The sequence below is a fragment of the Lampetra fluviatilis genome, chromosome 14 (genome assembly GCF_964198595.1).
Source record: "Lampetra fluviatilis chromosome 14, kcLamFluv1.1, whole genome shotgun sequence".
In the NCBI taxonomy this organism is placed as follows: domain Eukaryota; kingdom Metazoa; phylum Chordata; class Hyperoartia; order Petromyzontiformes; family Petromyzontidae; genus Lampetra; species Lampetra fluviatilis.
This window is the reverse complement of record NC_136288.1, coordinates 10472865-10544953: the sequence shown is the minus strand read 5'-3', so window position 1 is coordinate 10544953 and position 72089 is coordinate 10472865. Positions and strand designations below refer to the sequence as shown.

Sequence of the window (72089 nt, the reverse complement as noted above, 5' to 3'; positions counted from 1 at the left end):
CTTATAATCCTTATATACGACTTTCCTTATATTTAATTTAAAATACCAATGTGATAAAAATGAAACTCTTACTCAAGAAAAACAGAAATGAATAATAAAATAAAACCGATGCCACGCATATAAAGGATTTATAGTGAAAAACTTTGTTTTTACGGGTTAATTTTTTTTCACACCATGAGCACACAGACAATTCTTTACGTACGCTGCTCATTGCTCGAGTGCACACAGCTGCTGTTGATTTCGCGAGGATACAATGTTTAATTAATGCTGATTTGGACAGCGCAGGCTTATGTAATTATTGCAAGACAACCAGTCATGCGGTGGTTAATTGGTGCACCATCTCCGGCAGTGATCCTGTATGTTTGTCATACTTTGCACGGTGCCAATTTGGCATCACTATAAGGAAATGAGAACAAGTTGTACAATGCTTGTTTTCATCTTCTTGGTTCTTTCGGTAAAGTCACGTAGAATGGAAACAATAAAAATAATAAAATAAAACATAATAAAATAATATAATAATATTATATAAATTACTTTATTATATTATTTTATTATGTTTTATTTTATTATTTTTATTGTTTCCATTCTACGTGACTTTACCGAAAGAACCAAGAAGATGAATCCCTGCAGTCACGAAAGCTTTAAATCGAAATTTTATGCTTGTTTTGTTTCTGAATGACTATCATGTGTGCAGGCCAGCTTGCTGATTATAATTATTATTATTTATAAAGGAGATACTTACTGCAGGTCAATATTTCACATCAAATGTAAACTAAACTAAAACTATTTTATTTTTATTTTATCAGGTAAGGCCCACTGAGCTATATAGCTCTTTTTCAGAAGCGACCCGGCGACAAATGCTAGCTCAACAAAGTTGCTTAACATGTGGAAATGTACAGCGGCCAAATGCTCTCGCACATGTTTATAAATGTGGAGGCAAAACAATCCAAGCGACATTGGGGAGACCATGCAAGCTCCAAACGCAAAGGTGTCAGGGTCGGGATCGAACCCACGAACCTCCTGTATACCAGGAGAGGCAGTTAACATCTCGCCACCGTGGCGCCCTGTGGGTAAACGTGAGCTATCTGTAATGCAACATCCACGGAGAGATTAGAACAGAAAAACCAGGAACACGTGCCATTGGATGAGGCAAGACCCCCATTGAGATTAATTGTCTTCGTTAAAATGCACATCTCATCAAGTACGTTTTAATACGGACCAGGGTTTTCCTAGGAGTTCATTTGTTTTTTTTGTATGTGGACACTGAGCAAAGCCATCGATAAACAGTTGCCTAGTTTTGCAAGTAATACCGTAAGGTATTAGTTCTAGATTTGAAGCTTTCGTGACTGCAAGGATTCATATTTTTAGGTTTTTTTCGGTAATTAATTTTAATTTTATACCTACGTGACTTTACCGAAAAAACCTAAGAATATGAACCGTAAGGTATTTCATTTCCACTGTTTCTGCAGGAGCAGTGCATTGTGGTTAGCCTGAGTTCCTTCACGTCACTGACGAGTCAAATCTTAATTGGTCCTGGGGCCCCCCATTTACCAGCTTTGGTGAAGTATGGTCAAACCCCCACAACAAAACTTGGCGTGGCAAGGCCTCCATCCAGCAGTTCTCACTATTTTATCGCTACTATCATAGTCACTTCTCCCCATGAACATCACTTATTGGTTCCTCCACCCAACTTGAAGGTTTGTTCTACCAGGTTGACTATTTAGTCTCGTCCACAGTGTTCAACCACCACACAGCAGGTTACAAGAACTTCTCTTGCTGCTACTTTCCTGACGCTGCTCGACTTTGGAATGCTCTGCCCGCCCTTCTATCTGGCAACAAAACTGACACCTTTTAACAAGGAGTCATGTTTGCATAGACCGCAATACCTGCAGTCATAATACAAACAAAAAAACATAACTCTGATAATTTGCACTGTCCTTAAAGTTGATTGATCCACACCCGAGACAGCTTTCCTTAGAGCCTAGTCTCATATGGGTTGGACCAGATGATGCCAAAAGGCGCACAACTCAAAGACAATGCACCATCAGAGTATGAGAGCTCGGGGCAAGCATCTACACTATGGGAACCTCATTTGCCAGTAAAAATATGATAATTGGTTCTTTACCCTTCTATCTGGCAACAAAACTGACACCTTTTTACAAGGAGTCATGTTTGCATAGACCGCAATACCTGCAGTCATAATACAAACAAAAGAACATAACTCTGATAATGTGCACTGTCCTTAAAGTTGATTGATCCACACCCGAGACAGCTTTCCTTAGAGCCTAGTCTCATATGGGTTGGACCAGATGGCAAATGAGGTTCCCATAGTGTAGATGCTTGCCCCGAGCTCTCATACTCTGATGGTGCATTGTCTTTGAGTTGTGCGCCTTTTGGCGTCATCTGGTCCAACCCATATGAGACTAGGCTCTAAGGAAAGCTGTCTCGGGTGTGGATCAATCAACTTTAAGGACAGTGCACATTATCAGAGTTATGTTCTTTTGTTTGTATTATGACTGCAGGTATTGCGGTCTATGCAAACATGACTCCTTGTAAAAAGGTGTCAGTTTTGTTGCCAGATAGAAGGGTAAAGAACCAATTATCATATTTTTTACTGGCAAATGAGGTTCCCATAGTGCTCTCCACGCCGTCAACATTTTCCGACTTCTTATGAACCACTCTTTGCTTCTTTCGGTAATGTCACGTAGAAAGAAAATAAATTAAATCGTAATAGAATGCGACGTTTCGATTGCAACACAAGCAACCGTCGTCATGTAAGAATGAATGAGAAAACAAACATAGTCAACTTGATTTGAAGCTTTCGTGACTGCAGGAATTACTCTTTGGTTCTTTCGCTAAAGTCACGTAGAAAGAAAATAAATTGAATAATATAAAACGACGTTTCGATTGCAACACAAGCAACCGTCATCAGGTAGAAAACAAACCTAGTAAACTTAGAAATACAATGCAATACAAACACAGAGAGTCGGCTAACACAACAGTCAACACCCACCAAAGATTGCTAAATTTGAGAGAGAGAGACAAAACACAGACACGGAGACAACATAGACATACACACAAGCAGATAGAGACCTTTCTCCATTCAAGAAAACGTACTTTTAACTCTTTTATTTTCTCTCTTCAATCACGCTGTTAGTTGACGGTCACCTGACTTGTTTTTTTATGGCCCATCGGCCTCGTGGCTCAGAAACGAAAACGGAAATTGACCGCATTGCAGAGACAAGTTTGCGATATTTTTGTATGACACGCACGCACGCACGCTTGCTACACACCCCACACACCCACCCACCCTTCCCAGTTGCCAGCTCAGAAAGGGCCACGCGCTGGCAGAAACACAAACGCTGCCCTCGAGATTAAACGGCGCACGGACCGTTGCGAATTAAAGTGAAATATGTCCTTCATTTTGCACACTTATCGTGGACGCATTTCCCCCCCCCCCACCAAAGAGGACATCTGCTCCGAGCTCAAGAATTGTGATGTCTACATTGGCGTGCATTTTTCGATTTAAAGCTTTCGTGGCTGCAGGGATTCATCTTCTTGGTGCTTTCGGTAAAGTCACGTAGAAGGGAAGTAATAAAATAATAAAAATAAAACGTAATAAAATATTTTATTGATAAAAATAAAACATAATAAATATTTTATTTTATTATGTTTTATTTTTATTATTTTATTACTTCCCTTCTACGTGACTTTACCGAAAGAACCAAGAAGTTGAACGTGCATTGTTGAAATCCAATCTGTCGTCGAGCACGAGGCTTCTTTGTTCTTGTACTTTTTTGTTGTTGCACGAAATGTAAAAATATGATTGTGTGCGTGCGCCCGTGTTTTCTTATTTCGTGTGCATGCCAAGGCCCAGTGTGCTGTGAAAGAAAAAAACAACCCCAGCAAGACATTATCCACAGTGCAGTAACTCACCTTGGCTGTGCACCCGGCATTTCTGCCTCTATGCATTATTAAACCCCGATGGCAAAAGGGGAATACAAAATAGTCTCTTGGCAAAATAATTCCTCTGTTCGATATGCTCGTTACAACACCGGCTTTAATTTTCAAACCCACTGGCCATTTTCTAAAGGCAGATAGGCTGTTGTGTAATAATGTCCATTCAGTGAGGGCAAATGATGCCTCTGCTTGTGAGGATGGTTGCTGCTGGAACGTGATTGCCTCGTTCTTTTTTAATGATATTCGGTGGTTGTTAATTTTATTTTATTATCGCTTTGTTGGAGGATCTTTGCTGGCTGAGACAGTTTCATGATGTTATAATCACCGTTACCTCTGCGCCGTTGTAATGAGAAAGGGAGCTAACGTAATAAATTGATAGCCACATTTTTTTTGCATTCTGATATTCGAAAAATTCAAAGTGTGTTGGAGAAAGGGCCCTCTGGGGAGGATATGTGACTCAAAAGAAAGTTCAGACGAAATAGATTGTTCACATAAAACGACTTGTCTCGACACACCGTACGTTGTCAATACTGGGGGGGTGCTTACTGAGCACATTGTAAAAATGTCTTTGCTGAAAAGTAATTTATATTGAGCTGCAATCATTAATAGCACGTGCCGATATATAACACAGTAAAGAGAATCAATATTTCCTGTGACCATTTGACTAATATTACATCATACATAAAACATAACAACACACTTTAAAAATATATTAGATATTATTCCAAAACAATTGCATTGACATGTGTAGGTGAGTGCTTTGCACTAACAGGGTTCATTTGCAAAAAAAACCTGCCAGGCCAGCAGTAATCAAGCAGCTTCGAGACAACATATTTTTGTTTCATAGTTAACACAACATCTTTCATCTGACATCAGTCGTCTTAGCACACGTATCAGAATGTGTAATTTTCTTTGACAGGTTTCCAGGTTAAATTGGTTTTGTTTTCTAGGACTGACATCACTGCGTTTTTCCCTATCCATGTGTAAGCACGACTAAAAAATATATACTCTTCGTTACGACATAGTTTCGCTTTCAACGTCAATGAACGTAATTCACTGGCAAAAAAAGAACACACGACCATTGCACTTTAATAATCTGTTGCCATTAAAATATAGATTTCGTCCAACGCAATGATCACTGATCGTAGACTTGAGATGAAATGTAACAAAAATCCGGCCTTGAAATCCACTGCAAGATCTGGAATACTCACATCGAATCACATCAGTTAGCTGTTGCAAGGTCCAAAACAGACTTGTATTCTGCTCTTGCTGGCTTCCTCCATAGCACTGTAAGTTGCCAAGTCTAAAAGACACCTCCTATACTTTAGAAGCTAACCCCCTCTTCCTGATGACGAACGCTTTTGTTGCGATCGAAACGTCGTAGTTTTTGTTATTTTTCTTTGAAACTATCTACGTGTAAATTTTGATTTAAAGCTTTCGTGACTGCAGAGATTCATATTCTTGGTTCTTTCGGTAAAGTTACGTAGAAGGGAAATAATAAAATAATATTAATATAAAACAATAAAAATTCTCACGACGTTTCGACTGCAACACAAGCAATCATCAGGTGTCAAATCTACGTGTCTTTACCGAAAGACTCAAATAATATTATGTCAAGATAAAACACCTTTATATTATATATTATGTTATTTTATTATATTATTTTATTATATTATTATATTATTTTATTATGTTTTTTTTAAATTATTTTTATTATTTCCCTTCTACGTGACTTTACCGAAAGAACCAAGAAGAAAAACAACACCTATTTATCTGAAAAGGTTGAGAAAATCTGGAATGGCATTCTGTCATCTGACTCTCCTAACACTGTCGCTTGCCCTCATATCTCCCCACTCAGCCTGTCACCATAAATAACATCACGAAACTCATCTCCAACCTATACACGTTTTCTTTAAACCTCAAATCTCTGCTCACCAAATGCATTCCTAGCTGCCTACCTATCCTGGTTCCCGTACATTACCAGCTGTGTCAATGCCTCCATCTCATCCAACACAATTCCCTTAGCTGTCTGGACTGCTGCGACGGCCACACCCAATCCTGAAAAAAAATTAACCCGTAAAAACAAAGTTTTTCACTATAAATCCTTTATATGCGTGGCATCGGTTTTATTTTATTATTCATTTCTGTTTTTCTTGAGTAAGAGTTTCATTTTTATCACATTGGTATTTTAAATTAAATATGAATTTTTTTTTTCCCTAAAAAGTGTAAAATTTTGGAAATAAATTTTCACGAAAATAAATTGTCACGCACAACGAGTCTGTGTGCAAAATGTCAGCTCGATTGGATCACGGGAAGTGGGTTAAAACACGACCGAAAGATTTGCACGGTCGTAAGTGCGCAAGCAAGCAAGCAAGTGAACTTAATATAAAGGATTTAAAAAGCCTACACCGGACCCTGACATCCCTGTGAACTCCAACCCTATCTTCTCCGATCTTCCCAAACACCTCTCCTTCTATGGCATCTATGGGCCAGTACAGCCTGGCTTCTGCCAAGGCAATTCTACTGAAACTGCTCTCCTAAATGTGATAAATAACTGTCTCTCTCTTCAGACTAAGCTAGTAGTGGCATACCTTTCTGCTGCTTTGCAGACCACTGCATTCCCTCCGGCGTCTACAAATCTGAGCCTTTCTGCGGCGCTTCATCTCACCACTTTAATGGTGCCCAGCAAGGCTCTTTCCCTGGTCCCCATTTATTTCTCAATAAATATCCTGCCTCTTGGAAATATCGTCTCCAATTTGAATGTCGACCAGCGTGTCTATGCTGACGACACCCACCTCACCATGAAACTCATGCTCCAGTTTCTCTTGTCTTACCTCGACGTGGTCTCATCTTGCATTGGATCTAACTTCTTCGAGCTGATCGTTGCCAAAACCGAATCCATCGTCATTGGCAAAAAAAGTCCTTTCCCAATAGAGAAATGAAGTTTGAGTGTTGCACCTCCAAAAGTCTGACAATGCCCTTGCAAAGAGTGTGAAACCTTGCAGTTGCCATTGATCCCAAAGCTCTCATTCTTTTCCCACAAAATGTCAACTCTGCTGGACCTCGTACCTCCTCCATCTGCGCAACATCAGCCCAAATATCCCCATCCCTTTACTGGCCCTCAAATCCAGCCTCGGATCAAATTCAGAATTGCACTCATTTCAAGATGCTCTCACGGTATCGCCAATGCCCACCTCTCCCCCGCTTACGACACTGGAGTCGCCTCCACGCATTCTCCACTGCAGCAGTAATCAAGGCCTGCCATCGAAGCCTCTGGTCAACAATTATCTCAGTGCAAGGTCACTTAATTGTTCTCCGCTGCAGCTGCCATAGTACGGGCTGTCTCTTACCCCAGCCACCTGTGCTGCTGTTTCCCCGGCGCCGGATTAATTCCTGGCTCCAAAGAAACAATGTTGTACTCTGCCTATGACCGACTGCCTCTTCTCTCTATATATAACAAAAAATGCCGAATGTTTCTTTACAGAGCTTTGAGAAAACGGGTCGGGCTTTGAATGGTTGCATCAATCCCAATTGTGTTGTGTCATTGTACCGTCGGTCAATTCACAGAGCTGACAAAAAAGTAGCATGTGCATGGCATAGGCATATAATTATATTTGTATGCTCTTTTAAAAAAAAATGGCCAAATGATGTCGGCTTGCAGATGCTCACTTTGTAAAATTCTAAGCTCACTCGGCTCCTGAACATATGCTGGCCGTAACACATTCCTGCGGAGGGAGCTGGTAGGAACGTTGGGTTGCTCGGTCAATGGCCAGGGTCAACGGCGGCGTGGTGTATTCCGCAAATATGCCCGACTGTGAGGGCGGGCACAAGCCGGCGTGAGTAGGTTAAACGTTGAGTTTTATAAGGGCACCACGGGGTGACCAGCCCCTCCCCACCCAGCCCCTCCCCACCCTCCCCACCCAGCCCCTCCCCACCCAGCCCCTCCCCACCCTCCCCTCTCCACCCAGCCCCACCCCTCCCATTTTTGGATGCACGACGGACACAATAATCCCCTGTGGGCTGGTGGAACCAGGTGGTTCCTACCAGTATAAATGTATTCCTATTCAACGATTGTGTGGTGAACATTACTATTCACGATGGCATGCGCGCGTTTGAGTGGTGAAGGGCTGCCCTCTACAGATAGGACAGAGTAGTGAGCAATGATTTAAAGGAAGAGAGCAGAAGACATTGACATGCTGTGGACCATGAAAACCATTACTAAACAATGTTCAGGGAAGTATGAAACGCCTCGTTACTCATCTCATTCGCTGAAGATATTTTAACTAAAACACTTTTTTCGTGACTGCAAGGATCCATACTCTTTGGTTCTTTTGGTAAAGTCACAACTAAATGTAGTTGTTTTCACTTTTTATTTCATTTCATTATTACTATTTTCACCTACACGACTTTACCGAAAGAACCAAAGAGCATAAAAAAAAATGTTCGCAAACACATTCACATGGAATCACACCGTAATGGAATTAATCGACAGATACGCCATGTGTATGTCATTTACACGTTATGTATAAAACAATCACGTGTTTTTCATTATTTATTGTATCATACGCGGCATCATACATATACAGTGTCAACAACATCGAGCACAATAATCAAACGGTAGCATACGCTAACACATGCTATTATTATTACTGCAGAGATTATGTTAATTTGCCTCTGTATTCTTCTTTGGTTGTTTCATAGTAATTATGCTGCGTGTGTGAATGTGTTTGCAATTTGATCTACGCAGACGTGCTACTGTTTATGTCAACGATGCCACAGCCTCTTTGGAACAATTCAAATTCCCCGTGACTCTTCCACTCATAAGGGGCAGTCCATAAATGACGTCACGCACCTAGGGGGGTGGGGGGTCAGACATTTGTGACGATGTGTGACGAGCGGGGGAGGGTTTGAGAAATGTGACGTCACATCAAAATGCGCAACTTTAAATAAATATAGACAACACGTTCTACTTAATTAAATAGACTTTTTAATAAATGTTTCTCCTACGACATCAGAGTGCAGCGCCACATTAAATACGCACTACAATGACAATAGTTTAAAGCGATTTGAAGCATGCTTTATTTTCAAAATGGAAATATGGTTTTGGGGGGGGGCAGAGCTTTGTGACGTCATATTTGAGGGGGGGGGGTCTGAATTTTTGTGACGCCGTGTGACAAGGGGGGGGGGGGTCAAAATGTCCAAAATTGCGTGACGTCATTTATGGACGACCCCTAATACACTAGGGAAGCTGCCGTGTCCTCATGGTTAGCCGTTCGCGCAATCGACTTCAAAACCTCCGCCCAGTGCCGGATTCTTCTAGTAGCACAAGTAGTAGCTACTACATGTGTAGTAGCTACTACATGTGTAGTAGCTACATATGTAGTAACTACATGTGTAGTAGCTACTACATGTGTAGTGGCTACGGGCCCCGCACTTTCTAGGGCCCCACGCTAAACGCTTTCAAGCTATCAACTCCGGTTCAGTGATGCTGCACTTGCTCTATTACTATAGTACTATACCGCCTTAAACTTTTATGAACGACTGCGTGTTTAAGGTTAGCGATTTGTCGTATTATCTGGTTGTATAGTAAATGAAAAAAATACAATTACTTTACTATTCACGTTTAAAAATTTGTGTTTTAATATTTATTTATTTAGGGCCCCCTTTATAACGTATGCTACAGGCCCCGCACTATCTCAATCCGGCACTGCATCCACCTCATTGCTCATCTCCTCCGTCTCTCCAGAAAATCATCCTCCTCCTCCTCTTCCTCCCCGAGGTTCCGGCTTTCTCCGAGCCACACTTTGACCGGCCGTCGTTTTCTCCCCGCAGGCTTCCCCCAACGGAAGTGCTCCACGGAATAGGACCTCTTTCCATCGTAGGCTCCCTCGGGGTCGCTAAGCTCGGCGCTTGACGTCTGCGCGTTGTCTTCCTCGGCCCACGCGTTCCTCTCGGTCGCCGCGACGATCCCGTCCGGGCTCATGAGTTGCTGCATTCGACGTAAATAGCGCGAGATGTAGTCTTGCAGCAGCTTGGCCTGAGACGTGTCGTCGTTACCGTCGCCGCCGACGCTGCTGCTGCTGCTTCTGTCGCTGGATATGCATTCGTTTTGGATGCCTGGCGCGCAGAGCTGCAGCAATGGCACGAGGAAGCACACGCACGGTCCATTGATCGGTATGAATGGCGAATGTTACGATAGAAAACGAATTTGAAGTCTCTGCGACAGCGTCTACAAAAGCTCAACATATTGGTGAATGATAATTGTTTTTTTACCCTTCTATCTGGCAACAAAACTGACACCTTTTTTTTTTACAAGGAGTCATGTTTGCATCCCATTTCAAACGTCCACTGAAACTTGGCCTTGCACCACTTTGCTTGAACATTTGAATGCGTTGGGGGATTTTTTCCCACCCATTGGGGACACAGCAATTATTGCGCGAGAGAGAAAAACTAATTATCTGGTACAACAAACCACCCCTTATTGAGATGGGATTTTTACGTGAATATTTTATTTTTTAATATTCTTTGCTTCTTTCGGTAAAGTCACGTAGATAGAAAATAAAACAAATTTAGCTTTTATTTTATTTTCATTGTTCTATATACCTGACTTTACCGAAATAAACAAACAATATGAATTCCTGCAGTCACGAAAGTTTTAAGTCAAAATATACTTTTTTATGTTTATATATCTTTTTTTGTTGTAAAATTCATGGATAACCTCACCTTGCCAACGATGGAAGCACCCACCGCTGAGCCCAGCACACAGGCGAGCAGCAGAAAGAACCGCGTGTGCATCTCGAAGTGAATCTGGAGGACACCGCGCATCACGCGGGTTACATCACACCCACACAGAGGTCGCAAACGGGTACCCGATACCCGTACCCTACCCGATACCCGGCTACCCGTACTCGGCCGGGTACGGGTAGCCGTTTGTGACCCTGGTGCGGCCGGGTACGGGTACGGGTAGGCCGTGAGTCACCGGTGAGTAACCGTTTGTCACTCATTTCGGGTAGGGAACGGGTAGGTAACGGGTACCCGTACCCGGCCGGGTACCCATTTGCGACCCTGGTGCGGCCGGGTACGGGTACGGGTAGGCCGTGAGTCACCAGTGAGTAACCGTTTGTCACTCATTTCGGGTAGGGAACGGGTACCCGTACCCGGCCGGGTACCCATTTGCGACCCTGGTGCGGCCGGGTACGGGTAAGGAATCAAAACCCGTTTGCGACCTCTGCACCCCCCCCCCCCTTTCACAGCTCCGCTCCGGCAGCATTTGCCAAGAACCCAAACGCGAGCGAACTGTTGATGCCAAAACCTGCGCATTGTCACTGCTTGAACAGAACGCTCAGAATCGTTTGTAACACGACGCGAGGCACCAACAGCTGCCTAGCTGGTGTCTATCGCCCCCAGGCGTGGCGCTAGGCATAAGCTAAGCAACGCGCTGTGGGCACCAAAACACCGTCAAGGGGTTCCTGGATTTGTGAGAGAGAGAAATAAATGTGGGTGAACCCTACATCTGCTTGGTTCTTTCGGTAAAGTCACGTAGAAGGGAAATAATAAAGTAATAAAAATACAACATAATAAAATAAAATAAACATCTAATTTAAATAAAAATAAATTTAAAAGAAAATTAAAAGAAAAGAAAATTCAAATAAAATAAAATAATAATAAATTAAAATACAAAAATAATATTAAATAATAAAAATCGAAATTGAACCCTACATCTCTCTTCACATCTGACTGCATATTTGTCTCCTATCTGCATGTGTTTCACTTCAATACGTCTCCGTCTGGTCCGTATTTCTCTTTTTCTATCTCACTGCATCTCTACCCCTGTCAACGTGTTTTCTGTCGTCTCAGTGGAAGTTGATACATCGAAAGGGGACCTCCTAAAAATTGATTCTGTTTCGGGCTGGTCGTGGGGTAGCATCACCACTGCTTAGAATGAATGAATGTGTATATTGGTGAAGTGATCATCGTAATTTAACTTGACGGGTCTTCTTTGCACACCAGTTCATGTGCATTCGCCTTTTTTGCAAGCAACAGTTCCAAATTGTTCAGTTTTATGAACATGTGAATAGCATGATAACGTTGTTGATTACTTGAGATTTGCACAGATTTTCAAGTGTGTGAGACCAATGCAAATGTTTGAATTGTATTTTATATACTGATGTACGTGAAGTTAAAATTCAATGAATAAAATCAGCAATATTTGAAATGTACGCAATAATGTTTGTAGAGATACAAATTTAAAGACGAACTTTTCATATTAATGTGCTTAGAACATTATTGTTCCTGTTAACTATAAGATGTGCTTTGTAGTTATATGTGCAATTAAATCAAGTAAATGCGGCCACAACTTTAGAATGCATACGCCTGACAACAGATATACATTAAAACTACACTTGCTTTCAGCATTGTACGAGCATTTTTGTTTTTACAATCACGTAAAAACGAAAAGTCAGTGACCCGAACCAACAAAAACTTACAACACATTTTCACCGTTGTGATATACGATGCAAACGAGAACGGAATAACATGTTACCTTTTGCGAAGTCGCTGCACAACAAAGAGCTTCAATTCAGAATCTCAGCAGTTCGAGACACGTGCGGACTGAGGTCAGGATTCTGGAGAAGTAACGATACAGGCAGCAACGGAGGGAGACCTTATAAGATGTGTGTGTGAAGGGGGCTGGGTAGATTAATGCATGCGGTGGGTGTATAGCACAAACGTACATTCGCATATCTAAAGGACCTACGCGTTTTGCGCGGCTAAGTGCACTTCCATAGGTACCGCTCTCAGCAAATCGAACCATGCTGTATAGGTGAAAGACTAAGTGATGGGTGGGGAGATCGGTGCAGTGTTTTCGCACGCTGCACTACGAATCCAGCCACCCGAGTTTGACTCATGGTCCCATTGCATGGATGTTGAACTTCTTTTGCACTTAGATACGTGGCCGACCGTGCTAATCGGAGGTGCGGGGGAAGGAAAACAAACTAAAACACAATTTTGAGTTCTAAAGAAATGAGTTTTCAACCTATATTTAAAAGTGGCATAGCTCCCAATGGCTTCCTAACATCGGAAGAAAAAGCGTTCCAGACGGCCGCAGAAGCGCATCTGGAAGCGCGTGAAGGAATCGCCGTCTTTGTTCGTGAGGATGACCACTGGTAGTGAGTTATAATATAGACTGATCCTGGACTCCCCAATAACCCACGCTGACCGACGTGGTGAAGTATGGTCAAACAGCCCTTCATGACTGACAATGAACGGGGAGTCCATCAACAAGCAGTGCGTTGACAAGGAGCTGGACATTTATTGCCTGGTGATTGCAAACATTTTCAATTAATACCGTCAAATAAAAAAAGTATATTTAGCTTAATTACAGCCTTTGTAACTTCCATATTTCTATGACGGTAGCGGTTTCAATATATAGGACAAGTGACACTGAGGTTTCACAAATTAGTATCGATGTTATTGACCACTTAGCAATGCAGGGCTGAGTCAATCAGGCATCAATGTTTAAACGTACAACCTTACGGTTGCGAGACAAGCACACGAACCTCTGCACCACCCAACAGGATATCCCGATACATAACAACATTTTCATACTGTATCGTTGTTCATATCATTCATTGAATTCGCTCATTCAAACGATATGCCTGTAGTAGAGTTGATATGTAAACACACAAATAAAATACCTGCATGCCAATGTATATGCTATTTCAATAATCCCTATCAGATGTTAAGAATGCAAGTTCTGCATTTATTTGAAATATCTTTATTGGCGTCTAAAACTACGGGCAGGATTTTTTGTTGTTGTTAATTCTCTCCTCTGGCCTATGTGCACGTTCTATAAAGGGCCATTGCCGGAAACGTCACTTCTTGGACCCTTTAACCTGTGTCATTAACGAATGTGTTGAATTTATTTGTTGTGTGTACAACATTGTGCCGTTTTTTAAAAACAAAGTGCTCATCTCTGGTGCGTCAGTCATGATGTGGGGGGGGGGGGAAGAGCTTGTCCATTCTTCACCATGCGAGGCAGTGCGGATAGGTGAAGGAAGCAAGGTTTAAATTTCGATTTAAAGCTTTCGTGACTGCAGGGATTCATCTTCTTGGTTCTTTCGGTAAAGTCACGTAGAAGGGAAATAATAAAATAATAAAAATAAAACATAATAAAATAATTCTCACGACGTTTCGGCCACAACGCAAGCAGCCGTCCTCAGGTGAAGAACAGGTCTGTCGAAAAGGCTTGGAGCGTCTATTTAAGCTGGGTTGGAGGGAGAAGAGAGCCTTGACAAAAGAATTTGCATATCAAGAGGAAGTTAGCATATTTATGGGAAATGCAGATATGGGATTAGTACTACTTGTGAAATGCGTAGGAGGTGGGCGGGGGGTTTAAAGTCATATTATGCCCGTGGATTATGCAGGATTAGCAGCATCAAAGGGAGGGGATAGGGGGTAGCATTAGCACTGTTCTTCACCTGAGGACGGCTGCTTGCGTTGTGGCCGAAACGTCGTGAGAATTATTTTATTATGTTTTGTTTTTATTATTTTATTATTTCCCTTCTACGTGACTTTACCGAAATAACCAAGAAGATGAAGCAAGGTTTGTCTCGCCTGTTGCCAGGCTAGTACGAATTATCCAATCTAGAATAGCTTGGTAACACCTAGATGGAGAAGCCTCCGTCCAGCAGTGGATTGATCATGGCTGGCTGATGATCATAACTCTTTTCAGAGTATACTTCTCAGAGTATACATCTGCTGCTGTGTCCTCACCGAACTCTAAACAGATTTTACTTCTTGCATCTTGAATCCCTGCCTCACTTGATGCAGCAAATCTGGCTGTGACGGTTCCACCTGATGACGGAGACTTGCGTTGCCTCCAAAACGTCGTGATTTTTATTTTATTTTTTATTAATTTTAATTGCATTTTTTACCTACGTGACTTTACCGAAAGAACTAAGAATATGAATCCTTGCAGTCACGAAAGCTTCAAATCTAGAATCTTCTCAGAGTCTCCGAAGCGTGTCTAAATATTGTCCTTGACGTAGATTATTCTTTTAATTCTACACATTACTGACATTAGAAAATTACAAGTGAATTCATGAATGGTCAAATTCCGGGTGACGACCAATGTCTATTCGTAGGTGAATGTGACTGTTAAATAAACACGGCATGATTATGGCATCGTTGCAAGATAAACATAGCAAATAAACCATATAATTGTGGTTTTCATTTATTGTAGATGCAAAATATACATCGAAAGTCAAGCTATATATATAAACATATTTCATGCAGTTTTTTTTTTTTACATTTTTAAAGCATACACTGATTGCCACCATCCTTAAGTGATTATTTTCTTACAGCCAGTCCCTTCAAAATAACACACACATCTCGAAAGCAAACGTCACAATGTTCACATACATGTGTATATATACACACACACACAGAAACGTATTTTACTGTATGTGGGTAATTATTTTACAAAAAAATCAATTCCACTTGAAAAAGTTGTTAGCATAATTTTGCATTATAGTTGCATATTGCTAAGTATGACCACTGGGAGGACAGTGCCACTGATAAAATATTTATAGTCTTAAACCAACACATGTGCTATCATGAAGCTTAATACAATTCCAAAGACAGATTGTAAATTCCTGTAAACAAGTGCACATGTCGTTACTAAACCACGTGTATACCTGTCCCAAATCGATCACCAAGCAGTGGTCCAAAAATCTTTTGAATGTTACCACTGCACTCATACTTTCGGCTGCAGCTACAAGCAAGCGCATTTCTTTTCGACTTAAAGCTTTCGTGACTGCATGGATTCATATTCTTGGTTCTTTCGGTAAAGTCACGAAGAAGGAAAATAAGAAAATTAAAATAATAATAATAATAAACAATTCTCACGACGTTTTGGCCACAACGCAAGCAGCCGTCCTCAGGTGAAGAACAGGGCTGTCAGAAAAACAGCGTCCTAATGGCTCATTATGTTTAATTTTTCTTATTTCTTATTTCCCTTCTACGTGACTTTACCGAAAGAACCAAGAATATAAGCGCATTTCCTTATGAATCTACCAGTGTTTCTCCACGCCTGCCGCGAAGACGGTCGCTATTTTGAAAGTTCGCTTTGAACACGTGAGTGGACGAAGAACAACGTGATAAGAATGACAGGTTGCTGAGCTCCTTTGCATGGGGGAACGATTGGGCATCTACGGCTGGCCAGGTCATGCTGCTATAGGGTGCTGTGAGAGTGCACAGTGTGTTCTATATAAAGCGGATGCAATAGATCGATAAACATTGATAAGAGGACAAGCGCTGGCAACATATCCAGCAAATATATTACGACTAAATAATAGTAAGAATAATCAACGATTTTTGGGTTTAGATCGCGTTATTTATAAATGTGTCGTAACCCTCCACCACCCGACACGGCCAATCAGTAAAAAAGTGTCACGTTGACAAAAGACAAATAGTTCACTGCTTTAGCCCACCGGTGTGTTGAAGCGCGAAACCACAACATTTACAATTTGAGTACGACGTTTCGCTGGCAATTGCATCCAGCATCATCGGGCAATTAGCCAATTAGCCCGATGATGCTGGATGCAATTACCAGCGAAACGTCGTACTCAAATTGTAAATGTTGTGGTTTCATGCTTCAACACACCGGTGGGCTATTTGTCTTTTGTCAACGTGACACTTTTTTACTGATTGGCCGTGTCGGGTGGTGGAGGGTTACGACACATTTATAAATAACGCGATCTAAACCCAAAAAACGTTGATTATGAACAATATTGGTCGCGAAAGCCTACGTGTTAAACTGAATAGTAAGAATCACTGTCGAGTTTAGTCTATTCACGTGAGCGTGCCTTGCAAAAGAGATGGTGCAACTCAACGTTCTATGTAAAACAAACAAAAACATTAAGTTGCGTTGACAAAGTAGGAACGTGCACATCAGATGGAGAGACTTGACAATCGTTCGGCATACTAATGTGCACGTGCAAAACAATCCGAGAGTAATTGAATATCGCAGCGCATTTCTGTTGGCCTTGGTGATACGCTTGCCAGCATCAATATTGTCAATACGGTCGGTACCGTCTCCTGCTCGCGGGAGAATAGGGTGATTCAAGCACAACAGTTATCCCTGAATCGCTTGCAAAATTTCGTTCTCGATAAATACAACACACTCGGCTATTTGAGTCCATTCTTCCCACACCGTTTCAACCCGACTAGATTCTACACGCTGCTCATGTACGCAGTCGTATTAAAGTCCGATTTTAAACCTTAGCACAATTAATCACAGCCAAATAAGAGGCTCGAGAAAATATGAATACCATAGGTGTAAGAATGAAGCCACGTATACAAATTCTGGCTCTGCCACAATTCAAACACAATTTTGTTTTAAATAGTGCTTTGATGTCATTACTTTTATTGCCACAAAGCCACTATATTACGACCACAATATATATCAACACAATTCTACACAATGTCATTCCCATTGTGTGTATCAGCATTACGTCTCAAGGCGAATAATCCATTCGGAACTCTTGCAGGGCAGTGCAAAGCCACCTGTGTTAGGGGGGACAGGAAAAAGAGTACCTGGAACTACTTTTGAATGCCATTAAAGCAAACAAACCTCTTATCTGCATTAGGGGGAAAACTTTTTTCATCCAGCCTGTAAAAAAGAGAAACATGTGTCACGTGACAGTCAAACATGATGTTTGTCATTTTCAACAGTGGGAATATAGCCAACATATTCTTAGGTTTTTTCGGTAAAGTCACGTAGGTAAAACATTACAATTAATAAAAGTAAAATTTAAAAAATCACGACGTTTCGGAGGCAACACAAGCTTCCGTCTTCAGGTGGAACCGTCACAGCCACGACAGCTGTATCAAGTAAATGAGAGATTGCAGGAGCTACCATTTACTTGATACAGCTGTCGTGGCTGTGACGGTTCCACCTGAAGACGGAAGCTTGTGTTGCCTCTGAAACGTCGTGATTTTTATTTTACTTTTATTAATTTTAATGTTTTACCTACGTGACTTTACCGAAAAAACCTAAGAATATGAATCCTTGCAGTCACGAAAGCTTCAAATCTAGAATATAGCCAACATTAATGAAAAACAAAACGCTTTGACCTGGGGTGTTTTTGTTTATCGTGTGTGCAGTCATTCGTGAACAGGATGAGACCATTAACTCGCTACACGTGAGAGTCCGATTCAATCGCAGGTGACTCTAGGGCGGTGGTTCTTCTTAACCCGGGGGGCACGCGGCCCTTTCTGCGGGTGCCGGACATGGCCAGATTTTTTTGTTCAAAGCGTTTTGCTTTGTATTTATCAACATACATTTTTTTTTAAGATTCAGAACCAAAGAGGCGCAGGCTGCAGTGAAGGTTAAGGACCCACTGCTCTAAAACACAAATGTTTAAACCAGGATCTCTGAGCTTTGATGTCCGAGCCGCCCATCTATCTCCGTCACCAAATATTTTAAACTCGGATAAATATAAGGAGTGTTACAATTAGCCAGCCCCCCCCTCCGCATCCCAATTCAATAATAAATGATTTCATGTGTTTACATTGCGGTGAATGTAGTGGCTTCCAGTGGCTAGAGCAGTCAGGCCAATCCGTTACGTACAACATTCACAAACTCAAAACGTGTACATTCTTCGCACACGTTTGTCCGTGACGTGTAGCGCAAGCTACAGCGATCAATATTCACCGATGAATCATTACACGCGTGTTGTTACATCGAGAGCACTTGGAGCAATCCTGACAAGCTCCACTCTCTATACATTTGTCGGCGTTTTTATACAACATGCCATTCTCACGAGAACTCAAGTCAAGGTAATATGTACAATGGAGCTCGGCGTTTATATTTAGCTCAATTTGCAGAGACTAAAATCGATCGTGAATCACACGATGATTTGTAAAAAGGGAATTATCGTCGGTTGTAAAGTAGCAATGACCAGACCAGTATCATCCATTCTTCTCATTATTCTTGCAAAGTGGTTCGTTCGCAGGTGTCGTATTGCTAAAAAAGACGTGTTATATTATAAGAACGTACATTATATTGTATGTGCATCTCAATAATAATACATATATTACAATGGTGTAGTATACACTGAGCTAATTTTTGTGAAAACACTCTACATAAATCAAATTGCTTTTTGTGGTTAAGTACTGCATTGAGTTACAATAGTGTATGTGTTCCACTTATATTTACATTCATAGCAGAAGGTAAAAAAAAAAACTCACAATGAATATTGCATCCAATCGTTACATTGCGGTAGCAATTATTTCGCAATTTCTTAATCACATTTGCATATGAATGATATGTAATTCATACCTGTCCAAGTGGATCCAATGCATCTGGACAGGTGCACGACGCCACAAGCCAAACAAACGCATGAGAATTGTTACCAAGGGAAGGCATCGTTTCGCGAATCTCGCCGCTAGATCGGCGCTTGCAGACAACGCACTTTTCCGCGTGTACTATGTACAATCTTATCGACGCACAGTGATTCGTATCAAGCAAATATCAGGTCGAGCATAGATCCAAGTGTATTATGCCAGGTTGGGCTGCGTGTTGAGCATTTACTCTCTCTCTCACTCGAGCTTTTGCCACGCACGACTACTGCCGAATTATATCAATCGGAATATGTACTGGTAGGAACTTCCTGGTTACACCAGCCCACAGGGGATTATTGTGTCCGTCCGTCCGTCGTGTATCCAAAAATGGGAGGGGTTGAGCTAGGTGGAGAGGGAAGGGTGGGTAGGGGCTGGGTGGGGAGGGTGCTTGGGTGGGAGGGGTGGAGCTGGGTGGGGGGTGGGAGGGGTTTGGCTGGGTTGGGAGGGGCTGGTCACCCCGTGGTGCCCTTGTAAAACTCAACGTTTAACCTACTCACGCCGGCTTGTGCCCGCCCTCACAGTCGGGCATATTTGCGGAATACACCACGCCGCCGTTGACCCTGCAGGCCATTGACCGAGCAACCCAACGTTCATACCAGCTCCCTCCGCAGGAATGTGTTGCATCTGATAAGTCAGACGAATGCAGAGAAGTGAGTGTATGAGTATGAACACGAGTAAGATTTGCTGTGCATGGCGAAATTTCACGAGGATAAATTAACGTACGTTGAACTTCTTTCGCACTGCACGTAGTAGCCAAAGCGTGCTCATCGGAGGTGCAAATGCTCAACGCAAGCGGCTGTGAAAACTTGCGTTAGGTTAAGAATGTAGCTGCACAATATTTTTAAATGTTTCGTATCAATGTGTGTTGTAGGCATAGTGTTATAGTTCCATTACACATATAAGGTTATACCTAGTCTGAGCATGAGAGTGTAAGCCATCAGCACACGTGTTTCACATGTAAACTAAAGTGTCATTGAGTTACCAGAGGTGTGGACTCGAGTCATGTGACTTGGACTCGAGTCAGACTCGAGTCATGAATTTGATGACTTGCGACTCGACTTGGACTTGCATAACAATGACTTTGTCCCACCTCTGTGAGTTACATATCCAGTTTATTGTATATACGTGTTCCTTATGCATGTGTCTTTCCGTATTTATTCGTGTGCTCTTAATGATGTCTTAGTACAGTAGAATTGTAAGCAGATTGTAACGTTCCAAAATAAATCATCTTGCTTCACTGACATTATTCAGTGTAACCAGTGACGATTATGTACGTGCGGATGAAATGATGCTCCGTTAAAGTGAGTGTATAATTTACATGGTTTGTTTAACATTTTACTTCTGAGCGCAGGCTATTGTGATGGCATGCCTTGCCATACAGCACCGAGTGACCGGCATAGATGTCCGAGTGAGTGCAATGTTTGCGATGTTTTTATCAGGTTATTGTACGCCGCTGCATTGCATCTAATGTACACTTTCTATACATGGGACCAGATCCACATATTTATTAAGCAGCTGACATGCAGCATCGCTGATAATTCCATCCTTTCCTTTTTGCAGGTAAAGGAGACATCAACACACTTTCATCTAAAGTCATCACGAGTTTAGCCCCTACTCTATTCATGACCGTTTACACACATATCTGTAAATATGGCTATAAATTCCAAATGTTGCGAAGTTGAATTTAAGTAAATTTTTTTCGTATTTATTAGCCGAGGTATTTAATGTCTTTTTTTTAGCACGTGACGTTTTAATGGTGTATAACGAAATACTGCACAAACGTGGCATGTTCATATTTATTTATCTCTATATTGCAAGACGCACACGTTTATACTCCCTTCACAGTTCTAATCGCCATACGTACAATATATGTCTGTAAGGTGTCAACATCCAGCACTAACTCCCATCTTTGCCAAGACGTGTCGAGCCAACGTGGAAGAGTAGGCCAAAGAGCCCACCGTCAGGGGCCTCATAGGGCTTCCTCTGGGTGGAGACACCATCGCCACATTGCGATGCTGTCCCCTTACACTCGGTGCAACGATGCGACGCACGCACGTAAGCGCGCACGCGCGCACACGCACGCACGTAAGTACGAACGCGCGCACGTAAGCGTGCACGCAAGCACGCACATGAGCGTGTACCCACGCACACTCAAGTGCTTGCGTACACGTACACGCACGCACGCGCGCACACGCACGCACGCACGTAAGCATGCACGCGCGCACACGCATGCACGTAAGTACGCACGCGCGCACGTAAGCGTGCACGCAAGCACGCACATGAGCGTGTACCCATGCACGCTCACGTGCGTGCGCGCTTGTGTACTCGCACGCAAGCGCGCACGCACGCGCGGACGACGAAGGCACCGGACGCGCGACGAACCCCTACACCCGGGTGCTGCCGAACACGACGTTGTCGTTGGAATCGGCCGGCGCCATGGCGCTGCACAGGCTGATGGACGCCGCCCCGTCGCTGTAGTCCCGGTGATGGACCAGCGCCGGGCTGCCGGCGGGCGCACCCCTCGGATCGGCCGCCGCCGCTGCGGCCGCGGCGGCGGCGGCCGCAGCGGCGGTCGCGGCGGTCGCGGCGATGGCGAGGTTGCCCGTCACGAACGAAGGGCAGGAGCGAGTTCGCATGCAGCCGCGAATGCGCGCGCTGCGTTCGGCGCCGTGACCACCACCACCGCCGGCGCCGCCGGGCCTCCCGTCGGCCGAGGAGACGGCGCTCGGCTTGTCGCCGGCGGCCATCGAGGCGCGCTCCTCGCGCCGCTTGATGGAGTACCACGTGAGGAAGATGAAGATGAAGCCCATGAACTTGATGCCCGCCACGAGGCCGAAGTAGACGAAGCGGAAGGAGGTGACGTCGTACTCGAGGCACGAGCCGTAGGCGCCGCAGTCGTGCTGCTGCCACAGCATGCACGTGGTGTCGATGACGGCGCCGAAGTAGATCGGAGTCGGGATGTACGCTGGCGGGAGCGAGGGAGGCACGAGCGCCGCGTCAAGTGCCGTTAAGCGGCGAGAGCTCTCGAAACCGGGCTGGTAGAACTGCCTTTTTGTGTTTTAGTTGATTTATTTTCATTTAGTTTGTGCTTAGAGCCCGCTCCTTTAGTACCATGGAATGATAATAAAAAAATACTTTCATTTTATATAGCATCAATCAGCACACATATTCACCAAGCAAAAGAAAACTCTACTACCAAGCAAAAATCTAAAATTAATAAACAAATTAAGAAATGTCACTGAGGCGAGTGTCAACGCCTTCAACCTTTGCCCCCCAAAAATTTTAAACTTTAACTGAAATTAACCTCAAGGTTTACTCAACTTAAAGTTACAGGACTGCGCATTGCAAGCTCGCCACTGAATACTTTGGTCATCATTTTCCTGGTGGCCTGGGGGCTGTGTAGCATGGGTGTGGGCTTAGCATCGTTGGGTTGCTGAGAGTGTGGAAATGTTTATCTATAGAGGTGGCCTTTTTGGCTTGCAGATAGTTATTTTGCTTGAACATTTTGAGCCAGGCTCAGTCTGAATTCTGGATACGTGAAGTCCGGTTAGCCGGGGGTTTATTGGAGAATTAAATCGCATTATTTTGCTTTACCAGTTTCCAAACCGAGCCTGGCTCAGTCTGAATTCCATACACACGAAGTCCGGCTAGCCAGAGTTTACCGAAAAATGAAATCTCATGTTACCTAGAGTGCGCAGCAATACGAACTGCATGCCGAGTGCCAAAGGCCTTTCTGTTTCTTCCACCGATCTGGATCAAGACAAAGATAATCATCATTCGGTCTTCCACGATGACAAAGCACAAGAAAACACAAACACTCGCGTATTGCACCTACACCACGAGTATACCGCATGTTCGTTGCAATCATTAACGACCATCATCATCATCATCATCCTTCATGGTCTTCGGACACCATCATGCAGTCTGACTTCTGCACATGTTATTGCTCCGTCTCAGCGGTGGTCATACTCTCAGCTGTGGCCCTTTCTTGGCTACCGCTCCGTCACCAGTCTCGTCCATCGGCCAAATTACCTCCCAGCTATATGACGTGTCCAGCCCAAGCCCGCTTACTTCTATTGACAGTCAACACGATGACCCACCTCCTCCCCCCACCCCATAACTTTTGTTCATTTTTCCTCGCCTTCCCCTTATAACAAAAAAAAGTGCGTGCTCACGCACGCACTCCCTACGCAAGTGGGGTGGTGAGATCATTTCATTCAGAGAGTATTTGGCTGCGATACATTTCCACATGACGAGAAGCCAATTCATTAGGCGATGGGGTTTTTTTAGTGATAGCCAGGTCGGTTCTGATAAAAAGAGGCAATGGGCTTTACCTGGTTATTTTTTTTTTTAGGTATTCGTAATAAATTTCTCTCCCTCTCCCCCAGCCAGTGAGCTCTACGTTTCGGGCTTCTGCCCACGGGGTTTCTGTGTCTCCTTTTCTCTTTTTAAATCCTTTATATTAAGTTCACTTGCTTGCTTGCGCGCTTACGACCGTGCAAATCTTTCGGTCGTTTTTTAACCCACTTCCCGTGATCCAATCGAGCTGACATTTTGCACACAGACTCGTTGTGCGTGACAAGAAATTCCAAATTTGTGAAAAAAAAATTCCTAAATTTTACACTTTTTAGGAAAAAAAAAAATATATTTTATTACCAATTGCTTAATGGTGGCAGGCAATCATCTGACCCATAGGTGGCAGCCATCTCAAGCCAGAGGACGAGAGGACTCTAGCCACCACGCATATAAAGGATTTATAGTGAAAAACTTTGTTTTTACGGGTTAATTTTTATTGCTCGTGATATGTACCGGGCTTTTGTCAGAATAAAACTATTTTAAACAGTCAATGCGATGACTCCAATTTCAGTTTGCCCTCTGCTTTCCTCCTTCTGTATGTCGGCGTAATTCCCAGCACATGACAAATCAGACGATAAATGCTCATTGAACATTTCTCCTTATCGCACATTGGTTTTATTAATCATCATATTGTGCTTCCTCATGTCTGTGCAATTCCCACGTTCTTCACCAATATCGGTTATTGATAACACGTAGCCTGCCTGGGGCTATTAAAACGTGCATATTAATTTTCTCTTGTTTTGGCGGGGAATTGGTGGTACTGTGGTTAGCACACTACGCTATGTACCTGGCGACCTGAGTTTGAACTCCGGCCACGGTTAACACCAGCCGTGAGTGATACCTGAACTGGTCCTGGGTCCCACGCCTTCACCAAACCGCACGGTGAGGTATGGACAAACAATCCTCCATAACTCACGTGGTCTACGGAGACTATTATCTCGTAGTCTGTGACTTTCAATGCTTAATTGTTCTTCAGTGGGGCATGAGCAGCTAAATGTAAAAAATAATTTAAAAAAAATCACTGGCTTTGAGTTCGTAAAAATAACCAAATGTAGTTTTACTCAAGAGGGCTTATATATTTTTTTTTATTATAAATCCACTGCTGAATGAAGGCCATATCGATCACAGTGGTTGTTTTGACCATACTTCACCACGCTGGTCAGTGTAGGTTATTGGTGATAGGCGGAGGGGAGACCAGGACGTCTTCATATATCCCTCGCCACTTGGTGTCATTTGCCGTAACCGGGAATTGAACTCAGGGTGCCGGATCAGTGGCGCGGTGCGCTGCGCGCCAACCGCCGCACTACTCCCAATGCGTTCCCCTCTACGTCAGCCAATCGGACCTTTGCCCAAGCCTAGCACGGAAAGGACCGCAGCACCTGAGCGTGACGATGATGGCGGAGGGTTGAGCGCAGGCCGTGATGAGCGTGACAATGAAGAGGAAGATCAGGAAGGGCACCAGCGTGCGGCAGTCTCTGGTGCACTTTCCCGGCAGCGCGTGGCCGCTCTCGTGCAGGAACGTCTTGATGATCACCAAGTGGATGTGTCCCCGATGGCCGCTCTCCGTCTGTGCGATCACCTTCTGGCTCTGGATGCACGCGCAGTCCGTGAAGTTGTGGATGTTCTGCGAGCGGCCGGAGTGGGAGCGAGCGGGAGGGCGAGAGTGGGAGGTCACACGGATGTCGGTCGAACGTCGGGTCACGTGCAGGGCGCTTTGTACGCACGTGCGTTGAACCTCTTTCGCGCCGTGCCTAGCCAGCCGTGCTAATCGGAGGGAAGGGGATGGCAAATAGGTGCACGGAGCAAGAGCACAGCACAGCGAGCGGCTGAATTGCTCAAGTTTCGTGATAATTATTAAATAGTTATAGCTAGCCATCGAACAAAAATGGTGACTGCATCGCACACTTTCAGATGCGCTTCTGCGGTCATCTGGAATGGTCTTCCTTCCGATATTAGGAAGCGACTGGAACTATGCACTTTTAAATGTAGATTGAAGACGAATTTCTTTAAAACTGAATCGTTGTGTTTAGTTTGTTGCCCTTCCCGGACAACTCCAATTAGCACGGTTGGCTACACACAGTGTGAAATCAGTTCAACATTTCTATCTAGATGGCGTGTACAAGGAACATTTTGGATTTCATCATCTTTTCATAGTGTGATGCACAACGTACATTTTCAAAAGGGGCCTGGTCACAACTGATAGCTCTACTGAGTGGCTTATCGTGTGGAAATTTAGAGCAGCCAAATACTCTCAACGCACGTTTCTAAAAGTGGAGGTAAAAACCGGAGGACCCCGAGAACAATCCACGCGACTACGGGGAGAACACGCAAACTCCAAATATACAGCAGCAGGCGTCAAGGGTTAGGGATCGAACCCACGACCTCCTGTATACCAGGCGAGGTAGTTAACATCTCGCTGCCATGGCGCCCAGCAGAGACATCCAAACTCTTTAATTTCAACCGCCTCCATCTAAAGTTGTATGCCATACCCAGCACCAACCACCGAGAGTTGAACGAACCGAAGATGCCCCGCGGCAGCACGTGGCCAAAACCACGAGGGAATGAAACACTCAACCCGCAACTCGGCACTCGGATTACAAGTGGCTCCGACAACCTACGTGGCAGAACCGCCAACGGCAGCAGCAGCAGCAGCAATAGGCACAAACATGGCCACGCACACCATACAGACATTCACAACAACAACAACAACTGTGGGGATAAAAAAAAACAATTGGTCAGGCCCGTTGGGAACGAACACACTTGAGCCCTCTTCTTGGTTCTTTCGGTAAAGTCACGTAGAAGGGAAATAATAAAATCATACAAATAAAACATTCTAAAATAATGCTCACGACGTTTCGGCCACAACGCAAGCAGCCGACAGACCTGGTCTTCACCTGAGGACGGCTGTTTGCGTTGTGGCCGAAACGTCGTGAGAATTATTTTATTTTTGTTTTATTTTTGTTATTTTATTATTTCCCTTCTACGTGACTTTACCGAAAGAACCAAGAAGATGAATCCCTGCAGTCACGAAAGAAGCTTTAAATCGAAACACTTGAGCCCACTTGGTGGTTAGTGGTGATTGGTGGTGGCGGTAGTGGTAGTGGTGGCGGTGGTGGTGGTAGTGGTGGCGGTGGTGGCGGTAGTGGCGGTGGCGGTGGTGGTGGTGGTGGTAGTGGTGGCGGTGGTGGTGGTGGTGGTGGCGGTGGTAGTGGTAGTAGTCGTGGTGGTGGAGCTGCAGTGGGCCAAGCGCGTGTGGCGTCGTACCCCGCTGGCCGAATCCCTGGCGGCGGCCGTGCAGCCGGCCAGGCAGGGGTTGAAGTATGTGATGCCGTCAGAGCCGCACACGGGGCTGTACTGCTGCATGCGGCAGCCGCAGTTCACGTTGCACTCCCACGTCAGGTTCCGCCGCGTCACCTTCAGGGAGGGCCTGACAGCAGACCCGACGGGGCGTTGGGTGGCGGCCCGTTTGACGCGTTTGCTCGGCGCGAACGGCGGGGTTTTCGTATCGGCGTGTCGCGTACGGCGGCGGGGGGGCGCGTCAACGGGGCCCCTCCGGTTAGCTACGGTCGGCTCGGTAGGGCGCGAAAGAAGTTAGAAGTACATGCATAGATAGGTAACGGGCGCGTACGCGCATTGACGGGCATTGGGCGACGGAGCAGTTTAATGCCACGGCCGCCGCCGCGGTGCGATGCGGAGTGCGCGTTTTTCGTGGAATCGTTGCGTCGATCGAGATTGATCGTGCGCTCGAGATGCGTGGATTGAATTGTGGTGGAGAAAGAAGTGGGCTTTTTTCTTCTTGGTTTTTTCGGTAAAGTCACGTAGAAGGGAAGTAATAAAATAATAAAAATAAAACATAATAAAATAATTCTCACGACGTTTCGGCCACAACGCAAGCAGCCGTCCTCAAGTGAAGAACAGGTCTGTCGGAAAGACAGCGTCTGAATGACAGACCTGTTCTTCACCTGAGGACGGCTGCTTGCGTTGTGGCCGAAACATCGTGAGAATTATTTTATTGTTTTATTTTCATTATTTTATTATTTTCCTTCTACGTGACTTTAGCGAAAGAACCAAGAAGATGAATCCCTGCAGTCACGAAAGCTTTAAATCGAAATTTAAGTGGGCTTTTGTTTTATTAAATCTGTATCGCAGGCGAAGGCGGCCACTTGCGGTAGGCCTTCATCTAGCAGTGGATTGACCTTTGGTGGTGGTGCTGAAAATGATTTGCTAATGTTACCTTTGCAGGCTACTGGATGAAACTGGACTGTATAAACGAGAGCAACACAACCGAATCGTGACTGTTCCTCGAATCGCTGTGGGGGAAAGGATCGTTCCATGAAACATTGTTTAACAGTTTACACGCCGCAGCATTGATGCCAAATGCACGTTTCATTTCAACACGGGTGCACGTTTTTGATACCGCCAATAAATCGCAACGCACGTTAAATCCACGAGAGCGTGACGTTTCCGCGCGCCAATTATTTTTTGTTATCTTTCGTGCCGTCGCAACTTCGTAATTTTAACGATTAAATTGAACCGCCCATCATTGTGTCGCGAGCGCTCGAAGCGGTGGCGCGAAAGTCGGCCGCAACTGGCTTGCGAGGTCTGACCCTGTGGTGTAGGGGATATTGATGCCTCCCAGGTTGATGCTCTCGCATCCGGCGATGAAGAGCGTCGAGAAGCAGAGCAGAGAGACTCCGCAGCAGATCATGGCCAGCTTGGCGGATTCGCGAGCACCCAGCTTGAGTTTCTTGATGATGAGGCCGCCAATCACAATGCCCACACCCGCGCTTGGGACGATCACGATGCCTGCGCGTTTGGTCAAGAGGTTGCGGTGAATGAATTGGTCAAAGGAGGTCAAAGGTCACCGTCGTATGTTCTCCATCTAGTGTGCGATGATAATAATATCTACCGAATGTTGTGATGTCACCAAGTTGACTTTCTGGTATCAGATACGACGTATTACAAACTCCCACTGCACAAAAAATGTATCGTCTTTACGACCCTGTTTCCATTCCTCCCTGAAAACAACCCCCCTCTCTTCTCCCATCCTACAGCGACTGCTACTCCCCAGATATCACCAGGCATACCCCAACCCCTACCATTTCCACTACCCCTATCACTACCCCTAACATTACCCCAATCACTACCCCAACCCCTATTACTACCACTACCCCTATCACTACCCCTGTCACTACCCCTATCACTACCCCAACCCCTATCACTACCCCAACCCCTATCACTACCTCTATCACTACCCTAACCCATATCACTACCCCAAACCCCATCACTACCCCAAGCCCTGTCACTACCCCAACCCTTGTCATTTATTGTATGCCAACCCCCCCTGAACCACTCCCACCTATTTTCCTGTCGCCACAAATACACCGCCACTTTTGATCACCACACTCTTTATCTCAACCACGATCATCTGATGTATAATTTGATAATTGCTCTAAAGCACCTCGAAATATGGTGCGTTATGAATCGATATAAGAGAAGGGGCTCCAACAGAAGGGGATTTAGAGAGCCCCTCGCAAGGTCATTTTGGCCTGCTCTTCCGCACTGACCAATCATCTTGGAGGAGGTGGCAGTATCCACACTTTACCCCTCCACACACGACCCACCAATCGACCAACTCAGATGTAACCATCTCCACTGCTGGATGGATAGAGGCAGTGGTGGATTTAATAAACTCGTCGATTGCGTCAACTGTCGCGCCATAAGATCGAAGTCAGTGACCCCTGGATTGCAAGTCGTCCAGAATGCTAACCATTACACAACGGTAGCATCCCTTAGCTACGCTACCGGTGAATAAATTCCAAAAGGCCAATATACGGATGTGCGTTGTCCACTTGAAAGAAAATACAATTTCCCACCATTTGGCTCTGGATTTCAAGGTTACCTGAAGACTGAGGCTTTTATGATTATTTCCTTCAGAAATGCAATCACTTTTGCCGCAAGGGAGTTTTTTTTTTCCCGATATTTTTCTTATCACACAATTGCATGAGAGCCACTGACGTCAATCGAAGACCATTCATTCGGGCTGTATGGGTGGCATGTACAGCGTCTAAACAATAGTGATTGACAGGCCGTGTCTACTACACGGGGACCATTCTTCGGGAAAAAGCATTTCCCAATTCATGAACATCGCTTAAAGTTAACCTTGAGCACAAAATTTAGGTAATTATGCCATTTTGGACATTCCTTCTTCCATGAAAGAAAACAAAATCTACAATAACATGTCTGCTGAAGGCCTTGTAACGTCATTACCAATGATCGGCTGAATCTAACGTGTAGGCTAATGCTATTATTTACCATTGATTTTATTTATCACAATATCGCACCCAATGTTGAATAAGGAGTGGCTGTTGTTATAGTTCCGAAATTTACAATCAAATATTAAAATAAAACTGCACATCAACGTATATTAAATTTCCTATCATCACGTCACATGAGACTCGTGCAGAAAATTGACGACACATTTAATGGAGGCTCCATTGTAAAAGCCACTGACTTTCTCACCAGACTGTATAGAGCAGAAGAAAATGGTGATTACACTGTTACACATCTATAGTTCTAAGTTGTCCCTCTCCCAAGACGTCTGGTGAGCATTAAAGAGTAGGCCAAATACCCTCCAGAGGGGCTGTCTCGTGCTCCCGCAAGTGGAGACCCTCAAACAACAATGGCACGAGCAAAATATTGCAGGGCTGCCCCTTTACACCTATTACTACGTAACGTGTATCGCCAGAAAGTCAATGGTACATGGGGCATAGACGTTAGACAGGATGTGACGTCACAACATCCGGTAGATATTATTACGGATTAATTAGAGTTATTTTTACATATTTTGATTATATATACACGTGCAGATATGAGCAGTCACTGTATACACTCACACAACCACATGATGCAACTCTTTAGGAATGCATCTTCTTGGTTCTTTCGGTAAAGTCACGTAAAAGGGAAATAATAAAATAATTAAAAGAAAACATTATAAAATAATTCTCACGACGTTTCGGCCACAACGCAAGCAGCCGTCCTCAGGTGAAGAACAGGTCTGTCGGAAAGACAGCATCTGAACGTCCTCAGGTGAAGAACAGGTCTGTCGGAAAGACAGCGTCTGAATGAATCCCTGCAGTCATGAAAGCTTTAAATCGAAAGTTCTTTAAGAATGCTTATAGTTCGTTAGGATTGACTGAGGCACCTTGAGGATTGATTTTCTTTGGTTCTTTCGGTAAAGTCACGTAGATAGACAAATAATAATAATAAAATAAAGTGAATAAAATTATAAAAATAAAATAAAAATAATAAAAAACAAAAAAACACGAATGTAAACTGTAGACTGGTTCTTAACCGGAGTGAGTGTACTGGCAGTCTATAATGTAAACTGTAGCCTGGTTATTAGGATTCTTGAGATTCAATGTTATTTCCCTTGGCTCACAAAGGCATAGTGGAGCACACTCAGGATACCTAAAGTTCAGTGTTACTTTTGAGGCACAGAGCCAGACTGAAACATCTGTAGGACTCTCAGGGTGCAGCATTATTGCCTGAGGCCCAGGGAGAGAGAAGAAAGCACTTTCAGGTTTCTTATCATTCAATGATATTGCCTGAGTCCTCCTGAAGCCAGACTAATGAGCCTCGAGGAATCTCGGGGTTAAACATGAATGCTTAAAACTCAGAGGTTCAGTATCAAGGGCAGCATGGAGACCTCGCTACGTATGGGCTCATTAGATGCGACACTGCGCACAGAAATTTGACATTGTGATTAGATGCAAGCATATGCTGCCCTTCATTGTTGAACTATTAAAGATATTTTTTATTATACCAGGTAAGGCGCACTGAGCTGTATAGCTCTTTTTCAGAAGAAACAATTACACCTCAATGTGGAAATGTATAGCAACCAAATACTCGAAAACCCGTGTTTCTAAATGTGAAGGGGGAAAACTGGCGGATCCGGAGAAAGATCTACGTGACCACGGGGACAACACGCAGACTCCAAATATATACAGGTCAGAGGTCGCAAACGGGTTTTGATTCCTTACCCGTACCCGGCCACACCAGGGTCGCAAACGGGTACCCGTACCCGTACCTGGCCGGGTACGGGTAGCCGGTTATCGGGTAGGGTACGGGTATCGGGTACCCGGTTGCGACCGCTGATACAGGTGTCAGGGGGTCGGGATCGAAGCCACGACCCTCCCCGCCTACCAGGCGAGGGAGTGAACATCTCGGCGCCCTGAGCGTACCCGTGTAGATGCTGGCGCTTGAGGCTCGGATGCCGAACTGGGACTCGATGAACTTGGGTATGAAGGTGATGAAGGCGGTGACGATGGCGTTTTCCGCGGTGTAGGAGAGGCTCATGAAGAGGAAGGTGCAGTTTCCCAGGATGCGCGCGGCCGCTCGAGGGAGCTCTGCGGTACAAACGGGCACACAGAGTCAATCAGTTTGATGGGGGGTCGCGGGGGGCTGTTGTAGGTTTGGGGGACGCCCTCTCTGTGTATTCAATCCTTTCCCTCCTCGACTGGGGGACTGTGTGTTGTTGTCTTGGGGGGAGCGGTGGTGTAGCGGTTAGCACGCCGCGCTACGAACGTTGCGACCCAGATTCCATTCCCGTTGACGGCCAACATCCAGTGACGATTATCTGAACCGGTTCTGGGCCTCCCCTAGGTCGACTCAGCCACAAATGAGTACCTGGTGCAGTGTGTAAACATCGTCACTAGGGAGACAAAGGCGACCGGGCGTGGTGTTGGCCGCCCACCCCCTCGTGTGCCGTGCCAGCCTTCATAGGTGCTCGCTAACAGCACTTGCCCCAACAGTCTGTTAAGGCTACACGGGAGATGTTTGTCTGCGTTTTCTTGGTGTGGTCTTGGATTGTTCTTGCTGTTGTTTAATTGCCTTGCCCAAGCTTGGAAGTTTGCTGTACTTATGCAATTCGAACCTATATGCTTTATCTATTAAATAAATGTATTTTCAGTGATTTTCTTTCCTTTCCGATGCTTTGCACTCCTATCGGTTTATTTTTGCATTTGGTTGTTGCTGTCACTTTCTGACCCCGTGCCCCTACTGGACATATGAAAAAAAAACAGCTTCATAGCTCATCGGATTTCTCAAGGTTAAAGAAAGATTCAGATTTTCACCACCACCTTTTACTTTGGTTATTTCAGTACTAGTTTTTGTGTGATATACGCATATGTAAGCCTACACTACACTATGCATAGTACTGGTGGTAGTAGTATACGTAGTAATGGGGCTTGCTCTAATTACCAATTTTATGTCATTAAGCCCCTGAATTAATCTGGCCCTGCTTACAGGCAGATGGTAAATTCATTTTTCTGACAGAGCTGAGTCATTGATCCTTAACTACGCCGCACTTAATGGGTTACATGATAGCGATTACGTAGCATGCCTATTTTAACTACGTTCTGGAATTAATTGTACACTAAACACCATATTCTGACCCTGCCATCTTTGTCGGCATTGAGGGCATTGCTTTATGGCCAATAGTGCCGCACTTGCGAATGCAATTAGGCAAGCCATTTGTGACTGGACCATTGTTCATGGCAGTTTTGGAAGAAATAAACAACCCAACATTTTTTTTATTTAAAGCTTTCTTGACTGCAGGGATTCATATTATTGGTTCTTTCGGTAAAGTCACGTAGAAAGGAAACAATGAAATAATAAAAATATAAAACAATAAAATTCTCACGACGTTTTGATTGCAACACAAGCAATCATTTGAAAAAAGTGGCTACTTTTTTCAAATTTTCTTGCTGTGGTTTTCACACCTGATGATGATTGCTTGTGTTGCAATCGAAACGTCGTGAGAATTATATTGTTTTATATTTTTCTTATTTTATTGTTTCCCTTCTACGTGACTTTACCGAAAGAACCAAGAATATGAACCCAAAAACAGATACTTTAAAATAGCAAATGCACTTGTTATTCACGTTGTGTTTAAATACCATTTGAATGCCATATGTAAGTTTCTCTCACTTGTGTCAAATATGTTTAGTTTGGATTGCCTACTAGATTTCCCCTATGTATCGTACTGGTTGTTTATGAACCGTGTTTATAAAACATTCTCCCCTCTTCTCTTCCATGAAACTCCTGTAAAGCAATGATCACTGTTTCATTGCTTTTATCGCTTTATTTTGGTGATTTCGAAAACGTCTTGGTTTAGCCATATTTGTTTGTTGTAGTACAGATTTAGACTGTTAACATTAATCTAAATTGTCTTGTGGTCGTTATTGTTTGGCTTGCATCCCACTGGGATTTTTGCACACAGCGTTGATATTCGGTGCTTTTTCTGCAAGACTTTGCTGTCTTTTCCTGGATTTTTCTGTTTGCGCGTAGACACTTTAAGATGTTTCTTGTTCATGTGTTTTGTTTGTTGCGGTTGCACCCGATTCAAAAGCCGAATGGCTCACAGGGCTACACCTAATAAATGAAACTGAAACTGGAAACCCTCCATTCACCATGTGACGTGCTTGCCATTTTAGCCAGGTCACCATTGCAACGAGACCTCCTTAGCTCAACTCTCATTAAATCACGGGGGGGGGGGGCCGGGGGGCTTCTACACAACCGACCAATGAGCTTGCCAGGAGAAGCGGCCCGTGGATCATCTCCTGAGATGCCCCGCAACACCACAATTCTACTCCTCAAGATTTGGCAATGCCGACGCCAGAAACGGTGGCCTGTGCCGAACGTTGGGAGAAGACTGCGTAGGTTGGACAGGAGACAAAAAAATAGCCGAAATAATCTGACTAACTGATCTGCGTTTGGTGTAAGATAACAATGGCTTTTTGTTTAGTGTGTGGTGTGTGTGTGTGTCGTAAGCCAGCACGGTTAAGGAAGTGAAATATAATAATGGGCACGCAAAATTTTCACTCCGCAAAACTGATATAGGGAGAGAGGCTCAGGCAGCGAAAGACATCGAGACAAGTCAGCAATAGACGATGATGGAGAGACACAGACACAGACGGACAAGATGAGACAAAGGGGGAATTCTAGAGACAATGACGATGAGACGGAGCGAAGGAGACAGGTTGAGGAGACAGAGGCAAAATAAATTAAACACGGAGAGAAAGATGGGGAGGGTTACACGGAGGTCGACGGACAAGAGAGACAGAAGAACACAGAGGGAGACAGAAAGACAAAGAGATTAGGAAGATTATTCTAGATTTGAAGCTTTCATGACTGCGAGGATTCATACACTTAGGTTTTTTCGGTAAAGTTTCGTAGGTAAAAATAAAAATAAATAATAAAAATAATAATAGAAACAAAATAATTTTCTTATTATATTATTATTTTATTTATATTATTATTTCTGTTATTTTTATTATTTATTTTTATTTTTACCTACGTGACTTTACCGAAAAACCTAAGAGTATAAAGAAGATAGATAAAAACGGTTGATAGTAAGAGGGAAACACGGACAATGAGAGACACAGGGATGCAAAGGGAGATACAAACAAATAGAAAGGGAGACAAAGTAGGGAGCAGATGAATGCAGCGAGAGGAGAGGAGAGATGAATACATTGAGACAGGGTGACAACGACAAAATGCAGATAGAAAGAGACGTTCCAGTATAGATATATTAAAAGAGTACTATTCGGATTATAATTTCCAAATACCTTGCCAAACTTAGATAGCGTACAATATTTGGTTTTTAAGAGAAGGTTAAAGAAAAGGTGGTTTGCAATGCACCCTTAAATATAATGAACTCGGCGACTTGCCTCCGAAGCTGCTTATAAATTATCTATTCATTTTCTTGGTTCTTTCGGTAAAGTCACGTGACTTTACCGATAGAACCAAGAAGATGAATCCCTGCAGTCACGAAAGCTTTAAATCGAAAAATAATGTATTGTTTAAGCATGTGGGTATGAGGACTTGGAACGCTCGAATTTTAATGGTGATCTTGCTATCTCGTCATCATTTTAGATCCGTAATTTTGGAACCAATTTAGTTTTTTTGTACTACTTCTACACAGCTAGCACCACCGGCGGTTCGAATCGCATCCATTAACGTTTGAGGTTTGCGCGGCGAAGCCAAACGCTTCCACGGCTAACCTCTGATGTCTTTGCCAAAGCCGACGGACGAAGAAGCGTTCGATTCCTCGTTGCTGGGGCACTTCTGCTTGAGTCCGTTGTCTTCGCTCTTCCCAGGGTCCTCGGCTCCCGGCTCGTCACTGCCCTGCTTGGATTTCTTGTGCGGCCGCGGGGGAAGCTTCTTTGGGAAACTGAACATCGGGGCGACCACCAACGACATGGCCACTGCGCACATGAGGAAGCCGCTCCACCTGCAAGAGCAGAATGAGGCTCAGAAACATGTATATATATACACGTGTTAAGAGAACGTAAATGAACCGTGCTCACATTTATTATACACGTGAAGAGGAGAATCGAGCTGGTCGAAAAAGGGTCTTTATATGGACACCAGAGGTCGCAAACGAGTTTTGATTCCTTACCCGTACCCGGCCGCACCAGGATCGCAAACGGGTATCGGGTACCTGATTGCGACCTCTGGGATGAAGCCATGTTGCAGGCGCGGGTGGGTTGATTCTAGGAACTTGAATTGTGAGAAGAGACAAGACGTTGAGAAATGAGTGACAAACAGTTACTCACCAGTGACTCACGGCCTACCCGTACCCGTACCCGGCCGCACCAGGGTCGCAAACGGGTACCCGTACCCGGCCGAGTACGGGTAGCCGGGTATCGGGTAGGGTACGGGTATCGGGTACCCGTTTGCGACCTCTGTGTGGGTGTGATGTAACCCGCGTGATGCGTGGTGTCCTCCAGATTCACGTCGAGATGCACACGCGGTTCTTTCTGCTGCTCGCCTGTGTGCTGGGCTCAGCGGTGGGTGCTTCCATCATTGGCAAGGTGAGGTTATCCATGAATTTTACAACAAAAAAAGATATATAAACATCAGCTCACACCCCACTTACACTCATCATCCCAAAAGCCAACTCCGAACTCCCCAATTCAATCCCCTTTCGTAGCCCGTCTCCCCACTTTTCCGCCAAACACCTTCCCTGGTCTTTTACGATCCGTCCCCGCACCAATCCGATCAGTGTCCTCCACTCAGATATCGCATTGCGTGTCGTGCACGGTAGTGCTCACGTGACCCCTGACCTTTAACCCGTGTTGGTGTTTGTGTGTGAGGGTACCGAAGAACATCCTCGACACATCCTCTGCAGGGAAAGCATGGCGATGTTTAGTGCTTTCGATTTAAAGTTTTCGTGACGGCAGGGATTCATCTTCTTGGTTCTTTCGGTAAAGTCACGTATAAGAGAAATAATAAAATAATACAAATAAAACATAATACAATTAGTTTATGAAATTATTTGAAAGTCACGTAGAAGGGAAATAATAAAATAATAAAAATTTAACATACAATTATTTTATCTAATTATTTTTTATTTTTATTATTTCCCTTCTACGTGACTTTACCGAAAGAACCAAGAAGATGTTTAGTTCGTCGCATATTTAATTGCTTGACATGGCCAGCGATCTTCCCTTTCATCAACCCATGCTCAAGTATGGCATATATATATGTAAATAAAGATCCGCTTGTTGTTGAGGAGTCTTTATCCAGCAGTGGATTGACAAAGGGCTGAAAGATATATATATATTTTTTTTGTTCATACACACATGTACGTATATTGAACGTCTTTCGCACAGTGCATAGCCAACCGAGGTGCGGGGAAGGACAACAAACTCAACACAAAAAGCACTTGTAAATAAATGGGTGTTCAATCTAGATTTAAACGTGCTTAGCTCCAGTGGCTTCCTAATATTGTAAAGAAGTGCGACACGGCCGCAGAAGGGCATTTGAAAGTGTGCGATGCTTTCACCGTCTTTGTTCGATGGCTCCCTAACATAATGTCACTCTACTTGCCAATGAAAGCCTCTCAAGTGTGCACTCAAAAGCATCTAGAACTGTTATTGATGAGCATTTTTGTTTATATTTTTAATAATTTCATAGAACAATGTTTTAATGTACGTGTGGTATACATCTACTCTGCAAGACGAGCATTTGCGGTGCTCAATTTACACGCATATGATAAACCAATCTGCCCTCTAGTGGTGCATTACAATATCATGTATATTTTTTGTGACACTATTCAATTCAATTTAGAAAAATCCAATACACTATTTCAAACATGCACCACTAATGCAGGAGGCTAAGGTCAATGGCCTGGGAGGGGTGTCCATTATTGATGGCTGCGCAGTTATTTTTGTCTATCGCAATCAAGGCAAAAACATTTCAATGTGACCTTAGCTCCTGAGAGCTTGCAGTGCGTTCTCAATGGATCATGAATTTCGATGGCGTTACGCAATGCAGCCGGGCTGAGAGTGCCCTCTGCTGTTATGACACGTTGGGAGGACGATTAAGCACCACGTGGGGTTTCCTTGAGGATTACACTGGTCAACAACAAAAAAATAATTTTTTTCTGGCCTCGACTTTTGCAGCTGTTTTAGACTAATTTCAGGGTGCTGATTCCAAATCTGATCTCAGATTTGCTCTATCACATCTCATTTTTATGCTCTCGGCATACCCCATTTTCATTGATTTTTCCCGAAATTAACTCTGTCACTTATGATTGCAAGTTGTTGCGAGTCAGTGACTGCTTTAGTGTTAAAATATGGTGCTGTATTTTTAGGATAGTGCGTTTATAATTAAATTTTATGTAGATATCCACATTTATTTAATATATTTCTTCTGCAGTTTTTATTGAAAATGCAATATTTGATATCTCAAAAATAGACAAAAACTGATGCCAGATTTGGAATCAGCACCCCAAAATTACCTTAAAACCATTGAAATACCTTGTGCCAGAAAAAGTGTGTTGACCCAGTGTTATCGGTATATGACGAGTGCTTACGATCTCTGCAGATACAGAGTGATCCCACAATTAAGGAGCATTACATGTTGTTTACAGGAAAAGAAAAACAAGTCACGTGACATAAAATAAACATTAAATATAAACGGAATGTTTTTTTTTTGTTCATATGTTACTTTAACTTCCTGGAAGAGGCTCAGAGTCGAGCCGCTCGCTGCTCCTCCGGATTGAGAGGAGCCGGTTGAGGTGGTCCGGGCACCTGGTAAACGATGTCCCCCAGTCAGAACCGGCCCTAGACCTTTGGGGGCCCTAAGCAAAATTTGGTTGGAGGCCCCTTTGATGTATGATTTTTTTTCACCCACTCGCTAGCAGTGACTTTAGGGGGCCCTCTGCTGGCCACGGGCCCTTTGCAATTGCAAGGGTCGCTTAGTGGCTGGGCCGGCTCTGCCCCCAGTAGACTCCCCTTGGAACTCTACCGGGCAACACGTCCCACTGGGCGAAGACCCCGGGGCAGGCCCGGGACACGCTGGCTGGACAATGTCGCTCGGCTGGCCTGGGAACGCCTGGGAATTCTCCAGGAAGAGCTAGAGTCTGTATAGAGTCTTGTATAGTAGGGTGATGTAGTGTATAGTAGTGTATAGTGTATAGCAGAGGTGTGGACTCGAGTCATGTGACTTGGACTCGAGTCAGACTCGAGTCATGAATTTGATGACTTGCGACTCGACTTGGACTTGCATAACAATGACTTTGTCCCACCTCTGGTGTATAGTAGTGTATAGTAGTGTATAGTGTATAGTAATGTAGTGTATAGTGTAGTGTATAGTGTATAGTAGTGTATAGTAGTGTATAGTGTATAGTAATGTAGTGTATAGTGTAGTGTATAGTGTAGTAGTGTATAGTGTAGTAGTACTGGAGTCCGTTGACAGGGAGAAGTGAAGTCTGGACCGCCACTACTCAACACGCTGCTGCCACGACCCTCACCAGGACAAGCGGATTGAGAAACGAACGAAGTTTAACTTCCAGAAATCAATCATTTGTAATTAAATACGAAATCTGACTCTTTTGATATTCATTAAATATGATCTAAAACACGGCATGTAGAGAAATTATATGATTAATCAGATGTTTATCATCATCAAGGGCCATATGAATCCATCGCCGGATGAAGCTATCCCCAATCTCTTCCGCTCTCATGATGCCATCGTCTATAGCAGTGGTTCTTAACCTTAACTGCAGCAGCTTTGCACCCCTTTGATACTCAACCGTTATAAAATGTATCATTCATAATCAACGTTTTTTTGGGTTTAGATCACGTTATTTATAAATGTGTCGTAACCCTCCACCACCCGACACGGCCAATCAGTAAAAAAGTGTCACGTTGACAAAAGACAAATAGTTCACTGATTTAGCCCACCGGTGTGTTGAAGCGTGAAACCACAACATTCTGGCGAATTGCCCGATGATGCTGGATGCAATTACCAGCGAAACGTCGTACTCAAATTGTAAATGTTTTGGTTTCACACTTCAACACACCGGTGGGCTAAAGCAGTGAACTATTTGTCTTTTGTCAATGTGACACTTTTTTACTGATTGGCCGTGTCGGGTGGTGGAGGGTTACGACACATTTATAAATAACGTGATCTAAACCCAAAAAAACGTTGATTATGAATAATATTGGTCGCGAAAGCCTCACACGTGTTAAAATGTATCATGTTAACAAATACACATAGGGTTTGACGAAACAAAGTAGTTGCACGTTTGTGCCCGTGCTTAATTCGTTTTTCGAGGATTTACCTTCTAAAAAAGAAAAATCTGGCCACGTCTCGCACTCCGGGAATAAAAAGGCATCACGCACCCCCAGGCGGTGCGTGCACCCCAGGCTAAGAACCACAGATCTCGAGTCTCATCGCTCGTCCCCTTGGTGCCTCCTCTTGGATGTTGCTCCCTCGTCTGGCTGCCATTCCGTCACCACTCTCGTCCATTGGCCGTGATCCCTTCCAGCGGTGTCCTGCCCGTACCCACTTGCCGTCTGTGACACGTCTTCATTTGCAAATCAGTCTCCGGTTCGTTGTGTTGCTCCTCACGTCTCTCAGCATAATCCCAAGCGTGCATCTCTAAATACTTCTGTGTGTCCTTTTAAGTTTTGTGTGTTCATGTATGTGACCCATATGCCTTCGCTGCAATATGCACTGACTGAAAACTTTCCTCCTTTGGCGGATCGGTATGATGCTTTTCATTATTAGTCCCATCAGACATACAGCTTTTACATGGTCTTTTCAATGTATCCTGTTCTCAAAGCGTCGTTAGGGGGTGTGTTTTGCACTTTTTGTTTTTAGATCTATAACCAAACAAAGATTTGCAGTACACTCAGAAAATTAGCTGGGGCACGTCGTGCCACTAGAACGAATGAGTATCATTGGTCAAGAATAGTTACAAAGGGGCAATCGAGAGCACGTCCACCGAAGAGATGGAGCGATGCAATCAGCTCGTGTGCACGTGCTGTGTGGAATGTTACATCGCAGAATTTGCACGAGATGGCTATGGTGACTTGGGGAGGCATTCATCCAGCAGCAGAATGACCATGGTTGCTGATGATGTTGTTGATGATGGTAATGAAGGAGTTTATACTGGTAGGAACCTCCTGGGTTACACCAGTCCACATGGGATTATTGTGTCCGTCGTGCAGGGAGGGGCTGGGTGGGGAGAGAAGGACTGGGTGGGGAGGGGAGGGTGGGGAGAGGCTGGGTGGGGAGGGTGGGGCTGGGTGGAGAGGAGAGGGTGGGGAGGGGTTGGGTGGGGAGGATGGGGAGGGGCTGGGTGGGGAGGGGCTGGGGGGGGGGGGCTGGGTGGGGGGTGGGAGGGGAGGGGCTAGGTGGGGAGGGGCTGGTCACCATGTGGTGCCCTTATAAAACTCAACGTTTAACCTACTCACGTCGGCTTGTGCCCGCCCTCACAGTCGGGCATATTTGCGGAATACACCACGCCGCCGTTGACCCTGGCCATTGATCGAGCAACCCAACGTTCCTACTAGCTGGAATGTGTTGCCATTTTGCCCAGCTTATAAAGCAATTACGTACCGGTATACGTTGTGGAGAACAACCACAAATATATACCCACGCTTAGAAAAATAAATATCTGACAAAGTCTATGGGCACATATAGATGTGTACCTTGTACTGAAATAAATACATCTTTCTTTATTTATTCGGAAAAAAATGTCCCCAACATAATATACACAATATTTAAAAAAAATTGCGATAACTATACGAAGACAACTGCATTTGCTATCCATTGTAGAAATATATAAAAACTTTTGTCACTAAGTTCACAGGGAGATATACCAAGCACTATGAAACTACCACGTGTCCATTCGCTACTGTGCAATACGAAAAATTGTTCAAGTAATCATTAAAATGGTAACTATATTTGTGTGCCTGTTCTCCACCTGAGCACAGAGTCAATCAGACTCTGTCTTCTCGACAGACCTGTTCTCCACCTGAGGACGGCTGCTTGCGTTGTGGCCGAAACGTCGTGAGAATTATTTTATTATGTTTTATTTTAATTATTTTATTACTTCCCTTCGACGTGACTTTACCGAAAGAACCAAGAAGAAGATCACCAGTTCATAACACAGTGCACGTACCAATTCCACCGACCATCAGCAGCTATAGCAGGAAATCAAACCAGACGGGTACGGAGGCCCAGTGCTCGAAGCCCTGCGTGTAGCAACATAAATTATGAATCTTGGATCAACGCATTAAAACTGTTGTCGACAAACACCGCGGACAAAATGAATTGCCAGACTGTGTCATTTATAAAAAGTGCCTTACTCCCCCTCCATGCGTCTCCTAATGAAGTGCACATTTGTTACAAAGGTCCCCAGTTTTCGGAGAACGGAGTGTACCTATCCATGTCGTTGTACGTTCATTCAAACCGTTCCCCCCCTCCCTCCTCCCCCCACTTTAATGGGATCAGCAATTGTAAAGATTGCTGACTTCAGCTTCGAGCATAATTACTCCTTACTTGACAACATTGGAGATTTACACGCCAACAAAACTATGCTGACCTTGCAAAACTTTGGAGATTAACTTGCACAATTAAGAGAGCGGTAAACGCTCCATTGGGGAATTCCATCCACAAGCTGCACTCTGCATCATTCATAGAATTCCATCGGGGGGTTTTGGTACAAAATAGTTCTTATTTTTTTCAACGAACCAAACTGGGACATACCATCATAGAGGAAAGTATCGCTGTAAAAGTGCCATTTTTAATATTAATGTTCCAATAACGCGTGTAATAATAGAATTCTACTAAAATAATGATGGCCTCCCTCAAGCTGTCAGTAACGAGGACAGTTTAAATTTCGATGTAAAGCTTTCGTGACTGCAGGGATTCATCTTCTTGGTTCTTTCGGTAAAGTCACGTAGAAGGGAAGTAATAAAAAAAAACATAACAAAATAATATAATTCTCACGACGTTGTGGCCGAAACGTCGTGAGAATGATATTATTTTGTTATGTTTTTTTTATTTTATTACTTCCCTTCTATGTGACTTTACCGAAAGAACCAAGAAGATGAGGACAGTTTAACCATACTTCACCATTGCTGGTAAAGGACCCATGAACCAGATGTGATCATACCACTGACATGAGCCATGGGTGTGGACCGAACACAACGGAGTCCATGGCCCAGTGCGCTAATTACTGCACCACAAATCGACCCCATAACTCATACATTACTGTAAGAGATGAAGTTATGCTTTCAGAAAATTACCGTTCTGCACCGTGGAAGGTTGTGCTGTACATTGGAGTATGTTTGTAGTAGCGTAGCTGAACAGTAGGTTATTGCTGTGGACAGATCAGTAGTCTATGGGACTACAATGCCTCATAGAACAACTGCGTTTGGTCAAAGATAACAGTCGAAAACCGTGCAAATCCCATAGCAGGTGGTGGTGTATGTATGTTGATCTACTTTCGCACCATATTAAACCAACCATGATGATCAGAGGTGCGGGGAAAGGACAACAAACTAAACACAGCACCTCCGATTAGCACGGTTGGCGACGTACGGTGTGAAAGAAGATCAACATGAATCCAAAAAGCCGTGCACAATATTGATAAGTAGGAAGAGGTCACATTATCATAGAAAAAAAATGAGAAAATGCCTTAATGCATGCATGATGGAGAACTTCTTTCGCGCCGTACGTTCTAAATGAATGAGTTTGTCAATCCAGATGATGATTTAAAAGTGCACAGCTCCAGTGGCTTTACTAATATCGGAAAGGAAGAGAGCGTTCCAGACGGCCGCAGAAGCGCGTCCGAAAGCGCTGCGCGACGCAGTGACCGCGCCTCCGTTCGACGGCTCGCCAAAAGTTGGCGAAGGGGTGTGACGTGTCCTACCCCCTGTCTGCAGCTGACGTGACATTGACGCGTGGATGCTTCGAGGGAACGACGCGTTCTCTGACGGTGGTCCTCTCACTCACCAGTTCCCGACAAAGCGCGGGTCGCCCTGGTCTCCGGGGGCCTCCAGCCAGGGGTCGACGTACAGGCCGATGAGGATGCCCCCCAGCAGGTATCCGACTGCTGGACCCAGGGCTCCCATCACGTAGAGCATCGCTGGATACACGAGAGCAAAAGGGAAAGGCGAGCGTTCTCCATTGTACATCGGGTAGACTAAGGGCAAGCGATTGTTAAGTGGAGATCAACAACAACAACACCAGCAGCCGGCATTCGCAAACTAAGTGTTGGTGATGACGTCAAAGTTCAAAGTTCATTTATTAGGTATAGCCCTGTGAGCCATTCGGCTCTTGAATCGGGTGCAACCGCAACAAACAAAAAAACATGAACAAGAAAACATCTTAAAGTGACTATGTACAAACAAAAAATCCAAGAAAAGACAGCAAAATATTGCAGAAAAATCACCGTACACCAACGCTGTGTGCAAATATCCCAGTGGGATGCAAGTCAAACAACAACAACCACAAGACAACTTAGATTAAGGCCATCAGTCTAACTCTTTACTACAACAAACAAACATGGCCAAACCAAAAAACTTTTCGAAAATCACCAAAATAAAGCCATAAAAGCAATGAAACAGTGCAGGTCATAGGAACTGTGACCGAATTTTCACAATAAACGACGTAATACAACATGTACTACCAAACTCTGCAGCCACAGGTGGCTGCATGAGTCACTCCACAGCAGTAGGAGCATCACCGCGGCACCTGTGCCAGGCCATGTGCACATTGAGGCCGAAGTGAAGGGTCGAAGCCAGTGTGAACACCTTAGTCACCCACACATTCGTGTTCCTGACGACGTAATATAGTGCACGAAGCACCATGTTACTACCGCAGGGCGCACACACACACACACACTCCTCCACAGGAAAAAAATGAGTTTCATATATTCACCATGACTCTGAAATTCGTATACGTAACTGTGTTTATACGTTGTCATTTTATATTCGAGATAGTTTTCTCCTTTTTAAAAAAAATGGCTAAAAATGTTTGCAGTGACATCATAATAAATGCATGCTGACATTTCTTCCTCGTGACTTGATTTGTCCAGAAACTGTATTTAGCTTAACAAAAGAGACTTGTATATAAGGGCCCTGAAAATGTCTCACGTTTGGTATTCATTGAAACGAAAGTCAACCACATTTCTTGGAATATGTGATCGGGATATAAAAAAAAACAATTATATCAAGCAGAAGAATGTGAGCAGAATGGAGTGAATAAACCAAAATATTTGATAATAAACATTAACATACCAACGTGCTTAAAGAATTACATTTTCAATCAGTGCACATTACCTGCGATGATATTTTGATCAGAAACGTTGCCAATTGCAACGAAATTCTGATAAAGACACGATTCACATTTTGTGAATCGCACTCAGGGACAAAGAGAAAATCACGTGGATCAGAAAAGAAACACACATTGTTGATATTATGTTGACTGTTTTAATTAAAGCAAGCGGACCTGACGAGGAAACGTCACAAGGAGCTATAATGGCTGTGGAATGATGATGATGATCATCATCATGATGATCATCATCATCATCTCGTCATTTGTTTCCAACTTTCCTCTCTTGTCTTGTGCCGTCAATCTGCTCATGTAGTGGCGACATCTTTCTGGCACCAATCTCGCATGTCCTCGTCAAAGCCATTCTCTGTTAGCTTTTCCACTCTTTACGGTTCCTTCCATTTTTCCAAACGACAACAACAGCACATCTTCTTGGTTCTTTCGGTAAAGTCACGTAGAAGAGAAATAATAAACTAATAAAAATAAAACATAATAAAATACAATTCTCACGACGTTTCGGCCACAACGCAAGCAGCCGTGAGAATTGTATTTTATTATGTTTAATTTTTATTATTTTATTATTTCCCTTCTACGTGACTTTACCAAAAGAACCAAGAAGATGAATCCCTGCAGTCACGAAAGCTTTAAATCGAAAAAACAACAGCACACTTTTTTAATTTCCTGTTCTTGTCCATCCTACATACGTGTACAAACAGTGCGGGATTCTTTCTCGTGACTGCCTGCATCAGCTCTCTGACGACGTCCAACGTTTTTCTCACTTCTACGTTGGTCACTCTTTGGTTCCGGTTTAGATGCAGCAGTATCCTTTTGCGTACATTTCGAGTGCCAATATCTTATCTCTGCGAGGCTTTTTTTCGTGGGAAGCTGCTGGCAGAAAAAGTGGCGGCCAAATGAGAGAATGTGCCCAAGAGGATGATCACCGTGGCGATGTGGAGGTGAGATGAGCTCAGTCGAAGGAGTGAGATGGATTGTGGCATCGCATAATTGATGGATGTCGTTGGTGTGGCCATGCATTCATCCGACTGTGAATATATCATGGCTGATGATGATGCGGTTATTTTTTTAAGTTTCATGTCTTTCTACAATTTTCAGCTGATTATGTTGCTCTATTTGGCTTGTACGTAGAATATACCCAGGTTTACAAAATAAGACGAAGCTTGCAGACACATCGCTGCCACAGCTGCCTAAACGATTTCATAAAATAAATGCAACCTTTTTGCAGCTCCGATTCAGCACGGTTGGCAACATATGCTGTGAGCATAGTTCGACATACATACATGCATACTTTATGTCGTTTGCTCTGCCGTGTTCTCGCCTGTGGCCTGAACCGAACAAACACGGCGCATTGCAGTTCTTCGCAGGACGGTATATCAAACTCACGATTTAATGTTCCAGAACCTTGAAACTGCACACGCCGATCTAGGTCGTGCACCATTCGCAGCCAAAAAAAAGCAGAGTCACTAACCAAAATAAATCAAGCTCACGTTGTGAAGAACGTGGCAGCAACTCACCGACAACCGGTAGAAATCGATCTGAAAGGCTTAGCGGAGCATGGCCAATCTTTTCCGATGAATTTGTGCCACGCTGGCACGGACAGCCACACGCACTCTTAGCATCGTGAGTGGTGGGGAAAGAGGAAGGATAGCATCAGCAATGTTCTCTTTGGATCGCCACTACGTACGCTGCCTAATTTTACAGCCGTAGCATTCAAGCTGTTCCAGTCCATCTTTTTGGTTCTTTCGGTAAAGTCACGTAGAAGAGAAGTAATAAAATAATAAAAATAAAACATAATAAAATTAAATTGTATTATGTTTAATTTTAATAAAATAAAATTTTATTATGTTTTATTTTTATTATTTTATTACTTCCCTTCTACGTGACTTTACCGAAACAACCAAGAAGATGAATCCCTGCAGTTACGAGAGCTTTAAATCGAAACTGTTCCAGTCCATTAGGATGTAATGCTGCAAAACAGTTTTTTTTCATCTTTACCCATTCTTATTTTCCAGGTGAATTGACCATCCGTCGAATTGTGTCTTTTCCCACCAAGGTAAATGCAATGATCAATTAAATTAAAAACATGAAAAAAACTTGGTACAAGTAAACCCGTAAAAAAAAGTTTTTCACTATAAATCCTTTATATGTGTGGCATCGGGGCGGCTAGAGTCCTCTCGTCCTCTGGCTTGAGATGGCTGCCACCTATGGGTCGGATGATTGTCTGGGAACATTAAACAATTGGTAATTAAATATTTTAAAAAATTCCCTAAACAGTGTAAAATTTTGGAAATTTTTTCACGAAAATGCATTGTCACGCACAACGAGTCTGTGTGCAAAATGTCAGCTCGATTGGATCACGGGAAGTGGGTTAAGAAACGACCGAAAGATTTGCACGGTCCTAAGCAAGCAAGCGAACTTAATATAAAGGATTAAAAAAATAGACCAACTCACTTGCAATAGTGCATTGAACCAGCTGAGGACCCAATGAAAACCATCACCTTATAGCAGGGGTCACCAAACATATTTCCAAAATCATAAGCAAACACAAGATCCAGATTTGATTTAACACATTACGTTAAAATTAGTGATCTGATCATTGTTTTAATGTGGTTGGCTCACACAAAATTGATTTCTCTAAGACGAAGTTACTTTGCAATCCCACTGGCTATCAACAAATATTTATTCATGAATCCATCCTATATATACAGACATAGACACAATTTCAACCGAGAGGATTGGTACAAACTCAGAAATCACTGGAAGGACGTTATCAACCAGTTTAAGTCATAACTGGCTGTAATGTTCCCATTTTAGCACTGTCCGTTGCTCACCAGTTTTTTAATCCCTCACATTAACCTAACCTTCTCCGCTGAGTATTAGTTAGACTTTGTAATTTTAGTATAGTTATACTGTATACCACTTATTTAAGTTTTTAAGATTCCTACATGTTGAATGTATGCACCTTCCTGCCATAGTAAATTCCTTGTTTGTGCAAACTTTCATGGCGAATAAAACCTTTTCTGATTCTGATTCAATATGCCGAGGCCCACCGTTTTTAATCCCTCACATTAACATAACCTTCTCCGCTCAATATGCCGAGGCCCGCCATTTTTAATCCCTCACATTAACATAAGCTCCTCCAATCACGCTCCCCCAGGGCTCTTATGCCCCGCCCACTCCGTTCTGACACTTGGGCAACGCCCATTTTAAACCTTTATAAACAGTTTGCCTTTAGAGGCTAACTCCTCTTTTTTCTCTCCACCTGATGACGACCGCTTGTGTTGCGATCGAAACGTCGTAGTTTTTTGTAAAAAAAAAAATTACTGGTAGTAACAAGGCTGGATTATGGATCAGGCCAATGGGGCCAGTGCCCCGGGGCCTGGGACTGCCGGGGTGCCTCCAAGCCTCAGGCCGTGCGCGGTGCGTGGCCCAAGACTTCCGGAGGAAGTTGAACGCCAGGGCTGTCAGTGCGCACAGTGCAAGCTGACCACTAGGGCCCCCCAGACCCCTCATGCGCTGACAGATTGAGGGCTTGATTGTCTGTGAGTGGATTATACTGGTAGGAACCTCCTGGTTACACCAACCCACAGGGGATTATTGTGTCCGTCGTGCAGGGAGGGGCTGGGTGCGGAGGGTGGGGCTGGGTGGGGGGTGGGAGGGTTGGGGCTGGGTGGGGAGGGGCTGGTCACCCCGTGGTGCCCTTATAAAACTCAACGTTTGACCTACTCACGCCGGCTTGTGCCCGCCCTCACAATCGTTGACCCTGGCCATTGACCGAGCAACCCAACGTTCCTACCAGCTCCCTCCGCAGGAATGTGTTCAGATCGTGCATGCCTCGGGGCAGCTATTGAAGGAACCAAAATAATAAAGACAAAGAGGCGAAAGTGAGCAGCTTGCTGAGATTTTAGAAACGTGAAATTAATAATGAAAAGCAACGTAAAGAAGAACGGTTTTTTTAGTCAGTTTATGTATGAATCAGAAACATGGATATTGTCAAAGAGGGTGAAACTAAATCTGAAATATGTGTACAGGAATATGAAGGTACACACTTGGAATTGCGCTGAGAGAGAGGAAAAGAAACACGTGGATAATAGAACATGCGCAAGTTAAATACACCATATTGATTAGTCAGAAGAGTAAGTGGGTTTGGGTAGATATGCCACGAGAAGGGGGGATGGAAGGTGGAAGGTGAAACTGATGATGGAGTGACAGCCAAAGGAAAGAGCATGCCTGAGAGGATGACCGCTGTGGTGGAGATCACAAGATCAGCTCAGCTGATGAGTAGGATTGAGTGTGGCATTGCAGGACTGTGAGGGGGGTGGTGTTGGCATGATGATAATAATATCTGAATAGCAAACAGAGAATGATAATTGGTGAATGTAAACAAGAATTTTGAACGCCAAGGGGGTATCCCAGCTGCAACAAACAAAAAATATATATATATTGCTTTTCGATTTAAAGCTTTCGTGACTGCAGGATTCATCTTCTTGGTTCTTTCGGTAAAGTCACGTAGAAGGCAAATAATAAAATAATAAAAATAAAACATAATAAAATAATTTTCTACGTGACTTTACTGAAAGAACCAAGAAGCTATGTATTGCTATCAAGTCCAAATATATACCACAACAACATATTTTCCAATTAAAATCAGATTTGGTTTCATGATAAAACTCAATTGCATTGTTCAATGGGTACTGGGGGGGGGGCAGACCACGGGGCGGGGGGGGGCAATAGCTACACACTTTGGCAGACACATAACCTCATTTTTCAATTTTCGCTCAGCTCATATAAATCGGAGTCTTGGCGTGTACCCCTTGTGTCTACAAGCTTTAAAATACCGGCCACGCTAATTGCACGTTGCGCTTCAGAGAGCAGCTTTAATTACCCCTCATGCATAAGCAGCAGTTTTACTTTTTTTTGCCCTTCAAGCACCTCCATTTCCCGCAGCACAGAGAGCGTGACTCACTTCGTTGCGTCTTTCTCTCAGCAGCGTTACGCAAGAGAGGGGAAGAAAACATTAATCACGCGAAAATGCAAACAAATATTGTTGCGCAACATTTCCATCCGTTGAACAGAGGCCCTGTTTCCCAACCACCGATGCTTAAAGGGAAGTTGTTGTTTTTTTACGAATGTCCTTGAGAACACATTCACACTTTGCTTGTCCGGTATAAATTGCCGTGAAATAAAATCCATGCCGTATGATCTTGGATGCCCACCAAGTTATACGGTTACACAAATAGCACTTGATTATAGTGACACATCACCTCTACATTTAAGCAAGGACACCCAAGGTAATTCAATCACACCAGCCCTGTCGTTAACAGAGAAATGCTCCCGGTTGAGTGAATTTCAACCTTTATTGAACCTCGCTGCTCTTGGACTTGACTTGTTAAATCGGCCCAGCGACCACTATCACGCAGCCGAACGTGGCAATGAAATAAGACAAGATATGGATCAGAAGACGATGCCCAATTCGCATGACACCCTCAGACCAACAGGCAGGCTTTCGCCACATGCCACGTCACATTAGGGCACTGCTGAATGCGACAAAGGCATACAAGCAATCTGACATTAAACTTCAAATACTTTTATTTTTAAATCCGTTATATTAAGTTCGCTTGTTTGCTTAGGACCGTACAAATCTTTCGGTCGTTTTTTAACCCACTTCCCGTGATCCAATCGAACTGACATTTTGCACACACACTCGTTGTGCGTGACAATGCATTTTTGTGAGAAAAAAAATTCCAAAATTTTACACTGTTTAGGGGGAAAAATTAAATATTGAATTACCAATTGCTTAATGGTGGCAGACAATCATCTGACCCATAGGTGGCAGCCATCTCAAGCCAGAGGACGAGAGGACTCTAGCCGCCACGCATATAAAGGATTTATAGTGAAAAACTTTGTTTTTACGGGTTAATTTTTTAAGATTTGGCACATAAGAAGTCACCCACGCAAACCCCGGCGATTCGATGACTTGTCACAACTCGGGGGGCATCGATTCGAGTTCCGTCTTGTTTGTGGGGTTTATTTGTTACTTCATTCCATTAGCCTCAACGGGACATCGGCAAGTCACGCGCATATGAGCATAGACGTACGTGAACATGTTGCACACTCGAAATGAGGGACGTGGGCAGGTGCTCCAAATCGAGGGCAAGCACATTTATTTATTGTGGTTAATATTAATCTTGGGAAGAACAGCGCCGTCACTCTGCAAAATGCAACAACACGTGTGTTACAACCAGCCTTGCGCCCGAGCCGCCATTAACCATGTGACTGGTATATCCGCGCGGTCATTCAATAGCCCTGCCAGCCACCTACAGGCCCGACTCAGTCATCACATGCTGCTGTACACACATGCATTGATGCACTGCACAGCACATCAGGACTTTCACAGAACCACACTTTACTCCCTTGCTGCACAAGGACATAATTAAAAGAGTGATCCATCCCTAATGTGCCACATATGCAACAATTAATATCGTTAAAGTGGGAAGCCTTCAATTGGACATGCGCAAATGTACGGACGTGGCACATGCGTGGCCTAGTCTGTCTGTCAATCCACTGCTGGTTAAGGGCCTCAGTGCAGCTTGTAGGCTGTGAGGATTGTTTGACCATACTTCACCTGGCTGGTCAATGTAGGTTCGTGAGGTCGGGAGGGCACAGAACATCAATGGATGTTTATGCACTGCCCTCTGCTGTTCACAGCACCTATTTAACCTGTCTTTTAGGCACGGTCATCACCCATCCAAAGTTATTCTCTAGTTCCAAACCTGCTTAGCTTCTGAGAAGACTGGCCACACGTACTGAGTGAATGTACACTTCCTGCGTACAATTTGCACGAAACAATAATTTCACACACGTGCAATTCGATGCATGTATCGTGAGCGGAAGTTCTCTATTTTAATCATTACATGATAATTAAGGATTTGTTTTAACAAATGCAATAGCATAACGACCACTTTTGGCGTTATCTGGTCTAACACTGGTGAGACTAGGCCCTAAAGAAGCCTGTCTCTAGTGTAGACCAATCCGTTTCAAAGACAATACATTTCTTATCAGAGCATGTTTTCGCGTGGGGTAATGCAACAAAACTGACACCTTTTTTTTACAAGGAGTCATGTTTGCAAAGACCACAATACCTGCAGTCGTAATGCAAACAAAAAACTCTGATAATGTATGCACTGTCCTTGAAGTTGATTGGTCCACACCGAGACAGCTTTCCTTAGAGCCTAGTCTCACATGGTGTCGGACCAGATGACGCCAAAAGGCGCAGATAAAAGGGTAAAACAACAATTATCATATTTTTTCTCCTGGCAAATGAGGTTCCAATGGTGTAAATCTTAACACCTGTTTTATTGCCATGAAGGGTCAAACCTATTCTTATTTTTTTCATACTTGGAATAAACAAATTGACCTTCAAGGCCCTATTTAAAAACAATCGAACGCCAATGCAAAGCAATGCACAAAAAATCGTGATACTGCACTGCCAGTTGAACCGCAAAAGAGACAAACAGCACAACGCATTCATCAATAACACTTCCCATAAGAGAAAACACATTCCTGCGGAGGGAGCTGGTAGGAACGTTGGGTTGCTCGGTCAATGGCCAGGGTCAACGGCGGCGTGGTGTATTCCACAAATATGCCCGACTGTGAGGGCGGGCACAAGCCGGCGTGAGCAGGTTAAACGTTGAGTTTTATAAGGGCACCACGGGGTGACCAGCCCCTCCCCACCCAGCCCCACCCCCAGCCCCTCCCCACCCTCCCCTCTCCACCCAGCCCCACCCTCCCTCCCCACCCAACCCCAACCCAGCCCCTCCCTCCCCACCCAGCCCCTCCCCACCCGTCCCCTCCCAACCCAGCCCCTCCCTCCCCACCCAGCCCCTCCCCACCCTCCCCTCTCCACCCAGCCCCACCCATCCCATTTTTGGATGAACGACGGACGGACACAATAATCCCCTGTGGGCTGGTGTAACCAGGAGGTTCCTACCAGTATAAACATAACATACGTGACGTTTAGGCAAATGGTCCTTCTCGAAAGGGCAACATTATTGACAACCGTGTTGAGTCTCTGTTAGTTGCGTGTGTGTATGTGTGTGTGTATCATTTTAGATTAGAACTTACGAGATGAATTCATATTCTGGGGCTCGCTGGTCAAGGGAGGAATGCATCTACTGGGTTTATGATCGTGCAATCCATCTCACGACTCCCAACATGGAAACGTGCCCATCGATCTCAATGAGGCATTGTTGCATGAGGACGGGCGCATTGATCTCTTGCTGAGCCTGAAGGGTTTCTCATTGTACGTCAAGTGCGACGCTGGCACAATGCATCCCCCCCCTTTAAGCGGTGATAGAAATTTGTTCTTGTCCCCAAGTGCAAGCAACTACTTAGAGGCAGTATCGTGATCTGTCACACTGACGAATATAATGAAGTGCTTTATGATTCGTATGCCATCGTCTGCTTGGTCAATGCTTTTTTTGCGTGTGTGACAACGTGAAATACACAACGACCACCAGCTGTTGTCCAGTTACGAGCAAAGAAAAAATAATCTCATTGCATATGTCGACAGCACTGCCTTCGAACAGAAACACACATGTACACTAGGCCGACGTTTCAAGCAAATGCCCCTTCTTCGGAGCAAACACCGTCATTACGATTGTGGTTCAGCACCGTTGAAATTATTTGATACTGGTTTAAATGTGTCCGTAGCAAATGTCGACCAAGGCTGTCACCAAGACATTTGCCATGACTATTATTATTATTATTATCATTATTTCATGACTGATGATTACATCATAATTTGTAAAAATGGAATGCACGCATTCAATAATAGTAATTGCACCTACATTGTGGGAAAAGGCTAGGAATGTTTTGCACATTTAATACCGAGTGGAGATTTTCACGACCAATAATAATTATGTGAAAAGGTCAAGTGCAGCCCTGCAATTGCGGAACTAGAGGGAGCTCTAGAGACCCCTCTAGACAGCCCCTCTAGAGAGCCCCCCTATAGAGCCCCTCTAGACCAGGGGTGGGGAACCTTTTTTCTGCCAAGGGCCATTAGAATATTTATAACATCATTCGCGGGCCATGCAAAATTATCAACTTAAAAATTAGCCCGTTGTTATATTTGGTCAAACATTTAATTAACTCGCCCCCTAATGTGACGGCTGGAACTGCTTCTCTTTGGCGAGGCGTGTGATGATGTTAGCTGGTCTTGATGATGTTGCTGCTACTCGCAACTGCTTTTCCAGGTTTGCTCCTAGCTTTATTGCATTTCGAGTCCCGCCTGCGGTTGCCTTGGCAGGGCCAGACACCAAATAATTTCGCGGGCCGGACGTTCCCCACCCGGGCAGTCTAGAGTGTATTTGGTCTCCACTTTATTGCTCCCCAGAAGTTTTGGAAGAGGTGGGTGTCCCGCACTTTACTCTGCCGTGGGACTCGCCTGAGTGCACCAATGCACACTGCTGTATGGACGGAGGGAGCGGAGCGGAGCTATAGAAGAAACATGCCACTGGTTTTTCCTGCCACGTCGGGGCTACGAACCGAAGACATCTGGATTACGAGTTCGGTGCGATAACCATGCCACCACGTGCAGTGTCTCTGAGCTCGTGTATAATGGAGTAAAGTACCTTGTTTTTTCGTGGCAACATTCAGCAAAACAAACAAACAAAAAAGCAATGCTGCAATACCACTCTTTACAATTTGCCGTGCATATAATTGAATGCAATTGCAATTCGATGACTTTTCGTGATTGCGTGCAGGAATTCAATGAAAACAAATGTACTATTATTTCAATACCGTTCTGAACATAGCAGCCTTCAGTGGTAGCAATGGCTCATGTGGGCCGATTACATACTAAGTAGACGAATCTTAAATATCTTCTTGGTTCTTTCGGTAAAGTCATGTAGAAGGGAAGTAATACAATAATCAAAATAAAACATAATAAAATAAAATGTTATTTTTATTATTTTATTATTTCCCTTCTACGTGACTTTACCGAAAGAACCAAGAAGATGAATCCCTGCAGTCACGAAAGCTTTAAATCGAAAAAGAATCTTAAATAATGAATTGTTACATGCACGAATCAATGTGGGCATTGTGACCATTAGAATCAATTAAAATCGATGAAGTGATGCATTGTTCTTCTTGGTTCTTTCGGTAAAGTCACGTAGAAGGGAAGTAATAAAATAAAATAAAAACATAAAACATAATAAAATAATTCACCTGAGGACGGCTGCTTGCGTTGTGGCCGAAACGTCGTGAAAATAATTTTATTATGTTTTTATTATTGTATTACTTCCCTTCTACGTGACTTTACCGAAAGAACCAAGAAGATGAATCCCTGCAGTCACGAAAGCTTTAAATCGAAAAATATATGATGCATTGTTGCAACAATTTTGTAATTTTGGCCAAGAATCGTTTTGTTTTTCTCGTGACCCAGGGCCTCCTCTTACGAATGGGACTCCTCCTGGTGCCTTAAGTTCTCGCCAGGTTAAACGAAATAAGCTTGAAGTTGAACTTGAACCATGATAGACGGCAAACATATTTCACATTCAAAGCCCACACATTATCTTCGTTTGCCAACTTGACCGTATGGGCGTTCACTGTTATTGTGTACGATATTGACCGCGTTCAGTCTTTGGCCAAGCGAAAAAAAAAGAACATGACCTCCCATGGGGATCCGCAACGGGCTGAAAAATGGACAGCGACACCGAGGAGGAAAGGAAGGGAGGATAGAGGCCTCGTGCGCTGCCTTACATCGCTGAATTTCCGTCCCACCGTGTATCTCTTCGCAGTGATTTGTGCCCCCCCCTTCCCCCCAGGACTCGTGTGTACTTCTGCAGAGGTCAGCGACGTGTGCGCTAATTGATCTTGGAGACAATCACTGCCAAATCTCAAGGACTTTTCCCTTTCAATGCCGCAGACTTTCCACCCCCCTCCCCCTCCAAACCCCGAGGCCGTAAGCAGCTACTGCCACTGCAGCCGGTGCTTTGGGATCGGGGGATCGGGGGGGGTCAGCCGGTCATTGCTGACAGAGAACGATAGAACGAGAGCAGCAAAAGGAAACTGCTGCGCTTGAGAAATACACGGCCATTGTGGCCGGAGTGTGAATGCGACGGGGATTTTTTTTTTTCAGAATGCAAAATAAAAATGTCCTCGCTCTCCTAATCACCCGCCCCCCCCCCCCCCCACACCTTTTGACTGTTTAATGTAATTCAGCAAAAAAACAAATGCGTCCGGTATTTCACGCGTGCGGTGTTGGATGCTGCATTGGCAATAACGGACTGCACTGCTGTGCACAGTTGTGCCACCTCTGCCCTTAAAATGACCTTCCCATCTAACGCCTGTGGCAAGTCAATATGCCGGCGTTCTGCAGCAACTCCGTTCTTCGCATATTATATAATTAGCGGGACAATACAATGTGCCATAAAGGCCGCTACAAAATACATTTGAGCATTACAATAATTTATTGCGTCATGTTTACATGTTTGACAATTGCAATGTCAATAAATATGTGTATGTATTTATTTCCTAAGTAAATACATAATGGCCTGATCAAATTGCTGAGAAGGTGTTGAGACAAATATATGAAATATCTTATTACAATGTCTTACAATGTGAAAATCATAATTTTTCTGCCAATCTAGCCATCCATACATTCATTCATTCGCTTCAAATGGCTGAGAAATGATTATCTAATTTTGACTTGTGAATGCTGTATGAAGTCATTGTGTTTAATACAAAACAGTTACAATGCGGTGGGAATTATGCAGCAATGATGATGTCACAACAATGACGAAATTGTTTGAAGAGAGGCTAAAGAGAGAGAGAGAGAGGATGATGCAGTGTTGTGATAAACTAAAGCATGGACATTTATAGGTGGTATTTAGTAAGAATCATTGTCACCACCGCCATCACCATCTTCAGACGTAATGTGTCCACTGCGGGGTGACGGCCTCCCCAAGCCATCTCAATCTTTCAAAGTCTTACGCTTCGATAAATCGTCATTAACTTGCACACGAGATGATTTCATCACTCCGTCTCCACGGCGTGTTTTTACCTTCTTTAGCTGCCACTCTGTCGTTAGTCTCGGCCACTGGCCATCATCCCTTTCCAGCAAACAAATATAATTACTGAACACATTTTTGTCACATTTTATTTTACCACTGAGCTGTTCAGCTCTTTTTCAGAAGCCACCTGGCCACAAATGATAGGTCAACGAAGTGGCTCATCACGTGGAAATCTATAGCAGCCAAATACTTTAAACGCATGTCGATTCTAAATGTGGAGGGAAAAACCGGAGGACCCGGAGAAAAAATCCACACGACCACGGGGAGAGAGAGAGAGAGACATCCAAACTCCAAATATACAGCAGCAGGCGTCAGGGTTGGGATTGAACCCACGACTTCCTGTATACCAGGCGAGGGAGATAACATCTCGCCACCGCAGCAACGTGTCCTGGACAAGTTTATGTGCTTTGCGGTGTCCCTAACTTGCATATGTTCTCCAATCTTCTCCAATCAAGTTCAAGTTCATGTATTAGGTATGGCCTTGTGAGCCATTTGGCTCTTGAATCGGGTGCAACCGCAACACACAAAAAACAAAAACATGAACAAAAACATCTTAAAGTGAATATGTGACTAAGTGCAAACAGAAAATCCAAGAAAAGACAGCAAAATATTGCAGGAAAAAACACCGTACACCAACGCTGTGTGCAAAAATCCCAGTGGGATGCAAGTCAAACAACAACAACAACAACCACAAGACAACTTAGATTAAGACAACTTAGATTTATCCATGTGTCCCTCAGTAGAATTCCCAGCATGCACCACTCAATCCTTTGTGGGACATTATCGGCTTTTGTTCCACTTTGGAAATTTCCCTATTTCTGACCCATATGTCATAGCAGGTGATATACACTGATTAAACACTACATAGGTACACCGAGAAATGACTAATGATCAGATTTTGCATAGTGATGGGCATTTCCAGTGACCATTAGAGGCATACTGTATGTGAACTTAAGCAGTCCTGTTTACGACCACAAAGGCGCTTGATTTTCTCTCTTCAGACGGCACTCTACACAGAATTGGTTTCCATTAACATGCAGAAGTTTACAGGTTACCTCAAGACTAAATGCAACTTTACTCTGCAAACATCTTCAAGGATCATAGGATGAAAATGAATGAGAGCTCATGAATCACTCGGAACATACAGCATTTCAAGTGCTGTAGGCCAGATAATTAATAATAATATATTAACTTCTTTTTCTTCATAAAATAAGGACAAAACTAAGGTTGTAAATGCACTAAAATCGATTATTGAAATGATCTGGATGATGCACAATTACTCAGCGACACATGTTCAGCATTTTCAAGCAGAGTATTTGAGCCAAAATTTGCCACATTGTATTTGTCAAGCCTTTGGTTGGCGACCTATGTGGTAATTTTTTTTATTCATAGCAATTAATTGGAGGTAAGTGACATCATATTTTGTTTTGTAAAACTGTATCTGCTGGTGACATACGTAGTGCTTGTGTTGGTTGCGTGGCATGCTCTAAAACTGAGCATCAATACACTGCAATTCAAGGTGACGTGACACATTAGAAATTAAACGTATTCTCAAACTCAACATATGGTCTAACAAAACCTATGCAGAGAAATATTATGAAAAAAATATGAGGTCACATGTTAATGTCCGCACTTTACAAAGGCAATGGCACTATCACTACAGTAATCAAGCAATTAGTTAATTAAAATTGATTGTTTCAATCATTCTAGTGACCCTGAGTTAATTGCACTTGTCCATCATACCAGTGACTGCATCAGCACATGCGTCCTCTGTCTTTTGGAATGCCCTCATTGTTGTTCAATACTCGGTCGTGTTGTTCAACGTAACTACTCTGATCCGAAATGTACTTGTGACAGTTGTGACAATGCACGGTCTGATACGCTTCGGTACATGACAAACGAGGCTCTGAATTAAACACATTCCTGCGGAGGGAGCTGGTAGGAACGTTGGGTTGCTCGGTCAATGGCCAGGGTCAACGGCGGCGTGGTGTATTCCGCAAATATGCCCGACTGTGAGGGCGGGCACAAGCCGGCGTGAGTAGGTTAAACGTTGAGTTTTATAAGGGCACCACGGGGTGACCAGCCCCTCCCCACCCAGCCCCACCCCTCCCACCCCCCACCCAGCCCCACCCTCCCCACCCAGCCCCTCCCCACCCAGCCCCTCCCCACCCAGCCCCTCCCCTCCCACCCCCACCCAGCCCCACCCTCCCCACCCAGCCCCTCCCCACCCTCCCCTCCCAGCCCTTCCCCACCCTCCCCACCCAGCCCCTCCCCACCCAGCCCCTCTCCACCCTCCCCACCCAGCCCCTCCCCACCCTCCCCTCCCCACCCAGCCCCTCCCCACCCTCCCCTCCCCACCCAGCCCCACCCTCCCCACCCAGCCCCTCCCCACCCTCCCCACCCAGCCCCTCCCTGCACGACGGACACAATAATCTCTTGTGGGCTGGTGTAGCCAGGTGGTTCCTACCAGTACCAGATTCCTAACTTATTCTTCTTCATGATGATTATTATTTAGATTTTTTTTTTTACCAGGGAAAGCCTCCCTGAGTCTCGTGACTCTTTTTCAGCAGGGTCCTGCCAAGTTTTCACAGTAGGAGGGGGGGTGCAATGATTGTTCTGTGATCACTGTTACATTATTTTATAGCTTTATTTTAGTGATTTTGAAAACGTCTTGGTTTAGCCATGTTTTTTTTGCAGTACAGAGTTAGAATGATAACTTGGTTGTTATTGTTTGACTTGCATCCCACTGGGATTTTTGCACACAGCGTTGATATTCGGTGCTTTTTCTGGAAGACTTTGCTGTTTTTTCCTGGATTTTTTTGTTTGCGCGTAGTCACTTTAAGATGTTTTCTTGTTCATGTTTTTGTTTGTTGCGGTTGCACCCACGTCACGAGCCCCATGGCTCACAGGGCTATACCAAATAAATAAAACTGAAACTGTAATATTCCAATTGAGTTCTTTTTTTTTCTTCTTCAAATTTGTAAATATTGGATGGTAATGCAGGAAAACAATGTAAGGCTATTCACACTGTGTACAAGTTGTTTAATCTTCGTTAGCCATTCATTTCTGCTGAATCATATAGATGCCAATGTCATCGCTCGCTGTCAAAAGGGTAAAACAAGTATAACCCGTAAAAACAAAGTTTTTCACTATAAATCCTTTATATGCGAAAGTAGAAATTCGCCGTTCAGCCAGCCAGGCTGATCCTGTCATATCTGAGAAATTACTTGAAACAAATTTGACAGGATTTGTTGTAAAGGTCAATGATTAGCATCGTTGCCTGATATTTCTTACCCGATGAAAAGCAAACGTGAATAGCATTAAGGTCACGAAGTTACGCCGTGTGTAAAAACTGCCACAATCACAATAGCAACTAGATTTTATAATGAATAGCTAAATTCATCTCAGTATTGTATTCACCTTCTGTGTCTGACTTGGCAGGTGCCTATTGATTAATTTAGTAAATTAATCCATTTAGTTGCAGAAGAGAAATCACCAACGGTACAGTATACAGTTTAAATAACACCGCAAATGAAACGATATGGGAACCCTAATTATCATCGAGGCAATGTGTATTTCAATGCATAGTGGCCATTCCACCTATTCTTGTTTTCAGGATGGTCCTGCATTTAGGATGTTTGGACATTTCCTTTCATTCGTGTTTGCCTTGTTGTGACACCACCAGAGTACCGTGGGAAATCAGCATTCAGGCGCGGCGGGGTGGTAAACAATCAAAGCTCTGCACAGTTTGATTTAAGAATGCATAGCCATGCAGCGCCCCGCCCGCCCCGTTTAGCATGTCACGTGACCACACTTCAGCACGCTGAACAGCGCGTTTGTGAAAGCGGCGGTGGTGGGGGGGGGAGGCATAGACGTCGTATCAGATTGCAGTGGTACCACAATGGAATTTTCCCCACGCCCCAAATACTGTCAACCGTGCAGTGTTTGAGCACGCTGAGGCTTTACACAACGTAACCAACCAACATGCCGCATGGCAGACGGGAGGCCCGACCGCGATCAGTAGAGTCCACCACCCCCCATGCGACTCACCCAGATAGAGCGACGCGTTCTCCTCCTTCACGTTGTCATCCAGGTAGGTCGGCCCCAGGATGTAGATGGGAGTGGAGCCCATGCCCACGAGGATCTGGGCGCTCATGAACAGCGCCAGGTAAATCCCGTGACTGCCTCCCCCGGTGTTCCTATCGCACGGTTTGGCCGCCTTGGGAACGTCCGGAGACGGCAAACTTTCGTTGGCGTTGGCGGCGCCGCCGCACAGAACTTTGTCGCTGTCACGACGCTCTGCCTCGAGCTCCTGGAAGCGCGCCGCGTAGTTTTCGTGGTAAGGCGGCGACAGGAAGTGGGGCAACGTGAAGATGACCGCTCCGAGAGCAATGAGAGCTCCGCCGACGGCCAGCCAGCGTGGCCGGTGGCCGCGGCCGCCGTAGTAGCTGACGGCCACCACCACCAAGAGGCTGCCGATGTCAAAGCAGCTGACCAAGAGGCCCGACTCGGAGCTCTTGAGGTTGTAGCGCTTCTCCATGGTGGTGATGACGCTGCTCAGGTAGCCGGACACCATGAGCGCCTGGATGAAGGTCAGGATGCAGATGCAGAGGAGGAAACAGCGCGAGTCGGCGAACTGTCTCGTGCTAATGTACCTCCTGACCCGCAGGATCACTGCCTGCCACGTGCACGCCAGGTCTGTCGTGCCTCCGTGAGGATGTCCGGCCACCACTGTCCCACCACCACTCTTGTTCGACTCCGGGTCGGCCGTCGCCGCCGTCGCCGCCGTCGCCCGATGGACACCTCCGGCCACGCCATTGAGGTCGGGAAGGCTCTTGGACTTCATCCGCTCCTTGTTATCGTCCGCATCTTCTTCCTGTCGTGGCTGCTGCTGCTGCTGCTCCGCCGCTCGGCAAGGCATGGTCACGCAGACGCATAGATAGATGATGATAACGATGCGGAGCTTGTTGTTGTTGTTCTTGTTGTTGTTGTTGGGTTCTGAGTGTGTGTGGCTGCTGCTGCTGATGATGATGCCCACCACTGCGAGCTCCTCGTCTCTGCACGAGCGCGCTGCAACGCAGTGCAATGCGGTGGGGATGCAGAGCGGGTAGAGTGTGTGACCGTGTGTGTGTGTGACTATGTGTGTGTTTGTGCTCTCGCAACACAAACGCTCAAAAAAGCGCAGAGCAGCAGCAGCAGCGTATTGCCACCGCAGGCGAAGTGTTCATTCAGAGGACGTCCCGACACACGCCTGCTGCCTGCACGCGTACGCCTGTTCCGCTGCGCAAAACGGATGCCGCCTCTGCTGCTGCTGCTGCCGAAGAACAGTTGTACGTACGGAGGAAGACACTGGACGGGCAAATACGCATCCTCTTGCTCCCGTTGCTTGCTGCTTACTGCTGCTGCTGCTGATGCCGCTGCTGCTGCAGATGCCCGAAAACCCCCTAGCACCGCTGTGTTGAAGTTCTGGGTGGCTGTGATGTCACGCCTGGGCTTTGTGCTCACTCAGCACGACTGGGCATCCACGAACCACCACGTCACCCGCATGCACACCCTGGGAGCCTGAAGCAATGACGTAACCGCACTTTGAAGTCTGCATGAGACCGCCGCATGTGCCTCTCGCTCGCTCTCTTTCTCTCTCTCGTCGTATGCCGCAGCGCACGTTAACATTGAATCCGCATCAAAGGGGAATTTCGCTGAGCTGTCGCGTTAACACGGAGCCGTACGAATCGTAACACACACGTAAATAAACGATCCATAAGTCCGCTTGTTTGAGCCGCGGACATTTTCTGCTTAGGAGAAGCCTACACGTACCTTAGTTTTGGCTCTATGAGCCTCAGGCATTAACACTGAACACGAATCAACGAGCCTTAATCTGGCTCTATGAGCCTCATGTATTAACATTGAACCCTAATAAATGAGACTTAATATGGCTCTACCAGCCTCAGGCATTAACATTGAACCCTAATCAAGGAGCCTTAATCTGGCTCTATGAGCCTCATGTTTTAACATTGAACCCTTATAAATGAGACTGAATATGGCTCTATGAGCCTCAGGCATTAACACTGAACACGAATCAACGAGCCTTAATCTGGCTCTATGAGCCTCATGTATTAACAATGAACCCTAATTAATGAGCCTTAATCTGGCTCTATGAGCCTCATGTATTAACATTGAACCCTAATAAATGAGACTGAATATGGCTCTACCAGCCTCAGGCATTAACACTGAACCCGAATCAATGAGCCTTAATCTGGCTCTATGAGCCTCATGCATTAACATTGAACCCTAATCAAGGAGCCCAATCTGGCTCAACGAGCTTCAAGCATTATTCATACTAAAACCTATAAATCATAAATTAAAGATGAGTCTGCATCTTTGAGCATTGAGCATTACTACTTTTAATCATAAGAAGCCTAAACGTGCCTTAGTCAGGCTCTGTAAGCCTCTGGCATGAATACCCAATCACAAGATTGCCCAAGTATATTTTGTCTGGCTCTATGAGCCTCAGACATGAACCTTGTATCCCAATGATCAAGGATCCCAATGGAGCTCATATCACACAAAGCAATCGGTCAAATACCCCAAATACATTACCCCGCTAAAGATACTAATTGAAGGCTTTCCAGGAAATGTGTGTGATTATGTCTGGCACTGTTCTTTCTATGGGTGTATATATGTATAGGAGACCGCTGTGCATATATATAATTTGATTACAATACGGAACATTCGCATGAGAAATGAAGCTGTGGTGGTAGTACACTGTAAAAAATGTGACACATTGTTACTTAAAAAAAATTATGGCAACAAAGTGACACGTGATATAATTGAGTAGATTTTAAGCACTACAACTTTGAATAAAAAGTATTGAATAAATTAACAAAAAAATAATAATAAAAAATAAGTACATGGTAATAAAAGCAACAGTTAAAATATGTTGGATTTAGTAATAGGATTCCAAATGATGAGTTATAGAGCCTAAAAAAAATTGTGTAAATCCAAATAGATTTTACAAGGAAAAGTGATATATATTTACTTAATATCTGAGCAATGGTAATTTAGATTTACTAAATATCTGGTGGAATCTGATTAATATTTATTAATGATCTGGGTGAAATTGATTTACATTTACTAATTGTCTGGGTGAAATTGATATAAGCTTACTAAATATCTGGATCAAAATGATTTGGATTTACTAAATAAAATACTTATATTGAATGTCTGTTACTACTATAGTAGTAATAAAAGTGTCTGTCATGTGATGCGGGTTCCACACGTTATTCATGTCGACGTTAACCTCCAGGGTAGAAAGCGTGATGATGACTGACACGGCGTGGGAAGTTGACACAGCAGTAGATTGACATTGGGCTTGTAATGTATGTTTTTGTTGTTGTTGTTGTTATAATAATGACATAAATTTTCAGAGAAAATGTAATGAAACGTGCCTGGGGTCGCGTGTTTTGTGCTCGGTAGAATATTATATCGCCTGCTTACCCCGAGCTCTCAATACTCTGATAGTGCACTGTGTTTGAGTTGTACGCCTTCTGGTGTCATCTGGTCCAACACCAATGGGGACTAGGCTCTAAAGAAAGCCGTCTCGGGTGTGGACCAATCAACTTCAAGGACAGTGCATATTATTATCATTATCAGAGTTGCTTCTTTTTGTTTGCTTTTTTGACTACTTGTGTTGTGGTTATTGCAAACATGATGTCTTGAATAAAGGTGTCAGTTTTGTACCAGTTTAAAAGGGTAAGAACCTACTACTATATTTTGCCACTGGTAAAAGAGATCTCATAGAGTATTATATCGCCTGGTTGTGAGAGTTGGTGACGGCTTTGAGAGGTCTTCATCTAACAGTGGATTGATCATGGCCCTTGATAAGGGGCCGTCCATAAATGACGTCACGCGATTTTGGACGATTTTTGACCCCCCCCCCCCCCATTGTCACACGGCGTCACAAAAAGTCAGACCCCCCTCCCTCAAATATGACGTCACAAAGCTCTGCCCCCCCCCAAAAATAAAGCATGCGTATTTAATGTGGCGCTGCACTCTGATGTTGTAGAAGAAAACATTTATTAAAAAGTAAATTTAATTAAGTAGAACGTGTTGTCTATATTTATTTAAAGTTGCGCATTTTTACGTGACGTCACATTTCTCAACCCCCCCCAACTTGTCACAAATGTCTGACCCCCCGCCCCCCCAAGTGCGTGACGTCATTTATGGACGGCCCCTAATGATTATTACGAATCGGTAGCGAGGTTCGACTGCTTTTTGTTGGTTTTAGCGTCACACTCAGTGAGGAGCACATTACCTGGTTCACTGATGACGAGGATCAGAGTTGTTCATGTAACTAAAACAATTTTAGAATAAACCTGCCCTATGAGTCAGACCAATTTGTGGGGACCTTATTTATAAAATAAAGGGTTTTTGGTATTTTCTTCAGTATCTGTATGCAAAATATATGTTGAGATTAATATTGGCTTCCTAGTATTTCTAGAACGTGTTTATAATGTACACTAGTAACGAGCATCTACATGTATTCATCATCATAATCATAATAAGCACTCCCAGCCATTATGTATTCACTGCTGAATGAATGTTTACCCATATCCTCACCATCACTGCTACGTTCCTGGGATGCCAACATCTATTTGTATATAATAGAGGTGCTTTTGGGTTAGATCGCGTAAATATATAAATGTGTCGTTAAACCCGCCACCACCCGACACAGCCAACTAGTAAGGGTTGTCACGTAAACAGAACGTGGCAAATTCGTCACTAGTACAGCACTAGTGTGTAGTGTATAGTGTAGAGTAATGTAGTGTATAGTGTAGTGTACTAGTACAGCACTAACCGGTGTGTTGGAGAGCCAAGCCACAACATTCACAATCTGAGTACGACGTTTCGCCAGTAATTACAACTAGCTTCATCAGGCGACAGCCAGATTTGTGGAGAAGTCCTCCTGTTTCGTTGTGGCTTTGCTCTCCAACACACCGATGTGCTGTACTAGTAACGAATTGGCATGTTCCGTTTACGTGACAACCCTTACTAGTTGGCTGTGTCGAGTGGTGGCGGCTTTAACGACACATTTATATCATCCTCACCGTACGTAACCGACCGTGCTAATCGGAGGTTTCAGCTGCTGCACGTGACCTGATCTATTCGCTCCATCTACACGGTGGTTGCCGTTCCATTCCCAGAGTTGGTGATCAATTATAATCATCTCTTCTTGATGTTCCCTGCGCGAGCCCGCTTTGTTTCTCTTCATAGTCAAGGGCATGTCACGATTGTGTGCGATATTGGCTGTCTGATCCGTGTGTTCTTCTGTCAGGCACTCGGTGTCGTTGTTTCTGATCCACGTGATGACAGGTTCCATTCAATGACTAAAGTTTGTATGTTCTAGCTACCTTGCTTTGTCTTCTTGGTTCTTTCGGTAAAGTCACGTAGAAGGGAAGTAATAAAATAATAAAAATAAAACATAATAAAATAATATAATATATTTATTTGTATTATTTTATTACTTCCCTTCTACGCGACTTTACCGAAAGAACCAAGAAGATGAATCCCTGCAGTCACGAAAGCTTTAAATCGAAATTTACCTTGCTTTGCATTACCAAATACACTTTCACAAGAACATTGCATCCTGTTCTCGTGGACGTCTTTGCGTCATCATTTTGATCAGTCCGTCCGCAAGGACTCCTCCAGATTTGTGTGCCTACAAATCATCGTCGTTTACTTTTGTTCAAAGGTCATTGTGCTTGACATTGTTGAGATGCACACCTTATATAATTTGTGCCGGTAGTTACATTATGAGACCTCCTTTACCAATGGCAAATATAGTAGCAGGTTTTTACCCTTTAAACTGGTACAAAACTGACACCTTTATACAAGGCATCATGTTTGCAATAACCACAACACAAGCAGTCAAAATGCAAACAAAAAGAAACAACTCTGATAATGATAATAATATGCACTGTCCTCGAAGTTGATTGGTTCACACCCGAGACAGCTTTCCTGAGAGCCTAGTCTCCATTGGTGTTGGACCAGATGACGCCAAAAGGCGTCAAACTCAAAAACAGCGCACTATCAGAGTATTGAGAGCTCGGGGTAAGCATTTACACTATGAGACCTCCTTTACCAGTGGCAAAATATAGTAGCAGGTTTTTACCCTTTAAACTGGTACAAAACTGACACCTTAATACAAGGCATCATGTTTGCAATAACCACAACACAAGCAGTCAAAATGCAAACAAAAAGAAACAACTCTGATGATGATAATAATATGCACTGTCCTTGAAGTTGATTGGTTCACACCCGAGACAGCTTTTCTTAGAGCCTAGTCTCCATTGGTGTTGGACCAGATGACGCCAAAAGACGTACAACTCAAAAACAGCGCACTATCAGAGTACTGAGAGCTCGGGGTAAGCATTTACACTATGAGACCTCCTTTACCAGTGGCAAAATATAGTAGAAGGTTTTTACCCTTTAAACTGGTACAAAACTGGCACCTTAATACAAGGCATCATGTTTGCAATAACCACAACACAAGCAGTCAAAATGCAAACAAAAAGAAACAACTCTGATGATGATAATAATATGCACTGTCCTTGAAGTTGATTGGTTCACACCCGAGACAGCTTTTCTTAGAGCCTAGTCTCCATTGGTGTTGGACCAGATGACGCCAAAAGGAACCGTGTTTATAATGCAGCACTCTAAAAGCAGCATTCTTAATCGCAAGGCCCGCGGGCTGATAGGGACCCCCTGGTGGCTTGTAGTACGACCCCTGACAATACACGAATGTGAAAACACTCCACCCATCATCATCATCATCGCGCTGCTGTCAAACCCCACAATGGTTTAAAATTGTTTGGCGGCACTCAACACTGGCGACGTTTTATCGGCGAAAGTGCCTCGCCTCTGAAACTTTGTGATGAACACTGCCCGAGAAGTATCCTTCTTCGTAGCGTAAACATACTTGTCTCTCCGAGTTCTACCTGAACGAGGTTATCTGCGATTTGGTATGCAATTGTGAAGAGTGTGCACGTACATGTGCAGTCATTTGTTTACTAACCGCTGGATAAAGGCCTCCCCATGCCGTGTCAGTCATTGGGGGTTTCGATTTAAAGCTTTTGTGACTGCAGGGATCCATCTTCTTGGTTCTTTCGGTAAAGTCAAGTAGAATGGAAACAATAAAAATAATAAAGTAAAACATAATAAAATATTTCTCACGACGTTTCGGCCACAACGCAAGCAGCCGTCCTCAGGTGAAGATCAGGTCTGACGGCTGCTTGCGTTGTGGCCGAAACGTCGTGAGAAATATTTTATTACGTTTTTTTTTATTATTTTTATTGTTTCCATTCTACGTGACTTTATCGAAAGAACCAAGAAGATCATTGGGGCTTATTTATCCATACCTCAGCAAGCTGGTAAGTGCGGGCTGGTGAAAGTGGGGAGCGAAAATGTGGGCGCGTTTAAGTGCGTCTCCAATAGCTGTTGCTGCATTCCCCTCTGCTGCCCACAGAGTGTCTCGCGCGGGAGTCGGCCTCGCCTCCACAGTGCTGCATCGCAGCCATGCGCCACAAACGATTGTTGTATGTGGAACATATTGTCAATATCGAAAGGTGCACAGTGTAAAATGAGCAATGTTCTGTGTTATGTGCACACTACATTTGCCAGCAGATCTAAAATATAGCCTATGTGCATTGTTGTATGCAAAATGAAACAGTGCACGTACAGTATTTATTTTCCACACTTTTACCAACGTAACCAATTTCGATTTAAAGCTTTCGTGACTGCAGGGATTAATCTTCTTGGTTCTTTCGGTAAAGTCACGTAGAAGGAAAATAATACAATAATAAAAATAAACATTATAAATTAATAATAAAAATAAAACATTATAAAATAATATATTTTATTATGTTTTATTTTTATTATTTTATTACTTCCCTTCTACGTGACTTTACCGAAAGAACCAAGAAAACGTAACCAATCTTCAGTTCAGCATACTGGTGAGCATCCTACATTGTATCTCCTGTAAGCAGGGCGTTATTCATCACTGGAAATTTTTCCTTGGTCGCTGGCAGACCACAATGGGCACGAAGCCAGTGGCCATAGCGAAATGCCGGTATTGTGGATGTGGTGTGAAAATATGTTCTGGTTTACAAGTCGGATATTAACACATTCCTGCGGAGGGAGCTGGTAGGAACGTTGGGTTGCTCGGTCAATGGCCAGGGTCAACGGCGGCGTGGTGTATTCCGCAAATATGCCCGACTGTGAGGGCGGGCACAAGCCGGCGTGAGTAGGTTAAACGTTGAGTTTTATAAGGGCACCACGGGGTGACCAGCCCCTCCCCATCCAGCCCCACCCCTCTCACCCCCCACCCAGCCGCACCCTCCCCACCCAGCCCCTCCCCACCCTCCCAACCCAGCCCCACCCTCCCCACCCAGCCCCTCCCCACCCTCCCTTCCCCAACCAGCCCCCTCCCTCCCCACCCAGCCCCTCCCTGCACGACGGACACAATAATCCCCTGTGGGCTGGTGTAACCAGGAGGTTCCTACCAGTAAAACACTTTACTGTGTCTCAGTGGCGTATATAAAAAGAAAAGTGCTCGTGGCCATGAAGGGCACATTGGCCCTTGACACGCCCCATCCTCCTTGATTTTCCTGGTGTTCTGTGCTCCTACATAAATAGAGAGCAGCGTCGTTGATGAGATCAATAAATAAACATGATTAAGCAGTCGTGAACAAGCTAAATAATGCCCCTCATTACCACTGCCTTAAAACAGACACACGTAAAATTATAAACATGTAATTCGTATATGGCACTTTTTTTATCAAACATAGTTTGCAGACTAAAATAGATTTTTTTTTTCCAAGACAGCAGTAATGCACACGTGCAGCATTCATTTCGTATACTGCATAGTTCACAGCATTGCCGATGACCAAAGTGTCCGTGACGTGCCCGATCTTATCACATTTCAGAAGCTAAGCAGGTTCGAGCCTGGATAAGACTTTGGGTTGACGACCGTTACGCATCACCGGTTTCATAGACTGCGGGATGACGCGGTTGGGCAGGAAGCGGGTGATTGGAAAATGTGTTGTACTGTACTACACGTGTACGCTCCGACGTCTATGCTCCCTAACTTTACAAACCCACCACTAACGAGCGTGGTGAAATAATCTGGACCATGGGGAGAAGATAATTATTTAAACAAAACGATTTGAATAAAGACCGAGATACATTTGAATGCGTATTCAGCAGTTACACGTTTCCCTGATTCTGCAGAACCCTCTGCCGCATTAATCTGTAAACTTTTAAAGACAGCACGAGAGGATTTACATAAACGAAATGGCCCAACTAACCCAGGTGTGCCATTCTCAATGCAGTTCCTGAACGGGTGGGTAATAGTTGACAGACTCTATATAAAATTGCAAGCCAATAAAATCTATCCCTAGCTTTTAAGGTAATGGCAACACTATACCTTTGCAACTGGTGCATTATATGGGCGGAATAAAATGCGTCGTTGTGTTGTAAAACAACCTTGGGTTTCCAACTGTCTTGGTTTTCCCGAGATCGTCATCTGACTGAGGTAGCTGCAGTCGTGGAAAATCTGTCAGTCGTCCCAGGACATTCGTAAACGTCCCAGCTTTTGTCACAAGGCATAACAATACACCAGTCAAGACAAGCCATAACAATAGACCAGTGACGACAAGGCATAACAATTGACCCGTCAAGACAAGGCATGACAATAGACCAGTGACGACAAGGCATAACAATAGACCAGTCAAGACAAGGCATAACAATAGACCAGTCAAGACAAGGCATGACAATACACCAGTCAAGACAAGGCATAACAATAGACCAGTCAAGACAAGGCATAACAATTGACCCGTCAAGACAAGGCATGACAATAGACCAGTCAAGACAAGGCATAACAATTGACCCGTCAAGACAAGGCATGACAATAGACCAGTCAAGACAAGGCATAACAATACACTTGTTAAGACAAGCCCTAACAATACACTTGTCAAAACAATGCATTTACACGTATTTCTCCCTCTTGTATTATGATATATTCTTCCCATGGTATGTCCCAGGGCAACCCTAACACAATCGTTTATTGCTCACAATCATCAATGAAAGCAATTTGACAATTTTGTTATTGAAAAAAATTAATGTTTACAAAAAACATGACGGGGTAATTTTCTGCATAATGAAGCATTCCCCATTAAACTATTCCCAATCACTGTGAATCGGCTTTATTGGCGGCCACGTAGAGTAGTGGGAGCAATTGGAACGTCACGTTCTCAATGATGTCATCCCTAAATGTGGAAAATAATTCTTGATCGCCCTCTTGCGGTGAAGCTACGGAACAAAGGCAATGGTTACATGCATAGCCCACTTTGACTAGTGAGGCAAGTGCTGTTAGCGAGTACAAAAACAAAGATCCCCCGTGTAGCCTGTAACAGACTTTTGGGGCAAGTGCTGTTAGCGAGTAGCACCGCTGAAGGCCGGCACGGCACACGAGGAGGGGGTGGGGTGACCAGCACCACGCCCGACCGCCTTTGTCTCCCCCAGTGGCGATGCTTACACATCGTACCAGGTATTCATTTTGAGGCTGAGTCGACCTAGGGG

General features: G+C 44.2%; 1 protein-coding gene across 1 annotated transcript; it reads right to left on the bottom strand.

Moving 5' to 3' along the window:
• Positions 1 to 21577: 21577 nt before the first annotated feature.
• On the bottom strand, positions 21578 to 63025 carry LOC144935868 (solute carrier organic anion transporter family member 5A1-like). The gene is made up of 9 exons (XM_078862700.1): positions 61506 to 63025; positions 44044 to 44176; positions 35787 to 36016; positions 31965 to 32129; positions 28329 to 28527; positions 26986 to 27148; positions 25101 to 25345; positions 23051 to 23115; positions 21578 to 22330 (listed from the first exon to the last, which is right to left on the bottom strand). Exons 1-9 carry the CDS (start codon positions 62374 to 62376, stop codon positions 21750 to 21752), a joined length of 2652 nt encoding a protein of 883 aa, XP_078718826.1. The 5' UTR covers positions 62377 to 63025; the 3' UTR covers positions 21578 to 21749.
• Positions 63026 to 72089: the final 9064 nt, after the last annotated feature.

What these genes read in the sequence shown, in the direction of transcription:
- LOC144935868 (XM_078862700.1), bottom strand. Translation starts at nt 62,376, where the DNA reads ATGCCTTGCCGAGCGGCGGAGCAGCAGCAGCAGCAGCCACGACAGGAA. An exon ending in CCAGGGATTCGGCCAGCGGG is followed by an intron (nt 25,346 to 26,985) that starts GTACGACGCCAC and finishes GGCCGCTCGCAG; the next exon opens with AACATCCACAACTTCACGGA. An exon ending in GCCATCATCGTCACGCTCAG is followed by an intron (nt 23,116 to 25,100) that starts GTGCTGCGGTCC and finishes GTCTTGATCCAG; the next exon opens with ATCGGTGGAAGAAACAGAAA.